We start from the raw sequence: 71,806 nt of genomic DNA on the forward strand, positions 1-71,806 counted from the left end.
GCGGGCATCAACTGGGGTGGAGTTCCCATCTTGCCCGGCTAGTGGGACCGCAGCTGGGTCCCGTAGGCTGCTCCGCTCCCCCTCCTTGGGGTTGCCTGCCTGTCAGCCCCCCCTACTTTCCTGCGTGCCACACTAGCTCCCATCTCCAGCCATCCACCTCCCTTCCCTGGACCTGCTGCTGCGGCAGCTCCCAAGCCCCACCCCCTTATGTAGCCTGTCCTCCCTTATTCGCCTTCCCCATCCCACCTGCGGCTCCTCCACTTCCCCGGAACCCGCCACAGCTACGGCCAGGCCAAAGACCTCCTCCACCTTTCTGTCTGTGTGTTTACATATTTTATTTAATTGTTTTAAATATCTGATTACCAGCAAGTAAGCTAGGTTCCTCTGCACTCAAGGGATCTCAAGGGGCCATCTAGTCCAGTCCCCTGCACAAAGCAGGAAATTCACAACCATCCCCACCACCCCCACGACAACCCTCCTAAATTTGAACCAGCTGAAGGGAAAAAACCTGAGGGGAGTTTAACAGTCAGCAACTGATAGACAAAAAGCAGAGTTTGATTCTGAAGGGAGAAATGACATGAGGTCTACTGGTCTAGGCGGAGTCCACTGCGGACTGTGGTGTATTACTTTTGACAGGAAGGGTTTGGATGTTGTTCCTTGATTTTAGAAAAAAAAATGGATTGTAAAAGCTGTCTTGTCGTCTTTAAATCCCCCTTGCTGAAAGAACCAGCATCGTAATCCTGATGTTTATCACACCTCTCAGCTCTGGTAACTTTTTCAGCGATCAGACTAAAGAGGCATTGTAGGTCACACTTTCCATTTTGTTACGTATCTGCCTCCCATTGATAGAAACATATAGCTTATAATGTTTTAAGCCATTGGTAAAATATATTTAATCACACCATTTATATTAGAAGTAATTCACAAAGAACCTTTGTATAGGATGCTGTTAGCTAAAGAAGCTGATAGAAGCCCTGCTTGGGAAGGGGGGTGGATTTCTGCACTTTTCAGCGAAGTCTGAAAAGCACACTGGAATGTGAAAAACAGGCAAACAGATAAGAAGAGCAGAAGATCACGAAAACATTTGATAAGGGCGGAATAGAAATTTGGTTGATACAGCAACCAAGGTCTTTGGACGGGGCGGGGTGAAGCGTGCCCAAGTGTGGAGATGCGAGGTGGGTACAAGGTGGAGAAATCAAATGGTAATGCAGTGACCAAGTCTATACGCCTTCTTAACCTAACCAGTGGTCAGAAGGCAGGGTGGGATGTTTTGTGGAGGTATAAATTACGTTACGTTGACACCCAGCCCTTTGAACCTCCCTGCCTGCTTGCTAACACGAGGAGAGTTCCCGAAACTGCAGTTTTGAACAAGGAATAAATCTCTGAACACTGAAGAAGTTTTTGGATGGTTATTTTTGTAACCGGCCAGAGTTCTTTTGCTCTGAGGACAGGGCCTTTGCCCTTGTGCCCATCGCCATCATAAATTTAAACAACATAACCCACTACACCCCCTGTCAGATCCAAAGAAAAGGGGTTGTGATTTGTAGTCGATGTGTTCTCTCATACAGGATTAATGGATCCTCCCTGTGTTTATAAAATAAGACAACAATAAAAGAAATCCGTTTTACCGCACACGCTTAAAGTAAAGAGCAGACTTGGTAAAAATAATGTAACAGGAGGGCATGCGGGAGGTGGGTCACACAGCTACAACCTGCAGCACTTGCTTCTTATTAGTAAAGTGGTATCGAATTTAAAAGCAAGATAAAGGCCTGGATCAAGGGTTGTGGCAAATATTTTCCCTCTAGCTTTTGTAATGCACTGCTTCTGTCCCCACCTCATTGAGGCAGAAGGAAAGAGAAAGAAGCTCTTTCCCTCTTGCAATATGCAGACCAAAAGCACAGCTTCTGCCCCCACCCAGCTTGGAGAAATTCACGGAACCCCCAGATCAGACCAGTGATCGGCCTAAGTCAGCAAACGGTTTCACATAGCAGCCAACTGCTTGCCACTGAGGACGTGGAGGCTCCGGCCTTCTCTTGATGTTATCTCTTAGCACTCATGTCCAGGGATTTGCTGCCTGTGAGGTTCCATCGAGAGCCCGTGGCTTGTAGCTATTGATGGACCTATTCTCCATGAACCTGCCTTACCCCCATGCTCCTGCCCAGCACTACATTCGCTGACAGGGAGTTCCACAATTTAACTACTTGCTGAGTAAAGTAGTATTTCCTTTTGTTGCATCTACAGCCTACCAACTTCATTGGGTGCCTTCAAATTCTGGGCAGGGTGGTTGGTCCTAATATAAAGTATTGCATGGAATTTGTTTCTGTTTTTTGTTTTGGCTTTTACGGGGCTGTGGCTGGTGGCAATTTTTTCTGTATCATAACACCTCAGATGGATAGCAAAGACCGCTAGCAGAGAAAGATGTATGGGTATTGAAGTACTCTCACACATTCTTTCCCGGAAAAAAAAAGGTGAATCCATCAAACTTTGAAATAAAGTGTGAATTTTTTAAAAGTTTCAAGTCGATTTTATCAATTTAAAAACTACTCAGCTCTGAGGTACACAACTCTTCACCTCTGATTTCTTTTGCGTTCTTTTGCCTTTCATACTCATTCAGTGATGATTATGAAATCAGAACACAATCTTTTTCCTAACAGTGTCTGGGGTTTTTTTAACAAACTTTAACAACTGTGAAAAGGCCTTTTCTGTGAGAAAAGCCATTGCAGCCATGGGAACTTTTCAGATCTCCATGCCAGGTGGATCTTTGCAGCTACTGCGGGCTGGGGGCTCCTCCAGAACTGCACCCCTGAGGGGCTACTGCAGAAGAAAATATGCAAAATAATAAAGTAGGAAGATTCCTCTAAGCACGTACAAAGTACTTTCACCTGGAGAAGCTACCAGACAGTGAAAAAAGGAGAAGACTGGCAAATAGTGTGAGAAGCTCTGCCGTGGATGTCACTGAAAGCCTAGCAAGAACAACACTTTGACCAGTACCCAGGAATGCCTGGAGGTCCTGGCTTTGCTCCCAGCTGCCAATTAAACTTGGTACATGAGTAGTGGAAGGAAAGTTTGCTCTGTTGCTATTTTAGTGTCCAATCTAGCGTGTAGAAATGTTCCCAGAACAACTATTTGTCCTTGTATGCATTTTTCAAATGCAAAATGTCACTTCCCCAGGGGAAAGTACTTTGCACATGCTTAGAGGAATCTTCCGTCTTGGTTATTTTGCATGTTCAGGAGGTGAACCTTGGTAGGAAAGACATTGTCTGCTTACAAATGAAACGTTGTTCTTAGCACATTAGTGAGTTCTATTTCCCAGCCGGAGAAGCAGGGTTGTAGATTATCCTTGAAAGTAACATTTCTCCTTTCCACTGATCTTTCAGGTTAAATTGGTGTTATCATTCATGGCACACCAAGCATTAAAGTTATGTATGCACTTTTCCTACCTAAGGAAGTAATAGAATGTCAGCTTCAGCAATAGACGTGACACATTTGAGCACATGAATCAAAGGCAAATGTGTTTCTTCATGCTATGATGAATGCAAGTGTATATAAGCATTAATTTGTCTGCTCCGAGTCGTAGCCTTCTTCCTGTTCCCTTTCTTATTGTATTTGTGGGAATTCAATTGTAAGCTCTTCAAGGCACCAATCTGTCTCTTTCTATGTTTGTAAAAGGCCATGTACACCTACAGCACTCAGCAATGAGTAATTTTCTCTCTGCCTCCGAATAAAAAAGGCATTTTAAGATAAAAGGGATGTAAATTGAAAGAGACAGGCTAAGGGGCTTCAAACAGCTCAAATTGTGTCAGGCACAGTTTTAGGAACATGCCAGAGTGTAGCACGACCTGATCTTGCAAATGGTCTTGTAATCAACCAGATTTTCTCAATATTGCATTCCTTTAAGCAAGTAACACGTCTTAAATAATGCAACTTTATAGAAAGCCCGTCCAGACCTGCTGCCTGCACTATCAGCTCAATCATGCCGCTTTTCTCAACGGTGCTTATTAGAACAACCACCCGTCTCTCTTGGTGTCCTCCAAGGAAGCTCTACAATTGTCTTTACTATATTGACTCTCTGTTCCCATTAGATGTGGGGCCTACTCCATCCCTTGTGGGCCTAGAGCAGGTAACACGCGTGCGCGCACACAGAAAATCACCTACGGCATTTTCATATCCTTTCTTCTCAAAGCAGTGAGGCATAACATGGTTGGCATTCGCCCAGTTTTAGGGCTGCCAGCTCCGGATGGGGAAATATCTGGAGATTTGGGGGGCGGAGCCCAAGGGAGGATGGAGTTGGGGGTGGGTGGGACCTCAGCAGGATATCATGACATTCTCCAAAGTCCACCCTCCAAAGCAGCCGTTTTCTCCGGAGAAACTGGTCTTGATTGCCTGGAAATCAGTTGTAATTTGGAGCAGGCACCATTTTATTTCAATATTTTTCGGGTTCAGATAGAATAGACCCAGAAATTTTCAAAAAATCTGAAAAAAAGGCCAAATCCCCATGTCAGCATTGGGATGAGGGGTTTGGCTTTTTTCAGAAATTCAATTTTTGTCCAGGTCTATTAAACCCAAACCTGAAAGTTTCAGCCACCTCTAAACTCCACAGTGCGGAGCTCAGGGGTGTAACGGGGCAAACTGTAGCCCTGGGCAACACCTGACTTGGATGCCCCGCCCCCCCACAATGGGCGGCCACTCCACCATGACCAAAAAAATCTTTGCACCAGGACATTGGTGCCTGCAGGAGGTGCATTTTTAGACATACCAGCACCAAATTTCAGCGTATCATCAGGAGACTGCCCTTATGCTACCCCCCAGGTTTGATGAGGTTTGGTTCAAGGAGTCCAAAGTTATGGACTCCCAAAGGGGGTGCCCCATCCCCCATTGTTTCCAATGGGAGCTAATAGGAGATGGGGGCTACAGTTTTGAGGGTCCATAACTTTGGCCCCCTGAACCAAACTGCACCAAACCTGGGGGGCATCATTAGGGCAGTCTTCTGATGAGACCATGAAAGTTTTGAGACTGTGTCTTCAGAAATGCGCCCCCCCCCCCCCAGTCTGCAAACCCTCAGTTTGGTTTAGGGAGGTGCCCCATCCCCCATTCTTTGCTAAGGATGGGTTGCTGCAAAGAAAGGAGATGCAGAGATTTTGTGCACTGCATCCTGACTACTTTCCTACATGGTGGCTGAGAGGGCTCACAGAGCAAGAAAGCTTCCTCCATGGGCCCAGGGTTTATATGCAGTGGAACCTCGGTTTTCATCAGCAATCCGTCCAAAAACAATCGGTGAAATCCGAAGCCGACAAAAACTGAGGCAATGATTTCCATGGGAAATGTCCATAGTAAATTAGGCGATGAAAGCAGCGAAATCCGATGAAATCTGAGGCAACCAAAGTGAAACAGCAGACAAAAAATGTTCCTACTATGAAAACTCAATGAAAACCAAAAATTTATCATAAATCAAGAAATCAATGAATAATTGCTGTTCCACTGTAGTCTCCATTTTGCCCACCCCTTACGGGCAATATGTCTCTCCTGTACCAAGAGTAATCTCTCTTCTTTTGCATTTGATTTCCCAAGCTTTGTGGCTTAGGTGTGACTTTTGTGCCCTTTGTCCTGTTTGGGCAAGGACCACCTGCATGGAATGGAATGGCTGTATTGCTGGGAGATGTGCCATGCGCACCTCACTTTTCCTTTCTGTACCTGTAGATTTTAACCTGTGCAAAGTACAGACCAAACTATTGTCAATTTTGATGTAAGAAACTTTATTGGCATTATTGCATTATTGGCAACCTATTGCATTAAATTGTTTTGCGTTGTCTTCCTGTCCTTTTTCAGACCTGATTTTATGATGGATTTAATTTAAACAATCAAAACACTATTGCAGTTCCTTACATCTACTTTCCTTACATCTACAGTGGCGTAGGAGGTTAAGAGCTCATGTATCTAATCTGGAGGAACTGGGTTTGATTCCCAGCTCTGACACCTGAGCTGTGGAGGTTTATCTGGGGAATTCAGATTAGCCTGTAGATTCCCACACACGCCAGCTGGGTGACCTTGGGTTAGTCACAGCTTCTCGGAGCTCTCTCAGCCCCACCTACCTCACAGGGTGTTTGTTGTGAGGTGGAAAGGGCAAGGAGATTGTAAGCCCCTTTGAGTCTCCTGCAGGAGAGGAAGGGGGGATATACATCCAAACTCTTCTTCTTCTTCTTACAATTTTCCTCCCTCTCTTCTCCTAATCTAATTAATGACTTCCTGTCCACTAACCAATTCTCCTGTCCTATTTCAGAATCAGCTGCAGATTATCTCTCTTGTCCGAAACAGTGGAACTTAAATATGGGTTTTCACTTAGTAGCCAACCAAGGCCATTGCTCTTCTTTATGATTACTTCACACTTGCGCCATTGCATATAAAATAAATTATGAGCCATGACTCTGGCTGGCTGCAAAAGTGTGAAAGCATTCAAGTCCCTGTTTATTTCCTGCTCTGAAAAAAGGAAGAAGGAGATGATGGGACTTCCAAAAAATGCAATGGCACCAAAAAAAAGAGAATTTGGCAGTTTGGGAAAACTGTGTCCATGGGTGGCCCCCTCACTCTTATCCAGACGATGTTTAAGGTGAACATTGGTGAGGACAGGCCTGCTGCTTAGGGCTGCTAATCTCCAGGTAAGGCCTGGAGGTCTCCCAGAGTAACAACTGATCTTCAGACTAAAGAGATCAATCCCCCTGGAGGAAACGGCAGCTGGGGTTGGGGTGGGGCGGGGAGGGAGTGTTACTGCTGCTGCTCGGGTAACAATAAGTGATTTCAGCTCAGCAACTTAATGAGGCACAGGAAGCCGACGTTCTTCAAAGCAAAAGGGTTTTATTTGCAGGTGATGGTCACAGCTAGGTCAGGAGAAGTGCAAGAACTTTTATTCCCAAATTTCAAAAGGGGCAAAGGGGCAGTAAACAGGGGAGGAAAGGGGGCAAGTCCCTCTCCAAAACACCAATCAGAAAACAAAAAAACCCCAAGATACAGTTACACTTTTGAATGGGATTACCAAATCCCGCTGTCAGCTGTCTTCCAGCGAGATCTTGCAGTGGTGCTGAACGGAGAGCAGATAAGGTCCATTCATAATATTCCAGGTGCTTCGCTGCCGCACCCAGCTATCTCCTCTATCAGATGGCTGTACCCTTCAGTAATACCGAGGCTCCCGCCTCACTCCGTTGCAACAAAGAAAAGTTCAAACTGTCCAATGGTGGTCCCTGCACGTCTTCCAACAGCTGGGGACCTTTGGGTGCTGGCAACAGATTCGATTTGCAAGTCCAAAGAGGGTCTTTGTTTTTGTCAAAGAGTCGGCTGGGTGTTGGTCTAAGCTGCATTCCAGAGCCAACTTTCCTGTCCCTTAATATCAAACCACTGCTTTGGCCATCAGACACAAATTTCAAAAATAACATTTCTAAACTTAAACGTTAGGGAAACCTTAAGGGATAAACACATATACTTATAGGCAAGGCTTTCCTAAATTAACAATAACAAAACCTTAAACTAACTGAAGAACCTTGTCAAACTAAAATCCTAAACTGCAGGCACATCATAAATTCAACTCAAGAGGGGCTTTTATTACATCCTAGAATGGCATAAACAAGAGGGAAACCATATAACATTGGCACAAGCGTACATATACGTTCTCTGTGAGCCTTATGGAGGCTCCTGAACCACACAAGTCTCCGCGCCTGGGCATGGAGCCAGTGTAGCCAGGCAACCTGACTCAGGAAAATATTTTGTTTATTTTCCTGTGGCGGTAACAGGAGGGAAGGGCAGACTCTGTTATTGTTCCCTGCTTGGGGGGGGTTGTTTCCTCACAGGCCTAGAATCCTGAACATGAATATGTGAATCCACCCAGTGGTGGCTGCTGCTTTCCATTTCCCCCTATGGTCGTCCTGCCACAGGAGTCCCGGATTTTCTCCAGAGGTCATCACTACTAAGTAATTTCAGGGGGCGGGGGCAGGATTATTGTGCAGAAGTTCGAAGAAGACATGCTGAATGGCTTATTCTGCTCTTGAAATCAGTGCATCTTCCTTCCGTGTAAGCCTCCGGGCAGGGCTGACACAGCAGGGAATTTACCTAGAAACCCCACGCTAAAGGAATCACCTTAATCTGTTCTTAAACTCAAGTGAAGGAGGGAAAACAACAGCTTTCCCCAGGAGCAAAACAAACTCTAAAATATTCAAAAAGTGAAGATTCAGGTTTGCCCTCCGGCAAGGCAAAACTCGTCTGCAAAGCACAAAGCCTAGTAAGGAAGTCGTCAAATGCTGTCCAAGGTGACCTTCGGATACTGCTGAGTGAAAATGTGCCAGTTTGCAAATGGTCTTCTTTAAGGTCATGGATTTGAGCGGTTAGCTATGAAAAGTTTCGTGACCCGATTGCAGGCGGAACGAGCTCTACTCTGCGCCTGAAATTTTGAAGTAAACTGTTATTATTAATAACAAAATGGCCCCTTCCGCACACGCAAAATAACGCATTTTCAAACCACGTTCACAACTGTTTGCAAGTGGATTCTGCCATTCCGCACAGCTTCAAAGAGCACTGAAAGCAGTTTGAAAGTGCATTATTCTGCATGGGCGGAATGAGCCATCGTTTGGACAATTCAGCCTTACTGAAGACTCTGATTTGGAAATAGATTAGGGGTCCCCAGCTTGGTGCCCCTGTGTGCCTGCCTGTGCCAGCCCCTTTCCCGGTGCCCACCAAGTATTTTTTTAGAATGGGGGTGGGGCCAAGTAGGCCAGCTGCTAGCAGGCCTTCTAACTAGCAAGTGGAGCTTCAGTTTGCTGCACCAATTAAAATAACACTATTTTAGTGGGAGCTGCCCCCCAGACTGCTGGCTTTATTCTTTCTTTCACACTCCTTGTGCCTGGAGCTCAGTTCAGTTCAATTTACTACAGTCAATAAACCCGTGTACACAAAACAAATTGTATACAAATAAATCCCAAAGAAGCAGCTATTGTTCTTTAAGTTTACATACAGTTTTCATTTTAAATTATGTCTAGTGTGTTGTTGTTTTTTTTAAAAAATCACTCCTCTTGTCCCAGTGTGGTGCAGTGCTTAAGAGTGGCAATCTATTTGTTTCCCTGGTCCTCCACATGAAGCCTGCTGGGTGACCTTGGACTGGTCACAATTCTCTCCGAACTCTCTCAGCCCCACCTGCCTCACAAGGTGCCTGTTTCAAGGAGGTGGTTTCAAGATGCTTTGAGACTCCTAGGCCCCTTCCACACACGCAAAATAATGCGTTTTCAAACCACTTTCACAACTGTTTGCAAGTGGATTCTGCCATTCCGCACAGCTTCAAAGAGCACTGAAAGCAGTTTGAAAGTGCATTATTCTGCATGTGCGGAATGAGCCCTAGGGTAGGGTTAGGGACAAACAGGCTGTAAAACCAGCTCTTCCTCTTGTCTCCTGTGCTTGGGCTTTTTCTGTGTGTGTGCGCATGTGTGTGTGGCTTTGTCTCTTCCAGTGACCATTTGGTGATTGTGCCAACCACCCTGAGTCAGGATCAAAAGGTGCCCACGGGGTCAAAAAAGTTAGGGATTCCTGAAATAGATCATTTGGATAGCTTACATTTTCCAGAAAAGAGGAGATGGCACTGGGGTGGGGGTGGGGATGAGGTTGATTCTCCTTAAATTATCTTTCAAACTATGATTTCCTTCCGCATCAACCAACCAAGATAGCAATGGGGAACTTAGTGCTGGAGTGAGAGCAACTCAGCATGCCTGGACACTGGGGAGGTGCTAAATCCCTCAAAGGCCCCTTCCGCACACGCAAAATAATGCGTTTTCAAACCACTTTCACAATTTTTTGCAAGTGGTTTTTGCCATTCCGCACAGCTTCAAAGAGCACTGAAAGCAGTTTGAAAGTGCATTATTCTGCATGTGCGGAATGAGCCAAAGTGTATAGGTGTTATCTCTTGGTGAGATGTTTCTGTCTTTATATAAACTCAGAGCTTCCCTCTGACCCCTCCTCCTTCCCAGTAGCCAGTTTCTTTTGCTCACTTCCCACATGGACCTGCATGGAGTCAGATGTATCTATAGAAGCAAATATTCTCCTGTAGAAGCAAATATTTCATGCTTGCACTCACGTGATGCTGGAAAACCTGGCCACTTATGTAGGGAAATGTGTTTTTTTAATTGGGTTTTCTATGTTTCTTTCAACTGCAACAAATGAGAACAGAACCTGCTTGAATAAATGCAAGTTTTACCTTTTGCGATATGCATCTTGGGAGTGACTGATTCTACCTTACTCAATATCACATTTCCATGACTGGGCAAACCCTGCTATATAAACTGGATATGCATAACACTTTGCACCTAGGATTCCAATTCAGTCCGACAAGCCAGCGCCAGAAAGCGATGGGAGGTGTCCTACCAACTTTTCCACTGCTGACACAGCAAAGAAAGAGGCTATGAAACCCACATAGACATGGGGCATAATTTAGAGTGAGGAAGAGACTCAGATGCCATCAGGTAAAAAACTAGTAGGTTCCTACCTGATGGCTGTAGCTTGGATGGCTCTGGCTATCCTGATCCCATCAAATCACTGGCCCTTTCCCCACTTACCCTTGTTGGAGGGTTGCTGCGCGCAATTCCCAGCGCGCGCAATTCCTGGCGCGCGCCCCGGCTTCCTCACGACCCCGCGCTCTGCGCGGAGTCATCAAAAGGCACCATTTGAAAAGGCGGCAGGAATTACGCACGCTGAGGGGGCGCGAGAGAGGCAGCGTCAGGGCGCCTGTGTTCTCGCCGCCCTTGAAGTGGGGAGTGCAGCTTAAGGTAAGTGGGGAAAGGACCTCAGAAGCTACGTGGAACCGGCCTTGGTGACTAATTGGATGGGTAACCACCAAGAAAGTCCAGTGCTGCTGTGCAGAGTCAGACCAGCTCTTTGCAGTCAGTAAAATTAAGGGCAGCAACTTTGATTCTGAATAATCAAGTTACTTAATCTGAAGATATCAATCCGTTAAAGTATAGCATTAAAGTTATTAGGAATCAAGCAGAGGTGCGTAACAGGAACAAAGGACCCTAATTCTGTCTATGACTTCAAGGCACTTTTCTTCTCTGTTAGCTGGGGGGGGGGGGGAGAGAGAGAAGAGGCTTTGCTGAAGATGAGGCCTTTGCCTGCAAGACTTTGCCCCGTGCACTTCACACCCATGGGCTCATTCTGTAACGCACCTCCGGAAAGTGAGATCTGCAGCCAGCTGTGTTAAAACATGATCCAAGTGCCAAGAGACTCACTCCTGATCAGAAACCCCCACTGGTAGAGCTCAAGGAAGTACCAAGCCCTGTGCCTTGACAATAAAGCAACCTGACAACCATTGAGAACTAAATTAGTATTCGATGAAGCCTGCACTGGTGCGGAATCATATTTATGCAGAAATAGGGTGGCTGATTTTTTTTTTCATTAAAAACTCTATGGCCTCCGACTGAGCATGTTTCAGAGCTCCTTTTCCTCATGAAACGAGGGTTGTTATCCTCTACGTGGGGCCTGGCGATCTTCCGGAATCACAACTGATCTCCAGACGACAGAGCTCAGTTCCCCTGGAGAAAATGGCTGCTTCAGAGGGTGGACTCTGGGGCACTGACCTCACAAAGTTCGCTCCTCCCCTCTCCTGCCCTTCCCACGCTCAACCCCCCAAATCCAGTGGTGGGATCCAAAAATTTTAGTAACAGGTTCACATGGTGGTGGGATTCAAACTGTGGCATAGCGCCAATGGGGCTGGGCGGGGCGTGACGGGGGCGTGGCCGAGCATTCCAGGGGCGGGGCATTCCTGGGCAGGGTTGTGGCAAGGACGCAGCCGCTGCGCCGGTCCTTGGGCAGGAAACGAATGCACGCAGGCGCAGGCTGCCACGCACGCCGGTGCACCTCCTGCTAGACTGCTTCAAGTTCTGCGTGCTACTGCTGAGAGGAGGGGCGTAACTAAGGCCAAAATCACGTGGCAAAACCACCAATTAGTAACCCCCTCTCGGCACACACAAACAATTTGTAATCTACTCTCGGGAACCTGTGAGAACCTGCTGGATCCCACCTCTGGTTGTAAACTTTTAGACCTTTTGCTATTTTCTGGTCTGCATTTGGCCAGTACTTATAATATCTGGCTAAGCTTTAACATGCTTATTGTATCACTGGGTATTCAAAAAGTGTCATCAAGTTGCAGCCATCCTATGGCAACCTCATGGGTTCTTCAAGGCAAGAGATGACCAGAGGTGGCTTGCCATCGCCTGCCTCTGCAGGATGACCCTGGATTTCCTTGGTGGTCTCCCATCCAAGTACGAACCAGGGCTGACCTTGCTTAGCTTCTGGGATCTGCAGAGACTGGGTCGATCTGGGCCAACCAGGTCAGGACTGTTTTATTACTACTGTATTGCATTTGTACTTTGAAATCTAATAATAGTTTTAAGAGTGAGTGGGAGAAGGAAGGATAGGTTCTTTGGGCACCAGGTGGGGCCGAGGGCCTAAGGCAGCCCCTGAGCGCAGACTCTAACACACAGGTGTCAAACTCGCAGTCCTCCATATGTGATGGACTACAGTTCCCATCATCCCCTGCCAGCACCATGCTGGCAGGGGATGATGGGAACTGTAGTCCATCACATATGGAGGGCTGCGAGTTTGACACCTATGCTCTAACAGAAAGACAAAGCTGGAAGCACTTCTGGGAAGGAAGGCCAAGCTCTTCACTAATCTGTGATTCTCCTGCCACAGCAGCAACAGCAGCCAAATTAGTATCTTCAACAACAACAACAATAATGACTTGTTTCTTGGGAGTCTGAGAACAGCAGGGAGACTCTCCCCATCGGCCAGAGGTAATCTGCTGAAAATGAGGCACTCACAGAGAAAACAGACAGAACGAAGCGCCAAGAGGGAAGGCAGGAGTGACCCCCTCAGCAGCACGAAAGGAAAGCCGTGGGCGCCTGAGGTGGTCTTGCTGTGGGAAAAGGGCTCAGAACAGAAAGAAGGGAAAACTTGAAAGTAAAGTAGGGCAAATGGTGGGTGGGTGAGGGAGGGAGGGAGACAGGGACACACAACCTAACAGGAAAAGTTGGGGAAGTCTTATTAACAGATAACTATGAGACACTATTCTCTTCGTGGCATTCTGAGGCCAAGCAGGCTCACAGCAGCCAAGGATCTCCCACTAGCATCTTGTGGAGGACGGTGCTACCATTCGCCAAACATCCTTAGAACCTAAGCCTGGTACCTCCAAAAGAATGAGATGGCCAGGACTGGTCAAGGCGGCAACCACCACCAACAGATAGATCAGGTGATGCCTTAGAAATTCCTGGTATATATGCATGCACGCACACAACACAGACACATGGTTTTATTCAGTGGTAGTGCCACAGATGTTCCCATGTGTAAGGCTGAACACACTCAAACGAAGTCGACTTTATAAAAAAGGAACGAACTTTATTGATCTGTGTTGCCCTAGCTACAGGGTGCTGGAACTGAGGGTTCTTGTGCAGTTCCAGTATATGTAGGGTGTGTGAGAGGAGGTGTGGTGTGTGTGTGTGTGAGTAGGCGGTCCTACGGAACGGCGGGAACCAGGGAACTAGAAGAAACGAAACTGAAACTTAGTCCTGACACCATGCTGGATTGGTGGAGGAGGAACGTGCCATTGAGTCACAGGTGGCTTATGGAACTCTGTAGAGTTTTCAAGGAAAGAGTCGAACAGAGGCAGTTTGCCATTACCTACCTTTTTGGAGCAACCCTGGGCTTCATTTGCAGTCCCACTTCCAAGGATCAACCGAGGCCAACCCTGCTTAGCTTCTGAGATCCAGCAAGATGGGGCTAGCCAGGTCAGGGCTGTTCTGGATTGTCCTGTACATTCTCAGCCTCTATGTGTGCATCTCTTCTAGCTGATCAAGTCAACAATGGTCGAATCCCCACTACCGTCTTAGCCAGGTTTCAGAACACAAACTAACCAGGTTTGAGGGACAACCTCCCCATTGCTTGTGAGGCAGATACCGTTTCTGGCGCTCGTTCTTCCTGTTAATCCGCGTTCCGGCAGGACCTGGTTGTAAGTGGCATAGACCCCATTAACACAGTTCAGAGCTGATCCGAGGGGAGGGATGAGGGTTGATACCCTGACTTGTTTCCCGCCCTGGAGTGTGACGCAGAATTCGGGCAACCAATCAGTGCTGCGATGCGCGGGCAGCCTTTCCTTGGTTTCGTTTCCACTTTTGCAATTGGCCATCAGAAGAGGATGCGAACATTAAACAGTCAAACGTGTAACTTTGAATCGTTAATGGTTTACACAGGTAACGATGAACTGTTTGCACAGTTAAACAGTCAAACGTTAAACTTTTACCCGCTTTTTTTTATCACACCCCTACAATGTACATTTCCGCAGTGGGAAAAGGTCCCACCCCATCAAGGCACGCCAGCCAATCAGGGGAGACCAGCGAAGCAAGCTTGCCTGGTAATGGGGATAGCTAAGAGTTCTGCAACCGGGTGTGTCTGCTGTGTGCTCGCTGCGGTGGGGAGGGAGAAACTCTGATGAAGAGGACACTGTTTCATAACGAACAGGTTTGGATCTGCGTGCAAATTTCAAGTGGGGATTCGACCAATAATACAGCAAGTAGACAGGAGCGGGTCGACCTCTGCATGAACACCATCTCCCCAAAGGCGGATAGCAGCTCAACCCCTTCCCTTGACCCCGTGATGAACAGCAACTTGTGTGAAGGTGGTCAGCCACCTCCTTCTTATGTCTTGTCTGTTTTTCATCTCTTGACGGAAAGTTCCCAACTGCTAGTCAGTCAATAGGAGCAAGCCCCTCAGAGCTTGACATGGGAAGAGCAATCTGCCAATCTTTCTCACTTGTGTTTTCAATACCAGAATATCCCATGTGCTCGTCAACCAAACTGGACAGCGTCTAAAAACGCCATGCTGGAGCAAGTGGAGGATTCCATTCTATAAGCCCTAATTTACACACCCATCTGCAGTTTCCTTCTGCAAGATTTCCAAGCAATTGTCAAGCGTCATACTGTAGACAACTTTCACTTGCCAACCCCCTACCCCCTACCCCCACCCCCCACCCCCCGCCAAAGCCCTTCAAGTTAGTTCCAGTCTTTTGTTTTCCGAGGGCTTTTGATCAGTCCCATCTTGTAGCGCTTGACAGGTTAAAACCCACGTCCTTGCTGGGGGGAAGAGCCGATTAAACAGGAGCCATTGTTTCACCTCAGAAGCATACGGGACACTTTTGTTTTTCAAGATTATTGAAAGCCCCCAGAACCATCCGTGGTGGGGAGGAAGAAAAACTTCTGGGCTCAGCTGAGAGGAAAGCAGCTTGTCAAGAGGATGAAAGGAAGATAAAAAGTGGTGGCATTCCACAGGCCTCGCCTCCTCCTCCTCTCTGTGAAAAAATTAAAAGCATCGTTGTTTTCTGATTTACATGGCAGAAGGCCAGAGATTGCTTGGGGGGGGGGGAACTCTCAAGAAAACCCAGAGTAATTCGATGGCACAGCTGATGACAAATGAATCCATTATCGTGGTTTTCACCACAAAATTTGCAAAAGCCAACTATAAACCATATCAGAAGCATATAAAATAGTATGATTTGTACTACCAAATGCCCACCAGGACAACTGGCTGGAATGCGTGGAAGTGCAGCCTGGAAAGGACCCTGATGACTGAGACAGCTGGCCCCTCAACGCACCCCTTGGAATGATGTTCAGGTTCCTGGTGAGGCAGGCCTGGTTCTAACCCTAACAGGATTCCTGAGCCCAGTATTTTTATTTTTTTTATGACAGGAATGGTGATGAGAATCCTTCAATCTTCTGGCCACCTCCGGGAAGTGGCTAGTGGTATCAGTCCCTGCTAGCAAGGCCCGTTTTCTCATCTCCACCTGCTTCATCTGCATAGCCCAGGGGTGGCCAACCTATGGCACTCCAGATGTTCATGGACTACAATTCCCATCAGCCCCTGCCAGCATGGGGCTGGCAGGGGCTGATGGGAAATGTAGTCCATGAACATCTGGAGTGCCATAGGTTGGCCACCCCTGGCATAGCCCATTTCAGGTTCCATGTGTTAGTCCCGTCGGAGTGTGAAAAGAGTCCAGAAGAGAGCAACTTTCACATGATTAAGGAGCTGGATCATCTTCCCTAACAGGAAAGGCTGTAGAGTCTGGGACCATTCAGGTTAGAGCAGGGGTCCCCAAACTACGGCCCGGGGGCCAAATCAGGCCCCCGGAAGACATTTATCCGGCCCGCTGGGCAGAAGCGGATCTCCCCCTTCTCTATCTCCTTTTCCCCAGGTTTACAAACAGCATTAAGCGTGGGCGACTCGCTGCTCATTCCAAGCGGCCGGAGGGGACCGTACCAATGCGGCAAGGGTGGGGAGAGAGAAAAGTGGCAGAGCTGCCTTTCTCCTCCTCCCCCCCTTGCCGCATTGGTACGGTCCCCTCCGGCCGCTTGGAATGAGCAGCGAGTTGCCTGCACTTGAGGCTGTTTGTAAACCTGGGGGTCGGGGTGCCAAACTCCAGGCGGCCCCTGGAGCTTGGCACCCCGACCCCCAGGTTTACAAACAGCCTCAAGCGCGGGCGACTCGCTGCTCATTCCAAGCAGCTGGAGGGGACCGTACCAATGCGGCAAAGGGGGAGAGAGAAAGGCGGCAGAGCTTCAGGGCCGGATTGGAAGGGGACCGCGGGGGTGGGGGGCTCGGCCAGGGGTGGGTCGAGGGCGGATGGATGGCGCCCCCCCCCACGGGCGGCACTTGGTCCGGCCCCCAGCTGGGCTCTGGCCATGCGTGAACTGGCCCCCTGTTTAAAAAGTTTGGGGACCCCTGGGTTAGAGGATTCAGAGGAGACATGAGAGAGGTTTATAAAATGATGCACAGGGTAGACAGACTTGACAAAGAGAACTTTTTCTCCCTCTTCCAAATACTAGAACTCGAGGATATTCAATGAAGCTGATCAGCAGTAGGACAGACTGAAGGAAATACTTATTTACACAGAGAAAGATTAAAATTTGCTGCCAGAGGATGCAGTGATGGTCACAGGCTTTTAAAAGGGCTTAGAAAGATTCATGGGGAATACGTCCATCAGCAGTTCCTAGCCATGGTGACTATAGGGGACCTCTATATTCAGAAGCAGGGAACCTCTGAATACCACGAGAGCCAGCAGGCAGACTTCAGCTTCTATGCCCTGTTGTTGGCCCTCCAAAGGAACTAGTTAGCCACCATATGAGTCAAGATGCTGGCACTGGCATATTTAGGGTGGAGCAAGCCCGGGCACTACTTGGCTAGGATGCCCAGGCCACTCTTTGCAAAGCAGGAAGCTGTTGCCACTCAAAGGGCTGGTCTACCAGTCATTAAGAAGCAATGGGTAGATCTGGCCTCCAGGATGCCAATGGTGGGTGGACCAGCCTTCCTGGGAGGAGGCCAACTCTCCATTTTTTCTTAATTGCAGGTAGCCCATACCTCTGATTTAAAATAATGGGGAAATGTGGCCTCATTTTCCAGTTCTTAAAGGTGTGCAGGCCAGCTCTTTGGAGAGCTGGACTACCCGTGGTTGAAAGGACTAGGTATACCTGGCTGCTGGAGAGCTGGTCTTCCAAGATGGGGAAGACCTGTTAGATTTGAGGGGGGTGCAGTTTCAGTGCTTGCCATGGCGCCATTTTCTGTAGATACATCTCTGGATGCTGGACAGACCATTGATCTGATTAACGAGGGCTCTTCTGAAGTTCCTCAGAGGGCCTCAGCCTCTTTGCCTTGTTGTTTGTTCTCCAGAGGAACTGATTGAGCACTGCATAAGACAGGATGCTGGATTGGATGGACTCTCACTGATCGGATCCCGCAGGGCTCTTCTAAAGTTCTCATGAAGATCTCCACCTCTATGCCCTGTTGTTGGCCCTCCAGAGGACCTGTTTGGCCACAGTTTGAGACAGGATAAAGACCACTAATCTGATTAAACAAGGATCTTCTGATGTTCTTCTGAAGTCCTCAGCCTCAGTTGGTGGACCTCTAGAGAGGAACTGGTTGACCACTGTGTGACACACAACGCTGGACTAGCTGGATCCTCAATTGTCTGATGTTCCTATATGACAGTGGTGGCGAACCTATGGCACGGGTGCCAGAGGTGGCACTCAAAGCCCTCTTTGTGGGCATGCGAGCTGCTGCCCCAGTTTGGGCACTCAGCAGTGGCATAGCGCCAAGGGGACAAGGGGTGCGCGACGTACTGGGCGTGCGCCCCTGCGGGGGTGTGGCGAGGGTGTTTTGGGGGCAGGGCGTGGGTGTTTTGGGACATTCCGGGGGCATTCCAGGGCAGGGCGGGGCATGGAAGGGGCACAGGGCGCACGCATGCCCCAGGTGCAGTTTCCCCTCGCTCCGCCCCTGGCACTCGGTCTCTAAAAGGTTCGCCATCACTGCTATATGATGTAATACTGGGACCTTTTATATATCAAGGGAATGCCATCAAAGTTCACAGCCCTTTAGAGACTATGTCCTGCCCAAATGACCTTATGAACACCATTTCAACTTTAATTAAAAAAGGCACAGGTCCACTTAATTAAGCTCAGTTTGTAAGCTTTTGGATCCCTCATCCCATTAAGGGGTGCCACAGAGGCACGGGGGCCAAAGACTGGTGCAAGAGCAAGACATTGCTCCCCATAAACCTCAGAAGGTTTTGGGATCCATCTTGTGTTTCAAGCCTGGGCAGGAAGGCAGTTGGCTACTGGACTTTTCCCCTAGCCTGGCTGGACAAAGGGCTACCCCACTGTGTTACCATAAAATGGTTCAATCTTACCAGTCCAGACCAGTGCGTAACCTATCTGCATTCATCCCAGCAATCAATCAGTATTCAGAATAGCTCTTTGTGTATGCTCAGTGCTTAAAATATATTTTTTTATTTTATTATTTTACAAAACCAATTTTAAATATATAACCACCTGCTCAGTTGAGCGTTTTCAGTCAGGGCTATCCCAGTATACACAAGTTATTGATCGCAGATACCAGCTAATTCCCCCAAACCAAGCAGAGATTGCCAACGTAAGATAAACCAGTTTAGTTGGAGACCTGTGGATACACCACCGGCTTTCAGGAACAGGTGACTTGGAAGGAAGAAAAGTACAACTGAATCAATGAAAGTAAAGCATATCCATATTTAGCTATACAAACCAATAAATGCTCATGATAGGTTACTTATCTTTGAGTCAAATTTTGTGTTCCAGTCAGATGTTTACTCCCTCAGGGGAGGGGTCCACACATATGAGGGCGGGACTTATGAGAATGAGCCATTCACACAGCAGCTACAGCCATACGCAGGGAAGTACGTTTTTGCTCCCAGATCCAGGCTTTCAAGCTGTGCCACTGAAACTCTCATCCTCCAACCAGCTAGTGTGGTGCAGTGCTTTACACTATGATCTGGGAAATCTGGGTTCGAATCCCCAGTCTGCCAAGGAAGCTTGCTAAGTGACCTTGGGCTGTTCACACACTCTCAGCCTAACCAACCTCACAGAATTGTTGTGAGGATAAAACAGAGGCAAGGAGAATGGTATAAACCATTTCAGGTCCCTATTGGGGAGAAAGGTGGGGTATCAATCAAGTAAATAAACAAATACAAATGTTACATAGACTTGCGAGCGTATGACTCTGTATTGAATCAGCACATTCATCTATCAGTCCTGCTAATTTCAATGGAACTGAGCAGACTGAAACGAACACTCTTGTCAGCTACCCAACTAGCACACTTGACTGTCCAAAGACTTGTGATGCAGAAGTGTACATGAGGAGCACAGGCACTGTTCACAACAGCTGTGCTCAAGGAGTTGGCACAGCTGTATTAAGCACTTAAACATTATAAGTGCAAACAAAGAGGTGGACTTTGGTTGATATAATTAAACAGTCAGGCTGTATCCAGCTACCTTCAACCACTGGAGGAGGGTCAAACCCACCCATTCTCCCCCTCTTTTCAGACACACACACCCCATCTCATAGCTTTTCACCCAAAATCCTCAACATTAGTTTTTTAGGAACTGCGGGGGCGCGGGGTGGTGGTGGTGGAAGATGATGGGGGTTGAAGGCAGGGGCCGAAGTCCTTCCACCTTCAGAAGGTTCACAAAATCCATCCAGCCCCATCTGACAAATCGCAATTCAGCCATTTCTTGCTGGAGTTGCTGTCTGAAGTTCCTTTGTTGATGAAAGGTGACTTGGAGAGCAGCAACAAAAATGCCCTCTGCCAGTTTCTGACTGCTGCCCTGTGTGTCCAGGTATTTTTTTGCACAGTCGGATCTTTGCTGAGAGCAAGACATAATCGACAGACTGGTGTGATTTCTCATCTCCCCTGCTTCTGCTGTGTATATATTCTGCTGACTGAGAATCCATGTTATATATGTAAGTGAACTCTACTCCACAGAAACTTCTGCCAGAATAAATCTTTTGGTCTTTTAAGACTTCTTTTCAGTTTTGGCGCAGCAGACCAACTGGGTTCCCCGTGGAAAACAACTGAATATGGAAGATGAGCCAGTGAATTCGCTTCCTTAAATGCAGATAATGTTTAGGGTTGCCAACTCCAGGTTGGGAAATTCCAGGAGATTTGGGGTGGAGACTGGGGAGGGCAGGGTTTTGGGGAAAAGAATCTCAGTAGGATCCAACACCACAGAATCCAAAGCTGCCATTTCCTCCAGAGGATCTGATTGCTGTTGTCTAGAGACCAGGTTTTTTTTATTTACAAAAGTTTATTCCACCTTTCTACCCTTACAAGGGCCAACCAAGTGGCTAACAATTTAAAATATACATGATAAAATCATGTTATAAAACCATTAAAATAAAAAACACAAATACACAAAAACACAAAACCATTAAAATAAACCATTAAAACACAAAAACACAAAACCATTAAAACACAAAACCATTAAAATAAAAAACACAAAAACACAAAAATTTAAATACTTATAAAACATAAAAGCATTGGTTAGGAAGGACAGCTACAGTTGTAACTCCTGGAAGTTGGCAACCATATATAACAATGTCTCCATTATAACAATGTCTCTGTTGGTATAGGGTCAGAGTTTGCATTAGGATGTTCTACCATGTCCCATGAATACCATGTACCCTGGGACGAGGCGAGGCTTCTTGAATCACAACATAGTTCCAAACAGAGCAGCCATGTTGAAATGCAGTAGAAGAGCTAGATCGGAGTTTAGTACAACCTTAGAGACCCACAAGATTTGGGGGGACATAAGCTTTTGAGAGACAAAGCTCTGATGGTATCTGATAAAGAGAGCTTTGACTCGTGGTGCCACTGGAACAATCTAGAACTGAACACACTTAAAACCGTAGAAATGGTGGTAGATTTCAGGAGAAACCCTCCCATCCTACCCAGTGGCGTTCCTGCCTAGGGACAGGGGGTACCCTTTGTCCCCGGGCGCCCCCATTTGGTCACGTGGGGGGGCGCCAACATTTCAGGGCCGTTTGTGTTTTTTAAATTTTTTAACGTGGTTTTTCATGTTCCAGCCTGCAGGGGGCGCGTTTTTAAAGCTATCGGCACCAAAATTTCAGGGTACCATCCAGCGACTGTCCTGATGATACCATCCAAATTTGGTGATAGCTTGAGGATTCAGGGGAAGCAAGCCATGGGACCCCCAAAGGGTGTGCCCCATCCCCATTGTTTTCAATGGAATCTAACAGGAGATGGGGGCTACCCATTTGAGGGACCATAACTTTGGTTCCCCTGAACATAACTTCACCAAACTTGGGTGGCATCATAAGAATAGTTAACAGAAGATGTGATACCCTGAAAAAAATTTGGGTGTGGCTCACTAGCTTTTAAAAAATACACCTCTCCAGGCACCCCAAGAAATTTGCCCAAGATTCTTTGTTTTTTGCAGTGACTTTTGCTCCATTGTAGCCAATGGGGGGAATTTCTGAAGTGTGTAGGCAGGCTTCACATTTTTGAAGATAGAGGCACCAGACTTTCTCAGGGTGGCTCTAGGAGGGACCTCCTGGTAATAGGCATCCAGCAGGTTTGGAGACCTTTGCTTCTGGGGGTTCAATTTTATGGGCCCCCAAAAGGCTTATTTTTGTTTCCCCGCTCCCTGCACACATGAAAAGCCTGTGGGCTGAGTTCTCTCAGAACTCTCTCTAACTCCCCCACTCCACCCAGAAGCAAAGCCTTCCACCAAGATTGGATGCTATTACTCCAAAGGCCTCTTGGGAGCCAGCTTGAAAGTCTGGCTTCATCATATCTTCAAAAAAATGTGCAGCCTTGCCTCCTAGAAATTCCACAATGGAGCAAAGTCACTGCAAAACAAAGCAATCTTGGGCAAATTTCTTGGGGTTGCCTGGAAGGGATGTATTTTTTTAAAGCTAGTGTGACACCTCAAAATTCTCAGGGTATCAAGTGTGTTAACTATTCTTATGATGCCACCCAAGTTGATGGTGAAGTTATGTTCAAAGGAACCAAAGTTATGGTCCCTCAAATGGGTAGCTCCCATCTCCTGTTAGCTCCCATTGAAAAACAGTGGGGGGATGGGGGCATTCCATTTGGGCATCCATAACTTTGCTTCCCCTGAACCAAACATGTCGCTTTCAAACTTCGGGATTGGTATCATCAGGGCAGTCTCTGGATGATGCCCTGGAAATTAGTGGTGCCACTAGCTTTAAAATGCGCATCCCCTGCAGGCTGAAAAAAACACCCAAAAAATACCCCCCAAAAAAACTCCAAATACTTTGTAGATTCAAGCATTTGTTAATTCTTCTTTGGGCAGGACATAATTGAAGACAATTTTTTGTGGTCTGAATGTGCCTAAATTTCCCAGATTCCAGCCTAGATCTGCTACTTTGTTTCATCTGGAATCTCCAACCCTCAAAAAAGTGATGCTGTTTCAGGGTGGGAGAGAATCCACCCCAAACAGCATCACTTTCAATTCTTTGTTTTAACCGGGGACCCTGCAGATTCTCCTCTTTAAGGTAGATTTAAAAGAAGCTAATCTGAGCTCCCTAGTTTAAACACCAATGAAAGTGGATTCCACTGGAGGTGTTTTGTGAGAGATGATGCTGACATTTGTTTGGTAAATGTTTTGCTGGGGGTGATTTGTGAGAGATTTACATGCTTAATACCCACTTGCACTGGCTTGGAGTTGTTTCTCAGGCTAACAACCTACCTCATAGGGTTGTTGTGATTAGGAAATTAGGAAAAGAGTTGGTGGGTAGAGAGCCATGTATGTTCTGATGGGAGTGGGAGGTGATTTGTGAGCTGGTACAAAAAATCATTGTTTGGTCATGGTGGGGGCGGATGGCCGCCCATACACCGGGCCGGGGGGGGGGGCGCCAAACTCAGGTTTTGTCCCCGGGCGCTAGTTTGCCTAGGTACGCCTCTGATCCTACCTCCTCTCACAATACTAGACAACACAGTATCAATAGTAGAGACCTTTAAATTTCTAGGCTCCATCATATCTCATGACCTAAAATGGTCACCTAATATCAAAAATGTCATCAAAAAAGCACAACAAAGAATGTTCTTTCTGCGCCAACTCAGGAAGCTCAAACTGCCCAAGGAGCTGCTGATACAGTTCTACAGAGGAATCATTGAGTCTGTCATCTGCACCTCTATAACTGTGTGGTTTGGTTCTGCAACCCAACAAGATCGACATTACCAGACTTCCCCCATGAGAATAATCTCAGGAACTGCAGAAAAAAACAATTGCTGCTGCTAACCTTGCCTTCCATTGAGGGACCTGCTTATACTGCAATCGGGTCAAAAAAAAGGGCTGTGAAAAGTATTTACTGACTCCCCTCAAGCGATCCCTGGACATAAACTGTTTCCAACTCTTACCCTCTAAACGCCGGCTACAGAGCACTGCACACCAAGACAACTAGACATAAGAACAGTTTTTCCTCAGATGCCCATCACTCTGTTAAACAAATAATTCCCTACGATAATGTTAAACTATTTATTATTATACTTTATTATATACATTACTGCACCTACTTCTTTTTTTCATCATTCCTATTACCCATCTCTCCTCCCACCTCTATGACTGTGGCTGGACTATAGCCTGTGCTGGCATTTCATTTTATTTTACATTTTATTTTATTTTATTTTATTTTTTGATTTTACATTTTATGTTTTCGTTACTACTGATTGTTTCCTGATTGCTTACTAGACCTATATGACAATCATTAAGTGCTGTACCTTATGATTCTTGACAAATGTATTTTTCTTTTATGTACACTGAGAGCATATGCACCGGAGACAAATTCCTTGTGTGTCCAATCACACTTGGCCAATAAAGATTCTATTCTATTCTATTCTATTCAAAAAGCTCATACCCCAAAAATATTGTCTAAAGTCCTACCGAATTTGAGTCAAGTTGAACCACAAGGTGGTTAACCAGCAAGCCATTCTGGGGAAAATCCTGACTCCCATTTTGAGCCATTCTTCACATCATGACAAGGTTTCTCGGATATGTCTTTCTTTTCAGGGAAGTTTCTTATTTACTGCCATAGTCTAACCAGCACTGAAACGAATTGAAGGGAAATTGTGACGCAGTTTCTCAACAGTATCAATTTTGTGAACAGTGAGATTCTGAAATGTCCGTGCCATTTTTGTCCCCTCTGCTCTTGTGCCTAATCGGTCTGCAAAAGACGAGGCCCAAGTTGTTCCCAGTCAAAAATATGGGTAATCTGGAGGGGGGCTTTAAAAATCAAATTTGGCATTGAAAGTAATTAGCTGTATTGTTAATGGAATGAACCATCCAGTTAAGAGGAACAGAATTTTTGCTCATTTCATTAAAGAAAACCCACAAATATTCTGTTTACAAGAAACACACATTAAAATTGGGGAAGAACATTTGATTAAAAAAGAAAAACTGGGGAAATTATACCATGCAGGTTATAAAATTAAAAAAAAGAGGGGTGGCATTATTTGTACAGGAAAAATTACAACCGAAGAAAATAATTAAGGATAAAGAAAGAAGGTTTTGGGGGATAGAAATAACACTGGATAATTCACCCATTTTGGTGGTCGGGGTCTACGCTCCGAACAATAAAAAAATTAGACTTTTATCAGAAATTAACAGAAAAGTTAACAACTATTCAAGCTCAATTTTGGATATTGATGGGGGATTTTAATGGGGTAGTAGACACCAATATAGATAACAGTACATTAAAAAAATAAAAAGAAAAGAACAGCGGGTGATGAAATGAGCAAAGATGGAAAACTCCCCAAGGTATTTTTTGAAATGATGCAAAACCTAGACCTGTACGATATATGGAGGTTAAAAGAAGGGAAAGCAAAAGACTACACATTCTACTCGAATAGGCATCATACCTATTGGAGAATAGACATGATTTGGGCTCCAAATAAATTGGGAATCAGTACCAAAACAATTAAAATAAAACCAAGGATAATATCAAATCACAATCCGATCATTTGGGAATTATTTAAGACAAAAGAGGATAGAACATGGAAAATGAATGACTGGGTTTTAGGTAACGATTCTAATACAAAAGAAATAGAAAAACAATTAAAATAATATTGGGATATAAATATAGGTTCGGTAAAGATGGAAAACACCCTCTGGGATGCGCACAAAGCGGTCATGAGGGGAGTGATAAAAAGTAAAGAAATTAAATATAGAAAGATAAGTAATGAAGAGAACCAGAGATTAGAGACAGAACTTTAAAAGTTGGAAATGAAGTTACAGAAAAGAAAAGGAAATTTTAAAATGAAACAAATAAAAATAATTAGAAATCAAATTGAAATGTTAGCAACCAACCAAAGGACAAGAAACTTATTACAGATAAGAAGGAAATATTATGTGTTAGATAACAAAGTGGGAAGATGGTTGGCAAACAAAATTAGGAAACAAGGAGCCAAATGGTTTATAGTTCAGATAAAGGAGGGCTCAAAAATTATTACTGAAAAAGAAAAAATTAAAAAAATATTTGTGAAGTTTTACCAACAGCTGTATACAAAGGACAAAATTGATAGAGGTAAAATTAGGGAATACTTAGAAAGACAAAATATTCCACAATTAAACATGGAACAGTTAAGAAGTCTGAATAATTCAATAACAAAAGAAAAAATTGAAGAAACAATTAGAAGTCTTAAAAATCAAACCCCAGGGCCCGATGGGCTGACAGCAAAATATCACAAGATATTTATATCAGAACATGCAAAATATTTAATGAGACTATTTAATGAAATCATGATGGCGAAATGATTCCACCATCATGGAATCAAGCAATAATTTCCCTGATTCCTAAGAAAGAGGAGGAAGTGATGGAACCCAGAGATTATCACCCCATTTCGCTCTTAAATTTAGATTATAAAATTTTTATGAGTATCTTAGCTAAACGATTTAAGACAGTCCTTAGCAACTATATTTTAGAAGAACAAGCAGGGTTTCTACCCGGGAGACATATATACCAGAACATTCGAAAAATCTGAAATATAATAGAATACTTGAATAATAAGCCTAGCCTACCAACAGCTATAATTTTCTTAGACGCAGAAAAGGCTTTTGACTGGATGAACTGGGAATTTATGGAGGAAGTATTAGTAAGAATGGTGATAAAAGATGAATTTTTCAAAGCCATAAAAGAAATATACACTAATCAGAAAGCTGTAATTAAAATAAATGGGGAATGTACAGAATTTACAATTAAAAGAGGTATGAAACAGGGTTGCCCTATATCCCCACTACTTTTCATAACAACATTGGAAGTGTTAATAAGGGATATATTGAATCAAAACTTCCTTTCAGGAATAAAAATTAAAAAACATTCCATAAAAAATTTTATCTTATGCTGGTGACATAGTTTTGATAGTGGATGACCCAATGATTAAGGTCCCAAAAATTCTTAATATAATAGAAAAATATGGCATTATGGCTGGACTTAAAATCAATTTAATAAAGACCGAAATGTTCACTATTAATTTAACAAACAGGGAAAAGAAAAATTTAAAGACAGAAACTAAAATAAAAATAAGTAAAAAAATAAAATATCTCGGTATTATGTTGGAAGAAAACAATAATAATTTAATACATAACAACTATGACTTACAGTGGGCCAAAATAAGGGAAGATCTTGGAAGGTGGACAGGAAGGATCAGTATAGTAAAAATGAATATTCTCCCCAAATTTTTGTTTTTATTTACCAATATTCCACTTATAACTTCCAAAATAAATTTCGAAAAATGGAGAGCGGAACTATCCAAATTTATATGGGAGGGAAAGAAACCCCGAGTAAGATTTAAATGTCTTATGCAACATAAAAATCAAGGAGACCTGGCAGCACCAGATCTCCACCTATATCATGATGCTGCGGCAATAATGAGGTTAAAAGAATGGATCACACTGCAAAATTACAAAATTTTACAACTAGAGGGGTATAACCTACCCAAAGGTTGGCATGCCTATTTATGGCCACAAAAAAGAAGTAGACAGTTAATAGATAGTATATTTAAAAATCATTTTATTAGAGTAAGGCTGTTGAAAATATGGTTAAAATATAGAAACATATTTTATGATAAGATGCCAATATGGGTGTCTCGCTTGGAATCTTTAGGTGAAGGAGAGAGAACATCAGAAACGCAATGGTTGAGATACCAAGATTTGCTCCAGTGGAATCAAGATAAACCTGCGATTAAAAGCAGAGAAAATATTATTATAAATAGTAAAACATGTGACTGGTATACTTACCTTAAAATCCAAAGTAGTTTCAAAATAGATATGGAAATCTGGGGTCTAAATAAGAAAATGACAGAATTAGACTTAGCATTGACCAGGACAGATATTAAAAGTACAAGTGTAATATACAACATCTTATTAACACAAAAAACAGAACAGGAAATTATAAAAACCAACATGATTCAATGGGCTCAAAACATAAACGATACAATAACACTAGAACAATGGTCAAGATTTTACAAGGACATATATAGGTTTACTCCCAGTTCCACTCTATGGGAGAACAACATTAAGATGTACTACAGGACCTATATTACACCCAACGTTCTAAATAAAATAAGAAAAATTCACCAAGGTGCTGGAAATGTAGAAAAAAACTAAGTACGTTCTATCACCAATGGTGGTCATGTAAAAAAGTTAATACTGGGCAGAAATACATGAACAGATTATAGAAATAACGAAACTGAAATTTTAAAAATTAAGTATTACATACCTTTTGGGGCCAGCAATTATGAAAGATAAGATATCCATTGATTGTAAGCATCTGTTATTTCACATGTTCTCCGCAGCAAGGATAGTGCTTGCACAACTTTGGAAGACCGAAAAGATACCGAACTTGGAGGACTGGAGAAATAAAGTCCAGCAATTATATATAATGGACAGAATTTCTTTTAATTTAAAAGACAGGCCAACTGAGGAATACTACAAAGTATGGCAGCCATGGATTAATTATTTAGTTAGAATTAATAAAATGTCATCTAATTTGCTAAGTGTTAAAACTTAAAACAATTTTTTCTCTCTGTGTTGTCTATCTTAGATGAAATTAATGTATACTAATTTTTGTAAATTTTAATAATATAATACTGATCGCAAAACGATAGAGGGGAGGTCAGGGGGGTATTTAGGGGAGGGAGGGAGGGGTATATGGGGATTAAGCATCAATATTAAAATGAGCAGCAAAGCTTAGATATATGTATAATTTTTACTTGGGAAACTCTTTTACTTTATGTATGGATAATTGCTCTCACCTGTAAATGTATGAAATAACTATATTTCCTTAATCCTTTTGGAAAATGCAATAAAAATATTCCAAAAAAATATGGGTAATCTAAAAGTACTGGATCCCAAAATATGGTCTGGACCACCATCTCTCATACATCCCCACATTCAGAGGACTCTACCCTCCAAATGGACCTAGGGGAATAAGGGGTGGCAGATGCCCCAGATGGCATTCTGAATATTCACAGATGTGATAAACTAGAAATGAGGAGACGAGTCATAAGAGGGGATGCTTGTGGCGGGACAAGATAAGACTGCTGGATGACTAGGCCGAAGGGCAAGGCTTGTATCATATTGAGCATGCTTAATAGGCTAATACATATTAACTTCTCCTCCTGCTCTGACAACAAACTGTATTATAATGAACATACAGGAAGAATATGGGAGGGGGCAACATATCAAGGAGGAACACGTAAACAGGTGGACTGGAAAGCTGTGACTCTAAGTGCCCTTAGCCAATAGGGGAACAGAGAGGGTGTGGCGAATTCAGAAAAGGGATAAACATGCCATGGATATACTGTTTCGGCAGAGTCTGCTTATGTGGGGATGGCTCCCCTTTCTTTGCAAATAAAGCTACTTATATCTCTCTTCTGTTGGCTTGATATTTGGTAAAGAAATATTGGGCACCACACAGGGAGGAGTTTTGGGGCTGGGCACCATTAACAGGTTAGAATGCATCACCTACTCCTGTTTCCTGGCCCCCTCTACCTTGTGCTCTGCTGAGGCACTGCAAACCGTGGAGCTGTCTCGGACAGAGGCAAAGAGGATGGCCTCTTCTCCACACACACACACCCCGCACTGCTTTAAAACTGCTTTAACACACACACACCCCGCCGCCGGCGCCCTCTGCAGCCCAGCTTCTGTCCACCCCAGGGGAGAGCAGCAGCCAGCCTCCAGGGACATGCTTTTAAAACCATGGAGACAGAGGGGTCATGCCCCCTGAGTCTGCCCACCCACCCAGGGGCAAGGCCATGCCCCCCTCCCGCCTCCAGGGTTCCTTTTAAAGCCATATAGCACATCTACGTGACTGAAAGGCCTGGGGACATGGGCCATCCTTTTCTCCACCACTGTCTTCAACATTGCCTAGTAATGGTTGTTTCCACCAAGTCTTTTCCAGTGACTAAAGCAAAGTACCTTCTTCGGTCAATTAGCCAATTTAGTTTCTAGCAGAATAACCAGATGAAGCTTTTCTTGAGATGCACTTACATCAGCCTGCGGAGGCGCATGAGGGGTGCTTGAGGTTTCCCAGGTCAAATCCACGGGTGCAGTCAGTGGTGGGATTCAGCAGGTTTGCACCACTTCAGCAGAACCAGTTGTTAAAATGGTGCTTGTAAACAACCAGCTGTTAAATTATTTGAATCCCACCACTGGGTGCAATCCATAAAACAAACGTCCAGCCACAAGCTTGGCAGAAAAGCTTCCTCCTTGGGTTGAGGGAATATTCAAACACTGCAGACAGATAAAATAATTGTCCAAGGCTTTCACAGCCGGAATCACTGGGGTGCTGTGTGGTTCCCAGGCTGTATGGCCGTGTTTTAGCACACAGCACCTCAGATAAAATTGTTACAAGTGCAATAATTCATTCAGGCCAACATAATTTCTTCCAATTATGTAAAAACGGTGTCGATTATATTCGTGTGAAGAACAAATATGGACAAGGGCATCATGTTCTACTTTTGTGGGCCCCGCTTGAAGAAAACGTCAAGGCGGCCCTGCGGGGTAGTCTCAGGATGAACTGTTTCTCCAGATGTTCAGACCCGCGCCCAGAGATCTGCCGGATTGCGGCCCGGGTGCTCCTCCAGGCCTTTCCCGGGTTCCCGCGGACGGGCGCCGGGGCGCTCGACAGCTCCTCACCCCACCCGGCCCCGCCCCGCCGCCGCCTGCTCGGGTCCCAGGAGGCGCCCCGCGGCGCGGCCTTGTTCTCTCGCCCGAGCGCCGCCTTTTCCCGGCCAGCCATCTAATCCTCATTAAAGCGCTATTACGCGCCAGGGCGCAGCGGCCACGGAGCGGCTAATCCCCCTCGGCGGCCTGAGAACGGCGCGGCCATTGTGCGCCCCCTCTCGCCCCCCGGGGGCCCCTAATCCCTCACGTGACGGCCGAGGGGGCCGCACGCGAGGCAGCACAAAGGCGCCATTCAGGGCTGGCCATTGTGCCGCCTTCGGGGCCCGCTAAGCCGCCGCGCTCGGCTGTCGGGGCGCGCACAAAGGCCTCGAGGTGGGGGTGGGGGGCGCCTCCCTCCCCCCTCCACCCTCACCCCGGCAGCCCAGCCCGCGGCGCGCCCCATTCGCGTGCCGTCGCAGCAGCGCCCGGGGCCCTGGACGGCACGCGAGTGAAGCGCGCGAATTTGGCTGCCGGAGCGGGGCCGCTCGCTGGCCAGGAGCCCAGCGGAAAGGGGCGCGCGCGAATGGGGGGCGGGGGGGGCGCAAAGCCCAGTGGCGCTGCCGCTCGGTCGCTTCCTTCCCGCAGTGTTCGTCTTTCTGTCTCCTTTCTTGCTTTCCTTCTTCTCTTCCATCCACCCTTCCTTTCTGTATTCCTTCTTTTCTTCAATCCTTCTTTTTTTTGCTTCCTTCCTTTGTTTTTCTTCCTTCCCTCCTTCACCTATTTTTCCTTCCTTCACACATCTTCTGTCCAGCGTTCAGTCAACACAACTGGGGGGCTTGGCACCCACCCCGGACTCTGGCAGTGGAGTCCAAGGCCACAATTTCAGTGCTTGCCCCAGGCACCATTTTCTGTAGCTGCCCCCATGATTGGCACACCCCAGATTCCCGCATGGCGAGTGAATTCCTGTCTTTGGCCATGCCTGGACACTGAGCCTTTCTGGGTCAGCCATTCTCCAGCTCCCTAGCTAGCCTCCCTCCAAGGAGCTCCTCAGGGCATGGGGAATCCTGCTCCCCAGGTTTGTTTGACCCTCAGACAGGCCAGTGGGGTAACCCAGGTCTACCCTCAACCACACGCAGGGGAGTCTAGAAAAGCAGTACCCAATGTGGTGCCCAAGGGCACCATGATGCCCACTGAGACCACTCTTGGCCCTCACCAGGTGTTTTTTGGCAAGCGGGGGAGGAGGCTCTGATTGGCCACTGGAGACCTGAGTGGCTGCACAGGTCAAAATAAAGTTTTGCCAGCTGCTGCTGTCACGTGGATGGTTTTATTCTCTTTCCTGCTGTATTTTTTTATTACCCCATCCCCCTTCTCCACACTTGGGCTTTCTCCATGTGTGTGTATCTGTGCATGTGGTTCCACCTCTCACGGTGGCTGTTTTGGGGTTTAAATTCCAAGAGTACACACAGGCTGATAACAGTTGGGGGACCCCAGTCAAGAGTGCCATGCTGTGATTTACTTGGGTGTAAGCCCCGGTGTGAGATCTCACAGAAATAGGATTGCTACCTCTAGGGTGGGGAAGTTCTGAAGATTGTGTGGGCTTTGAGGACCTCCCCAGGGCACAGTGCCGTAGAATCCACCTTGCAACACTGCTGTTTTGCTCCATAGTCAAAAGTTTTGGAACGCTCAGATATTTCCAGGTTCAACCTGGAGGCTAGCAACCCTAAAATCACCCTCATCAGCTACAGGCGCCCTTGAACCTCCTTTCTAGCTGGACACGTCACCCCATTTATTCCTCCACCAACGCCAAACCCCACCCACACTTTGGAACGACTCACCCTCCAATCCACAAAACAGTTAACCTGGACGGTTTGCATTTGAGGCGCCGCAATCCCCCACAGGGCTCCACTGAAGTCAGTTGGCTTGGAGGGGAGGGGGAATCATCTTAGGACGACACTGTTAATTTTTTTTTAACCCAAAAGAGTAAAAGGGATGTCTGGGGCAGCCGGTAGTGTTTCCAAAGCAGTTTTTACCAGAATCGAGCCAATTTAGTCCTGTCTTTCAGACCTGCACCCCAAGAACTCCCAACATGACTAAGGACGTTCCAATCTGTTCAGGTTTAATTTGCTAGCATCTCAGGGGGGTTCCGCTGCATTTAAATTGAATGATTACCCTTGCTTTTTCAGTCTTATCTAGTCCTGCATACCCAGTCTGTAAAAAGAATGGCTGCTAGCTTAACAGGGAACTCCGGGACTTAATTTGAAGTGAAGACGCCTAGAGACTGGCTGCCAATTGTCCAGCCAGAAAAATTGGGCGGTGTGCAGCTGATGGCAAAGGCCTCCAAGCCTTCGTGACAAATGCCTCTGCGGATGATGCCTGTCAGTGCCAATAGACATCCCTGGCCAAGGCTGCTGGCTGCGCAGCCCAGCAGAATTGGGACCTTGTTCTTTAAGCCCAGATGCCCTGACCCAGCTGGCTGGCTTCTACTCTGTGCCGTGCTGCCTCTTGGCTTTTCAATAACATTTACAAATCAGGCATTGGGTGAGATCGGCCACAAGAACTACCAAGACTGATCTCAGGTTAAGAGCCGCTGTTCTGCTCTAGGGCAGGGTCCCCAACGATGGTGCCCACCGACATCTTTTCTGGTGCCCACCTGTGTTTTTAGAAAGGGGGTGGAGCTAGGTGGGGCTGCTGCCCAGCAGGGTTTCTGATTGGTCACCAGGAATCTGAATAGCTAGGCAGGTTTAAATAATGTTGTCAGAGTTGCTATCTCATCTCACTCCCCGTCATTGTGTGGTTGGCTTTGCCTCCTAGAACTGACCCTTTGAGATTGTGCCCAGAGGGTCCAAAAGGTCTGGAACCCATGGGTTAGAGATCCTCTGGATTTGCAGGCTCCAATCCAACATCCTTGTTTTATCTCCTTCCTTTCAGCAACAAAACTCTTTCTTCAACCATATGAAAATGCAGAACACTGTGAGAGGGGGGTCTAGTGTGAAATGTTGTGATTGAAGCACTCAGTAACCCTTTAGTAACCTGCTCTTTCAGCCAACAAGGAAGTAGGCCCTGTGCCCCACTCTTCTTTTTCAATTCTGGGATAAGTTGACAGTTTACACAACAGTGGGCAGACAACTGGACCTGAAGACCTGGGTTAATTTAGGGGTGGCTTCAGACATGATGTGTAGGAAAGATCCCGAGTGCAGGGACTGGAGACAGTTCTACGTTTGTCTGCTGCAGGAAAACTGACCAGGCTTGTTGGCTGCCATTCCTGTTCATGGACAAGATCCCTCTTGGCTGCACAATCAACAGGTGCCTTACATTTTTGTTCTGTTGTAAACCTCATTTGCAATGAGTGGAACCTCATGCGGCTGTTTTATGCAGGGATAAATATATACACACCACAGGGTCCCACAAAATGTGGGAAGTATTAGGTTTGGACAACGAAGTTGCTTTATACAGAAGCAGACGCTTGGTCCCTTTGTCTTGGGCAAATAAAGGTCTTTTTCACATCACCTATAACCTGGTCCTTTCGACTGGAGATGCCGTGGGACCTGGGCGCAAAGCAGAAGTTGTTACCGATCCCCTTCCAGTTACCTGAGAAAAGTACTAAAGCTATTCACTAGTTATGCAGACTTGTTAATGTAGGAACAGGTAGGTCTTTCCCAATTTTTTTGCTCAAAAATCCAAATCCTGTGATTCTTTGAGAGGAGTGGAATGCAATCCATGGCTCTGAGGCAAGCCAATGATTTATGTGCAAATGTTCAGTTGATGAGTGGTGTGAAAGACAAACACCTGAGACCATGAACGGTGCCCACCACCATGTGGAGGCAACAAGGCTCACCTTGGGAGACCACAGCATCCCAATGAGGAAGCATGGGGGGAGGGAGTGATCTTGGGCCTGTCCCTCTCTGCCTAACCTACCTCACAGGGTTATTGTGAGAATAAAAGGAAGGTGTGAAGAACAATGTAAGCAGTTTTGGATGGGTGGGGGGGGAGAGGAAAGGTATAAAATAAGGAAATGAGGTGGACATTCCACTGCAGGGCATGCCGGGGTTTGTGGTGCCCCTGCCCAGTGAGTGACTGCCAACAGGTGGCCCTGGGCCATCTCTCAAAGCAGCTCAGGAATTCTCTCTTACCTGGAAGGAAACCCTATGGAGGGAGACTTGCTTCTGAGAAGGGGGGTGGGGGGTGGCCCTGTTTGAGACTCCTGAGGAAGGAACAGCAGGGTCTGTCATTTTACTTATTTCTAATTTTGACATATAATTTCCCTACTCACCTTAGTGGGGTGGCTCACAACATGCACATCAAAAATATATACTACAAAGTCCCCAAGTACAATTTCTTACCAGTCCGCAATACAATTGGGGGGGGGGGGTCTTGCCATTGTTGCTTCTTTCCACCTCTTTGGAGTGAGGGGAGAGTTTCCATGCCTCCCTGATCCTTCCAACTCAGTGCCCCCTGCCTTGGGGGGGGGATGCTTTTTGTCCCAGCCGCCCCCCTCCCCCAAAGTCTAACTTGACAAAATGACAGCAGGCAGCTGAACCTGGACACTGAGCCTTCAGGCGGGATTCCCGGGTGATTGAGGGGCGGCTCTGGCTGCAGTCATTGTAGCGGGGAACTCAAAGATCCCCCCCCCCCTCCAGCTTGCCTGTCTCCTGGCCCCTTTCCGTTGGCCAGGATCCCTTCTCTTGCAGAGCCTCCTTTCCCATCCTGTCCTTGCGCTGCTGCAGCCCAGGTTCGGGGCGCGGGAGGCGCAGAGAAACCCACGCACAGATCTCAGTGGATGAGGAGGGGGCTGTTGTTCTCCCACCCACCCACCACCGTTCCATGCCAGGTTGCAGATCCCCGCTGTCATGGGGTCGAGTGTGATCCCCTGGGTGGCTGGCGGCGAGGCACTAGGAGGGCAGTCCAGGGGGTGGGGTGGAGGACAGGCGGGGAAGGGCATTCGCCGCCGGACCACCCGGGAACGATTGCGGGAGTCCCCAATTCGGCCCATTCCCGGGGTCCAAAGCCGCAGCAGCCCCTTTTCGCCTCAGACCAGAAAGGCGGTGCGGGTGCCTCCAGCAGCTTTTGATGTTGCACCCTGGGGAGAGGAATTGCCGTCCCCAGCTGGGGAGCTGTCCAAAGGTCCAGCGCCCCCTCCCCAGGACACAAGCGCCCGAGTCACGTCGGGAAGGCACCTGGCCGGCCGGGGTAAAGGTCCGGAGCCGTCCTGGTCATCCAGGGGATGCTGGCGGGGGAGGGGGGCTGAGGGGCGCGATCCACCTGCCGCACCGGCTCCGGACTGGGGCTCGCTACTGTTCATAGGGGAGGCAGCTCAGAGGGTCCCGCCCCCGGTATGGTTTCTCCGCGCGGACCCGCAGCCACAAAGGGGGGCTCCGTCAGGGAGGGGGCGCGGGTAAGGAGGCGACCCCCCCCCCCTGCAGCCAGGCTCTTTGCTCGCCCCGCCAGGCGCCCGGGGAGGGGAGGGGAGGGGGCGCTGCCATTGGCTGATCGCCGCGCAAATTTGCATACCCGCCCCCTATTAAAGCCGGTCCGGAGGCGCCGCTCTGGCTTCGCGGTTGCATCGAGCTGAGCAGAACGCGGCGGCGGCGGCTAGGTGGGAGCCGGCCGACCCGGCGACGGGGCAGCCACCAGCCTCACGCCTGGGCAGCGGACCAGCGGAGCCCCCCGCAGCGGCGGCCGGGAGATGGCCCCCCTCCTGCGGCGGCCGGCGCTGCGGCTGGTGTGGCTGGCGTTGCTGGTGCGCGCCGCCGTCGGGGGCAGGACGCTGCGCTACTCGACGGACGAGGAGCAGCCGCCGGGCACGGTGATCGGCACGCTGGCCGACGACCTGCCCCCGCCGGCGCCGGGCGAGGAGCGGCGCTTCCGCCTGCTGCAGCCCCCGGGCAACGGTTCGGCGGCGGCGCGGGTGGCGGTGCGCGAGCGGGACGGGCAGCTGAGTGTGGGCGAGGCGCCGCTGGACCGGGAGGCGCTGTGCGCGGCGGCCGCGCCGTCGGAGGAGCCGTGCGTGCTGGCCTTCGACGTGGTGAGCCTCGGCGGCAGCGGCGGCACGGGGCAGTACGGCCTGGTGCATGTGGAGCTGGAGGTGCGCGACGTGAACGACCACGCGCCGCGGTTCCCGGCGGCGCTGCTGGCCCTAGAGGTGTCGGAGGCGGCGGCACCGGGCACGCGGCTGCCCCTCGCGCTGGCCCTCGACCCGGACGCCGGTTCCAACGGGGTGCAGAGCTTCGCCGTCTCGCCCAACGCGCACTTCGGCCTGGAGGCGCAGAGCCGCGCCGACGGGCGCAAGGGCGCCGAGCTGGTGCTGCTGAGCGCGCTGGACCGCGAGGCGCAGGCCTCCTTCCGCCTCGAGCTGGTGGCCAAGGACGGCGGTAGCCCCGCTCGCTCGGGCACCGCGGCCGTCAGCGTGCGCGTCCTCGACGCCAACGACCACGCGCCCGCCTTCCCCGGCGGCGCGCTCCGCACCGTCGAGTTACCCGAGGACGCGCCGCCCGGTTGGCCACTTCTGACCCTCGACGCCGCCGACCCGGACGAGGGCGCCAACGGCCAGCTGCTCTACTCGTGGGGCGGCCAGGTCCCCGCCGAGGCGCGCGCCCGCTTCGCCCTCGACCCCCGCACGGGCCGCCTCAGCCTGCGCGCCGCCGTCGACTACGAGCAGCAGCGCGCCTACGAACTCGACGTGCAGGCCCGCGACGCCGGCGCCAGCCCCCTGGCCGCCTCCTGCAAGGTCCTCGTCCGCCTCCTGGACGTGAACGACAACGCGCCCGTCCTGGCCATCAGCCCCCTGGCCGCCCCCGACGGCCCCGCCGGCCCGGCCTGGGTCAGCGAGGCGGCGCCGCCCGGCAGCCTAGTGGCCCTCGTGCGCGCTTCCGACGCCGACGCGGGAGCCAACGGGCAGGTGCGCGTGGCCCTGCTGCCCGAGCCCCACGGCAGCGACGGAGGCGGCGCCCCCTTTGCCCTGCAGCGCGCCTCCGAGGCCAGCTACGCCCTGCTCACCGCCGGGCCCCTGGACCGCGAGCGCACCCCCGAGTACAACCTCACCCTGCTGGCGGAGGACCTGGGCCTGCCCCCCGCCCGCACCCTGCGCCGCCTCACCGTCCGCCTGGCCGACGAGAATGACAACCCGCCCCGCTTCACCCGTCCCCGCGCCGAGGTGGCCCTGCCCGAGAACAACCCACCCGGCGCCTACCTGGCCACCCTGCCCGCCTCGGACCCGGACCTGGGGTCCAACGGCCGCGTGGCCTACCGCCTGCTCGACAGCCGCCATGGCACCACCGACACCTACGTCTCCATCGACCCGGCCACGGGCGCCCTCTATGCCGCCCGCACCTTTGACTACGAGGCCCTGCGCCAGCTGGAGGTGCGCGTCCTGGCCACCGACGGCGGCTCGCCGCCCCTCTCCGCTACTGCCGTGCTCAAGGTGCGGGTGGTGGACCAGAACGACAATGCGCCCGTCCTCACCCAGCCGGCCCCGGCCAACGGCTCCGTGGAGATCCTGGTGTCCAGCAAAGCCCCCCGCGACTCCCTGGTGGCACACATCCAAGCCAAAGATGCTGACGAGGGCGCCAATGCTGAGCTGAGCTTCGCCCTCCTGGACGACGATCCCCGGGCGCCGGACCTCTTCGGCATCAACCAGAAAACAGGCGAGATATTCCTTGCCGGCAGCCTCTCCGAGGAGCACCTGGGCCATGTTTATCAGGCGCTGCTCACGGTGACGGATGGCGGGCAGCCTCCCCTCGCCACCACGGCCACGGTCAGTTTCCTGGTCACGGCTGAGGCGCCTCTCTCCAGCAACCGGGACTCCGTTGCCAAGGCCAGCTCGGGGGAAGGGAAGGCCCTACAGTGGGACGTCCCCTTGATCGTCATCATCGTCCTTGCCGGCAGCTGCACCTTGCTCTTGGGGGCCATCATCACCATAGCCACCACCTGCAACAAGCGCAAGAAGGAGAAGGAGGTGGCCCTGGAGGAGCCCCTGGACAGCTTCCCCCCAGAGACGGGCAGGCAAGAAGGCAGAGGGGGGCTGGTGCCTGCCAGCCCCCCTGCCAGCAGTTTCGAAGTGCATTCCTTCCCCAGCAAGTCTTCCTTCGTGAGCCCGGAGCACTCCCCAGCCAGCGAGGACCTCCCCGCTTCGGAGAACAGCCGAGAGAGCGCCAGCCTCTACGATAGCCACAGCAGACTCCGGGAGCCCAACACAGAGGTACCGGAGACCAGGGGAGAGGGCAGCCGGGGCTATTCCTTTATCAATGGGCACCATTATTACCTGGGACCTGTCAGAATTATGCCGGCCCACGTGGCTTGAAAGTTTGCTGTAGTTAGGGGAACAACTTGGCCAGAGGAAAAGCTTCACTTGCAGTCAGTCTATCAGTTTCATTAGCGTTTTGGATCAGCCAGCAGTAAATGTGTATTTACATTATGAAAAAGTCGCAGCCTCTTTAATTTAAATATCAGTCAGTTTTACTAGGAAGAGGTCTGCTTTGTGGGGCTGGTATTTGGTAAAGGAACCGGGTGTTAAAAAATCTTTGCTCTTCCAGCTGAACCAAAGGCTGCTTTTACTAACATGGCTTGTCCCCCCCCCTCCCCCTTCCCTCCTCTTTCTGCTTCCAGTCCTATGCCTCTACCCCCAGCTACAGCAAAGAGCCAGGCCCACCCCCAGCAGCCATCTGGAAGGGCCACTCCTTCAATACCATCTCCGGCCGAGAGGTGGAGTTCAGTGGCAAAGACAGCGGGAAAGGGGACAGCGACTTCAACGACAGCGACTCCGATATCAGCGGAGATGCGCTAAAGAAGGACCTCATCTCGCACATGCAGAACGGTAAGGCTGCTGCAGCACATCATTCAAAGGGAGGGGAAATGTCCAAACTCGTGGGTGCCAGACACGCAGAGCTGATCATCATGGATTGTGGCCACCCAGAGATTCTCAAGTGGCAACTGCAGGTGGATGTGAAACTCAAGACACAAGCAGGGGTGCCGTCCTGCATCACCTGAATGGCAAGAAACAGATTTTATTTTGTGATCTTCCTAGAATGCTGTTTTGCCAAGGAACTTGCAGTGTTCTTCTCACCCAGTTCTTTGAGGTAGGGAAGCCTGATCAAAGAATTCCAGGCATCCTTAACAGCTGGGTGAGGGCTTCAGCCGTGTTTTTTTGTAGTACAAGGCTGATGTGCACACACACACACACACCTGTCCTGGAGTCTTCCTTCATCTACTAACTGTCCAGAGAGGATGTGTAAGAATTGTTGACAGATTAGGAAACTAGGATTTGTACTGCTTTTGTGTAGGGCACAGGTGTCAAACTTGCGGCCCTCCAGATGTTATGGACTACAGTTCCCATCATCCCCTGCCAGCATCATGCTGGCAGGGGATGATGGGAACTGTAGTCCATAACATATGGAGGGCCGCAAGTTTGACACCTTTGGTGTAGGGGATACACAGCCCTATGAACAGCTAAATTCTAGTCCATGGGTGTCCAACTCTGGCACCACAGATGTTCATGGACTATGATTCCCATGCTGGCAGGGACCGATGGGAGTCGCAGTCCATCAACATCTGGGGCGCCAGAGTTGGACACCCCTGGACTAGTCTGATAGCAGCTTACAGACCAAAAAGATTTTCATGGTATCAAGCTGATTGCTGTGTGCGCAATCCAGAGCGCCTTCATTGCAGCACACACACACCTTTTTTTACTGAGATCCCAGGGATTCTCCTTCAATCAAATGAAGGGAGTTTTGATTTTTTTAAAGCCCGTATCCTGAACATTGTGTTAGTCTCTGTGGTGGTGCTGGGCTTGAATGTAGAAAAGCAGGGCGGCTGCTCTCTGAAACTGGGCCCCTGTGAGCCAGTGCCGTTTGGACTTGGACCAAAGAGTGCAGATTTCAGAGCTGAGAGACAAAAGGGGTGAGCTTGGGTTGGATGCCACCTTTCAGGGATGTTGTGAGAATAAATTGGTAGGGAGGGTATATGTATGCCACGGGTGGAACTTGATTGTTGATATTGATAACATCCCTAGAAGTCAGAGCCTAAAAGAGATATTAAATCTAATAAAATAAAAAGCGAAGGTGGATTTACGTTCAGAAGGTGGGCCAGTCACTTCTGTAAATGCCCCTGAATATCTCCTTCATCCTCCTTCTCCTGTGCACCTGCGTACCTGAACAATGAGGTCCAGCCTCCAATCCTTTGTCTTTATAAGAGATTGGAGTAAAACTACATATTAATAATGTGTGGGTTAAGTGCTGTCAAATTGTTCCTGACTCACAGCGACCCCATGAATCAACGTTCTCCTTTAGCAGCATGGTTCAGAGGAGTCTTATTTTTTTCCTGTCGGCTATCTTCATTGCTCCATTTTCACACCCGTGTAGCAATGGGGAAAACTGTGGCATGAATTAACCTGAATTTGGTTGCTGGTGATTCATCTTTTCTAGCTCCTTCATGCCTATTTAGAGTAACTGCCTTTTTTGGATTTGTGCAGATAGAATTCCAGGCTGCGTGCCCTCTGCATCTTGGTGTATAATATCATTGAAAACCTTGCAAAATGGGGAAGCAGTGTTTTCTGGGGCATGTACTTCTGTCTAAGCTAACACAATATGGGAAGGAAGCCCAGCTAAAAGTGACAGCCAGTGGGGCATGATTTGTGCATGTTCTTTGGGAGGTCTGGGGGAGTCTTCAAAGGTGACTGAGGTGTTTGAGTAGGACTACTATGCCGTGGGCATTTGGCAGATTCACCACTAGATGGCAGTCAGGCTGACTGGGCAGTGGAGTTTCAGAACCTTCACAAATATGGTCAGTGCAAAATTAAGGCACGATGTTATGCGGCAACGGAGGCATCTGAAGCAGAGTTGCGTTCTTCTGTCAGTGGGCTTAAAAGGATACAGAAAGGTTCTACGTGTAGCAGCACAGCAAAGCAATGAGATGCAAGATAGAACTGATCTGCCTGTTGTCCCTGTTCCAGATGTAGTTCTGACTAGGAGTAAATTCCACTATCTGCCCCAAAGACTGCAAGCTCAGTGGCCGTTTAATCCCAATTTGGGCGGGGTGGTGGTGGTGGAGGAGGGGGTCTTTACAGTCATGGCTCCCCAGCATAGTTTGACCCTTAGCCATGTGAACGTTCCCTTCCCCAAACGCCCCCAGTCTGCTGCTCCCCTGTAAACCTGATAAGCAGGGCGGTGATGGCCAACCCATTTCTCTGTTTGCATCTTTCAGGGCTGTGGGCTTGCACTGCAGAATGCAAGATCCTGGGCCATTCGGATCGGTGCTGGAGCCCATCCTGCGGCCGCTCCAACCCTCACCCTTCACCCCATCCCAAGGCTCAGCTGTCAACTTTCTGCAAGAGTACCTCGCTGCCCAGAGACTCGCTCCGCCGGGACCACTTCTACCAGGCGCAGCTGCCCAAGACGGTGGGCCTGCAGAGCGTCTACGAGAAAGTTCTGCACAGGGATTTTGAGAGGACAATCACGCTGCGGTCCCCTCCTCACCCGGGGCGGCTACCGGACCTCCAGGAGATCTCTGTGCCCTTATTCCAGGCTTCTCCGGTGCGCTTTTTAGGACCTCCATCCGATTCTACTCAAAAAGTTTGAACAGCTGCTCGGCGTTTATCTTGAGCTGAAGCTCACAAGCGCCAGACCACTGGCATCATTTCAGGAGACGGTGTCGCACCCAGAACTCGGATTTTCAAAGTCACACGTCTGCCTGGGCTGTTGGATCTTTCCTGCATTGCAGGCTGGCTGGTCAGGACAGGACTTCTGAGCATGTGCAAAGTGTTTCTTCTGCAGCTCAGTGGCCCCAGCTATCTCCTTCAGGTTTTTGAGAGTCCAAGGGGAAGTTGTATCCCATCACCTCTCTTGAGAAAAGTGAAACTCTGCTCCTGTCACTTCCACCTCCCGCTGTCGCATGCCCCCTTCACGGTCCACACTGCAAGCCAGGCTGTTTCCAAGCATTTTTAAGTTGAGCAGGTCCAGTGATGTATAGAAGAATTTTTAAAAATGTGCCTTAATATACGTATGCACACACATTTTGACTTCTGTAGTTTCAGTTGGGTAGCCATGTTGGTCTGAAACAGCAGAAAAAAAGGTATCGTCCAGCGGCACCATTGAGACCCACAAAGGTTTATTCTTGGTATCGTTTATTCTTGCATGCACATGGAAGCTTATACCTAGAATAAAACTTCGTTGGCCTTAAAGGGCCACTGGACTCAAACCTTTTTCATTCATTTGCGTGTGTGCGTATATGTATATGATGTGTGTGTGTGTGGTTGGGAAAGATTCCCAATTAAGTTGGTACTGTTTGGTATTTGCAAACAAAAAAACCTCTTTGTAGTTAATGTAATTTTTATGAAATGTGGAGTATTTAATTTTTTTCCCTCAACGTTGCTCTTTTGTTTCAACCATAAGCCATCTTCTTATGTAAGTTTTGTTTTTAAAAATCTGTATATTATGTAATGTAAAGTTTGTACATAAGGGAAATTTCATTCTATTTTTATATAAGAAAACTTGGGGAACAAAACCAGTCATTCGTACTAAAGCAACAGTCTGAAAGACTCACACAAAAGGAAAGAAGAAAGGCAGACTGTATATAAAGGAACTGAAGGAACCGTCTTTTGCATCATTGAATGAGAAGTTAGTTTAATTGCAAGTTGACGTATTGGAAGGCCTACCTGGCCAAGTGTGACTGGTGTTTTTAGAATCCATGATCTGTTTCCAACGCAATGTGATTTAATGATTCTGTGTCACTTATATACACCCTAATAAAGGACGTCCTGTGTGTTTGGAGGGGTTCTTGTGAGTCATTTGTTTAGCAGGACTGCAGGTGAAGCAACAGATAACTGGTTGCCAAATCCGGCAAATAGTAAGGTTTGGCAGTGTTTTGCTGCAACCACTCTGCTTCCAAACCCTTCTCCCAGCCATTTGGCACACCAGGCAAAGCAAACCTTAGATTTCCTTTTTCAGTGCAAGGAACGGAGGCTGGGTCCAGAGTCCCCTCCTGGGGTGGTGTGCCGTGTAACAGCCCCGAGTCACAGACTCTCAACTCCCATCCATGGAGTGTCTAATTCAGATAATGACTGGCATGACTTCCCCCACCTGCATCATTTTCACAATCTGTAACCATCCCAAGGGGGTGTTGTTTGTGCCCTAGGAAAACGCAGAGGTACACCTGTGTCCCCATTAATGTTTTAGGTTAAAGTAGAGCAGGGAGAGAGACTTTAGCATAGGCCCTCCAGTTGTGGTCTGAATTGGGCATCCCACACACAGGAATTGAGAACCTGCAACTCGTGACTTTTACACAGGGTGGGAATTCTGGACCCAACTTGCATACTCCACAGAACGTTTTAAAACTCCATCATGGAGTTAAAGACAGGAAACAGCTTCAGTCCGTCCGAGTAAGCTCACTTGTCGCATGTGCGCTGCATTCACCCTTTGATTTTTGGAGTGTGAAATGGAGTGAGGTGGATCAGATACATCATTTGATCCTGAAAATATGATGCAGGTAATTGCTCATCTCAAAACAGGTTCCCCTGCTGATGTACTGTAAAATTTGGTTCTCTCTTTCCTAGATATTCCACTATCGAGGGAATGCACTAGAGATGGGCTGGAGGATTTCATTTGGCAAGGACACGTACGAGGCAAAAATGGGTGGGAAACAGTAGAGAAAGGTGGTACGTGAGAGGGATCGGATATTTGGTGATCTGTAGGAAAACAGGACATAATAGGCTTGAATTTGCTGAAGAGTGATTTCTCTGACTGCAATATAAGGCCTGAGGGCTCTTCACTCCTACTTGTATCTGAGGAAAGAAGTTTTGACTCTTGAAAGCCTCTACCCAGAAGATCATCTTGGTCCCTAATGTACTGTTGGACTCTGGTGTATTACTTGGGAATCCTGAAATCTGTAATGTCAGGGTGAGGAAGAGAGAACTGGGAATCTCTAACAGAACTATGTATTTTCGCTGTGTATAGTCTGCCTAGTAAACATTGTGATGTGATGTCATCCCTGAGTCAGTCAATAATCTGGTACTTGCACAGGGGACTGACTGCCTTTACCTAATAAATCCATAATGACCATGGTAATTATAACTATAATACATTTTGTTTCCTATTGGCATGGTTCTAACAGAATTCTGAGAGCTCTTTCCAAACTTAAGACTCCTTTGGAGTAGTCCTGACTCCTGGAGTAAACTGATAAGAACAGAGCAGGAGATTGTGTAGCTCCACCCAACAGCTGGGGGTAGAAGAAAAGATTCTGGCAAGTGCAGGCTGTCGTGATGGAGTTAGAAAACCAGCTTTGGTTCAGCTGCGCACACACACACACCATATCTTGGAGGCACAAGGACATTTACAATTTGGTCATTGTATTATTGGTTGGGAGGAGGCCACATGGCAAAGGAAAGGTGCATTGGAGAACATAGGTGACAACTCGTGGCCCTCCAGATGTTATGGACTATAGTTCCCATCATCCCCTGCCAGCATGCTGGGTCACCTCTTAAATTGTAACCCTTCCTTTGCTCCATCTAACTTGGCTGCCATCCTCATACTCTATCCTTTCCTGGATTCTTCACATTGATATTTTTCTTTTCTGATCGCTCCCCTCCTTCCTTCTCCTGTGTTTCTAACTTTAGCAGCTCCCACCTGACCATTTTTCCATGTGTTTCTCACACCCTGCAATTCCCTGTGTCCTTTTTCCCATCCCTTCTCCAATATTCCAATCACATCCTGCCCTTTTGACTTATCACCTAACTCCCCTTTTTGCATCAGTCTCCCATTAACCATTGCTCCTTGGGGTCTCCCCACTCCAGATCTTAAATCCTTCTTCCTCCTATCGTTCACCTTTCTTGGAACGTTTCAGAGCACCATCTGCAGAAGAACAGCTGCATTCGAGTCCAGTAGCAACTTAAGAGACCAATGAAATTTTTGAGTTATGAGTGTTCAAGAGTCACAGCCCAACATACATCAGATACAAGCAGGGAAGGAAGGAGATCCTCTGCAATTCTTGCACCCCAACGAGATTTGTGGGTTTGAGCTTTCAAGAGTCACAGCTCCCTTCATTGGATGCATGTAGAAAAGGGGATCCCTGAGTCCATAACATGGTCAACTTGTACCTCTACATCATGACTGCTTTCTTTGCAGCACTTATCTCACCTTCTGACTGGGATACTCAGAGACCCTTATTCTGACTCCTGGTTGTCAAAGGAAGCTCTGACTCTCAGAAAATCTTGATGGTCTCTGAGGTACTACTGGGCTCAAATCCAGCCTTCTGGATCTTCACAGCCCCTCTCGCTTGCTCTGTTCTTTCATACTAGCTCTCCTTCCCAGAATCTACCGTTGTCCTCTTTTTCTTCACCCTCCTCAGCTCTCCACTGCTTCCCATTCTCAAAAACCCACCATGATCCTTTCTGTTGCCCGTAACTTTTGTTTGCCTATTTTGTTTTAAATGCTTCGGTTATGAACTACTGCATAATGGATACAGTTTAAAAGCTGGCTCCTATTTCATATTATAAGTCAACACCTCATCTTGCAAACCATACAGGTTATCTATTACCCTTTTTTAACCCTGTCCTTTGTCAGAGGAAGCCGGATCTCACCTCTGAGGCTGAGGGACCCCAGCTGGCCCAAAGAACTTAGTCCAAGAGCTCCAGTACAGCAGAAGTCAAAATGCTGGAGTTTGGTTGAAAGGTACAACCCACTTCGAGATGGTGATTTTCCATGGGAAAATGGCAGAAGGGAAATGGCTCAGTACCCCTCCCCGACACCAGGACCAATTATGCACAAGGTGTTGGTTGTATGGCAGTGGCGTAGTGCCAAGGGGATGGGGGGGGCGATGCACCGGGTGTATACCCCTGCAGGAGAGTGGCAGGGGTTGCCCTGGGCACAGTTCCCCCTCACTCCACCCCTGCTGTATGGTAGAGGTGGATATCCGCCATGGCAAGATTTCTTGTACAGACATATTTCCCCTAGGCCTGCTTTCACTTTCCCCTCTCTCAGAGGCAAGCAAATCCACTTATATCATAATTTTAATTTTGCTTCAGTGCCAGAGTGAGAAGGATTTGCCAGTTGGCACAGCTTTGCCCCGGACTTCTTTCCTCCTCCTGCAGCCAGCCTACCTAGTCTTACCCCCCACCCCACCCCCACTCCCTCGGATTTTGCATGCTCCTCCCTCACCTTCCTCCCAGTTGCCGACTACTTCCTGCTTCTTGTCCTGCCGTATCACTTCTGTCACAGCCTTGGCCTTCCCACTCCTGCATATCTTTAGATCTTTACCCCCCCCCCCCCTCACTTCCCACCATAAAGGACAATCAGTGATCGGGCAACGTGTACAGATGCCGTCTTCAAGACTTTTTGCCTTTCTTCACCTTTTTAATGCTGATATATCAATCTATTGATAAGATTAAAGGTTATATTAAAAATTAAAGCACGCATGCATGATACCCCCTCAGACACAAGCAAAAAGCCAGGTGGAGGGTAATGCCTGCCTCGCTGCAAACAGAGTGTTGGGTAATAATGCTAAACATGCCCCAAAACAAAGACTCCCTGGCCAATTCTCTTTGAAGTCACAGCAACCTTGCCATGCATAATCGGCCTAGATGTCCTTTTTAAATTATATTTTTGTCTAAAGAAACCTTTGGCAAAAGGGATGCTGATCTTCGTGGGAGGCATCGTTCTACCAAAGCTAACTACAATGGTCGCATCAGCAAGGAGGGTGTCCAATTGTTTACCTGGTTAACTTCAAGTGTGGCCTCTGTGGAGTGGAACTGCATGAAACCAGAAAGTTGTGGGGATCTTTGAGTCAGTGTGTAAATTGTGTACATACTTATGTCCTTGTTTAAGCTGACAGCTCCCAATCTGGAAAATAAGAACTGGGATACAATCAGATGTGTTTCCCTTATCATATATGTTTGTGTGATGTTAGATTCTCCTACAGATCTGGAGAAAAGGTGTCCTGCCCCTTTGATTGGGGCTTAATGTGTGGTTAACGTTCTTCACTGCAAACTTCATAAGCCCTGCCTTCCATTCTCATACCTTCAGAGGTGAGGTGGTTACAACCACAGAGGGGGCCTTCTCAGTAGTAGCTCCTCACTACTGTACCTTTAAGCTCACCCTGCGCCTACATTGCATTTTTTTAAACTCCAAGACAAAACATTTTTGTTGGCTTTCAGTTAAAGGGTTGACCTTTTAAAAACTATTTTAGTTTGACAGTTTACTTTAAACTGTCAGTGGTCTGTTTTTTAATGCTGGGCTGGGGTTTTAATACTGGATTTTTAAATCAGTAGACGAAGAAGATTAGAAGAAGAGTTGGATTTATATCCCCCCTTTATCTCCTGTAAGGAGACTCAAAGGGGCTGACAAACTCCTTTCCCTCCCCCCCCCTCCGCCCCCACAGCAAACATGCTGTGAGGTAGGTGGGGCTGAGAGAGCTCCAGAGAGCTGTGACTAGCCCAAGGTCACCCAGCTGGCATGTGTTGGATCTAATCCTCCAGATTAGAGTGCACCTGCTCTTAACCACTACACCACTGCTGCTCCTCAGTATCATCATAATTGTTTTCACAACAAAAGTCATAAACAGAAAGTGATTCAGTTCCTTTTAATTAATATTTTGATTTTTATATATATATATATATATATATATATACACACACACACACGCGCACACGCACACACTATATATACATATATATATACATATATATACATATATATATTGTAAAGCACCTCCAGCTGGCTCCTGAAGAGGTGGCATTAATAAATTATCAATAAATAAAAGATAAATAAATAACATTCTATTAAGCCTTTGTCAAAGAGACAAGAGATTTTTATCCTGGCCCAGCTGTGTGTGTCAAATGTGTGTGTCAGCAACAAAACAGTCCAGTCACGTTAACAGTGACTTGGGTGGCCCATTGCCAAGTATTATAGAAGTCACAGGTGTCGGTCTTAAAAATGTTCAACTGTTCTCCACATCTTGGTTGTCGTGCAATGAGATTTCAATACCCCTCAGCCATCCTCCACCCTTGATGGCTTGATTCTACTAAAAATGCCCACTTTGCTTTGTGACTCTTCCATTGAAAATCTCTTAGGGCAGGATAGTTTTTTTGTTGTTGTTGTTAAGCTGTTGTAAAGCAGTATATTTATAATGTAATTCAAAGATTTAACATACAAAACTCTAGAAGAATTTGAAATGTGTCTGTTTGCCTTTTGTCTGTTTGCAAGGAGCCCCATGGCACAAAGTGGTGAACAGCAAACCCCTGCTTACAACCTGGGTTGTGTGGGGCAAAAAAAACCCACCTGGACACCCTGCATTCCCCCTCGGCTGCCAATTGCTTGTCTGTTGCTGAAATCCCATCTGGAGTTTGGATGGGACCCTGCAACAATAAAGGATGTAAAATCCAGTCATAAGGAAAATAAAATTGGCTTTTACTGCTGCGAATTCCCAGGAAGAGGGGGAGGGGGGGCTCCAACCACTTTTTTGCCCTGGGAGCCAAATTAGAAATGGAGCAGATGGCCATCGAGGAAAAAGAGAGTGAGGATCCACTCTGGCTACAGGGGAAATGTTTATTTGCATTCTGCCAGCCAGAAGCAACCCATTCCTAGTTGGCATTTGGCCCCCAGAAGCAATGTTGTGGCTTGTGACGGTCAGAAAGAGGCTGCTTTGTTTCCCCACCCCCCTTGATCTTCGCAGCCATGGAAGGCAAAAGGGAATCATGAGGCATCCCAAAGACTTGTCAGTTTATGCCAGGAGAACAGTTTGTGGCTGGCCTGGATCTGAAGAGGGGTTGCCACCTTCAGGTTGGGAAATACCTGAGGATTTGGGGGATGGACCCTGAGGAGGGCAGCGTTTGGAGAGGGACTTCACTGGGGTCTAAAGCCGAAGAACCCACCTTCCAAAGTGGCCATTTTTTACCAGGTGAACTGGTCTCTGTCAGTTTGGTTCAGGGGGTCCAAAGTTATGGATCCTCAAAAGGGTAGCCCCCATCTCCTTAGCAAAGAATGGTGGATGGGGCACCCCTTTTGAGGGTTCATAACTTTGGATCCCCTAAACCAAAATGCACCAAACTTGGGGGGGGGGCGGTCCCATCAGGACAGTTTCCAGATGATACCCTGAAATTTTGGTGCCAATACATCCAAAAATGTGCCCCCTGCAGGAACATCCCAGAAATTTGCCCAAGAATCTTTGTTCTGCATTGAATTTTCTGTATTGCTGTCAATGGGGGTTGCAGGCTGAGGGGCATATTTCTGAAGGCACAGTCTTAAAACTTTCAGGGTCTCATCAGGAGACTGCCCTGATGATACCCCCCAGGTTTGGTGCAGTTTGGTTCGGGGGGGGGGGGCAAAGTTATGGACCCTCAAAACTGTAGCCCCCATCTCCTATTAGCTCCCATTGGAAACAATGGGGGATGAGGCACCCCCTTTGGGAGTCCATAACTTTGGACTCCTTGAACCAAACTTCACCAAACCTGGGGGGTAGCATAAGGACAGTCTCCTGATGATACACTGAAATTTTGGTGTCGCTAGCCTAAAAACTGCACCCCCTGCAGGCACTAATGTCCTGGTGCCAAAAAAAATTGGTCGTGGTGGAGTGGCCGCCCATGGGAAGGGGGGGCATCCAACTCAGGTTTTGCCCAGGGCTACAGTTTGCCTCATGCCCCTCCTGGAGAAGAATGTCCTGTCCCTTTAATAGAGGCTGAATGGGATGCCATTTACTGGGTGGCGTGGTTTACCTCCACACATTTCAATCAAATCCCTTCAATCAAAGGGACAAGGTTTTTTCCTCAAGTCCTGTCAGTAACACGACAACTGTGAGAATTCGATTGCTGGTTTCATTTTTCTGCTTTCTATGCCAATACTCAATAAGGGATCAATGTTTCTCAAGGGTGGGGAAATCAAAACAACTTCAGTTTACTTCCTCAAAGCTTTACAAAACAGTGTCTTGTCAAAGGTTTTTCCAGCATGAATCAATGGGCTGTTGTGGGTTTTCCAGGCTGCGGGGCCGTAGACTGGTAGTCAGTGTGCCATGGAGAAAAACACATCTTCTGTAACATGGCTCTGAAGGTGCCAGCCATAGATGCAGGCAAAATGTTAGGAGCAGAAATTAGCACACGGCCTGGAAAACCCACAACGGCCACTTTATGAACCAGTAAGTTTTGCCAATGTCGTTGTATCTCAGATAATTCTTAAAACCCTCCTCCAACAGCTGTCCTTCACTGGGCCAGGCAGCGATGATGCAAGTAACAAAATCATGCCTAAAACCACCTCTATACCATAGCCTCAGGGCTGTGGTGGCGAACCTCTCTGTGGGCACGCGCAAACAGAGTTCCCCCTCCCCACACATCTAGGCTGGCCTGGGCTGCTGGACTCGATTATTAGCATTAAACCTAAGACCTAGTTTTGGGGAAGCAGTGTAGGTAACCCTGTTAAGTGCTGATAAACCCCACTGATTTTCATGCGAAGAACTAAAGCACGATCCTTTACCTAGGTGTAAGTTCGGTTGCTGACAATGGGGCTTGCTTCTGAGTAAACCCTCCTAGGGTCGTGATTCACTTGTTGGAAGAGTTGAACGGTTGTTTCAAAGCAAAGCCACCGACTACCGCTAAGCTTACTCCCGAGTAACGCACGCCTCGGAGCCAGCCATTTTTTTCTAAACTAAAACCTCAGTATTCTGGTTAAATTGCCGTGTTGGCACTTTGCGATAAATAAGTGGGTTTGGGGTTGCAATTTGGGCACTCGGTCTCGAAAAGGTTCGCCATCACTGCCTTAGGGGTAATGTTGACACAGCACAGAAAGAAGGATGTTGTTGTTTTTTCAATGGAACCATGTAAAGCACAGGTGTCAAACTCGCGGCCCTCCAGATGTTATGGACTACAGTTCCCATCATCCCCTGCCAGCATGATGCTCACAGGGGATGATGGGAACTGTAGTCCATAACATCTGGAGGGCCGCGAGTTTGACACCTATGATGTAAAGGGTGCCCCTGAACCTTCCAGCTGCTCAGGAAAAATGATGGAGCCGTCAACTCTTTCCCTAAGGGTTGCCATCCTCCAGGGGGTGCCTGGGCTTCTCCCGGAATCACAGTGGATCTCCAAACTCCCGGAATCTCCAATGGATCAGTTTTCCCGGAGAAAATGGTGGCTTCTGAGAGTGGACTCTACGGCATCCTCATATCCTCACTGAGCTCCATCCCTTCCTCAAACTCAACCTTCTCCAGGGTCTCCCCCCCCCCATCAGCCAGTCTCCAGGAATCTTCCAAGCCGGAGCTGGCAACCATACGCGAGTCTCTCTTGCTTGCTCAGGGTGTGGTTGAGCGCACATCAAATGCTACAGAAATGCAGTAATAGACAACCTGATGATGTATTTGTGGGGCAAACTGCGCATTTCCAGAACAGCTGGGGGGCTAATAATAGTAACGGGGGGGGGAGGGATGTGGAGAATTTCATGGGGAATTCACAACCGCACCTCGCTTTCTTCTCAGGGCCCTCTGCAAGACTGATGTAGGGAGGGAGAGTGTCATACATTGCATTGCCTGGACCATTTTCCAGAAAGAAGAAGAAGAAGAGTTTGGATTTATATCCCCCCTTTCTCTCCTATAGGAGACTCAAAGGGGCTTACAATCTCCTTGCCCTTCCCCTCTCACAACAAACACCCTGTGAGGTGGGTGGGGCTGAGAGAGCTCCGAAAAGCTGTGACTAGCCCAAGGTCACCCAGCTGGCGTGTGGGGGAGTGTACAGGCTAATCTGAAACAGAATGGACTAGATTTTTCACATGGCGATGAAACTCTCCAGCTAGCACCTGGAGATCTCCTGGATTACAGCTGCTTTCTAGATGTCAGAGACAGGTCCTCTGGAAAAAAACGCCTGCTCTGGAGAGTGTACTCACTAGCATTATAATCCACTAAGGGACCACCACCACCACCTCTTCCCCAAATGCCACCCTCCCCTTCAAAAATATTATTCAGGGATTTCCCAAGCCAAAGAAGACAACCCTATCAGTTCCCTGCCACCTGCCTATTCTAGCTAGCCACCATTTATGAAGTGGTTTTGAATAGATCGCTCGCCTGAAATTCTAGTGCTCCAAAGACATTTCTTTGCCACGCACATTGAGGTGGTGAGCAGACTACTGCGTTTGTTATTTTGAGGCAATTTTCCTTCAACAATAAGTTCGCTTGAAACAAGCTGTGCAAAAAAATATGCAGTCTAGAGGTTGTCAGGGAAACACATGCTGATCTTCCACCTTCCAGGTTACCCAGCGTGACAGGATGGTCTTAACTGGTGTGACTTCCCATGGCTGACAATGATAAACAGTAGGACAGTAATGTTCTAGATTAGAAGATGCTGCCTTATGCAATCCTTTGCAGAATTGCCCCCCCCCCCCCCAATCCACTCCTGAATCATTAACTCCCTTCCTGGATCCGTGCCTCGGCTCTGACTCGATGCACAGTGCACATGGGTAGCTCAATTCCAACAGACTTTGGCCTCCTCCCCCACTTTGCATACTGTGCTCAGAACTTATCCCACCTCCAGAAACCAGTGGTGGGATCCAAAAATTTTAGTAACAGATTCCCATGGTGGTGGGATTCAAACTGTGGCGTAAGATGCCAATGGGAGCTGCACAGTGAGGCGAGAGGGCATGACGGTGGCGTGGCCGGGCATTCCTGGGAGGCGGGGAGCTGTGGCAACGGGATGCAGCCGCTGCGCTCGGGTCTTTGGGCTGGAAACTTGAATGCACGCAGGCGCCAGGCTGCCACGCGACGCCGGGTGCACCTCCCAAGCAGAACTGCTTCAAGTTCTTAATGGCTACTAAGCTGAAAGGAGGGGCGAAAACTAAAGAGCAAAATCACGTGGCAAAATCACCAATTAGTAACCCCTTCTCAGCACACACAAATAATTAGTAACCTACTCTCGGGAACCTGTGAGAACCTGCTGGATCCCACCTCTGCCTGAAACTGATATTTTTGAAAGGTTTTTGTAATATTGCTCAGTAGCCTGTTTGTGTGTGATTGCAGGTTCCCTGGGTAGAGAGAAGAAGGGAGCAAGCAAACTATCCGTGATGCTCAATCAACTACCAGTCCGGCTTGTATCCTGCTCACGGGTAGCAAACATTTGGCACACAGTTTGGCTGCATTCAGACTTGAAAGCATCCAATTGCTGGGGGGCGGGGGGAAGACAACAGCACATGTGCAGACACCTACTGTTTTGTTACAGCTGCTCCCAACGCCACTGCAGCATATCCAATGCTGCTTCCACTTCCAGTTCAAAAGGCGCTTTGTTAAAAATTAGTATTTAATATTTTAAGATGAGACATATGATTCTGGTGTCTCTGTTTGTCTTTCTACAGCATTACTTGGTGCAAATAGCAGTCAATGCACGGATAGGTTTGCACACTGCAGCTTCTGAAATGGCCTTCTTAAAGACTGGCAGAAACACACTGTTTTTCATGCACAGAATGAGAAGTTTTTCCAAGCTGGTTTCAACACAATGTATTCTTGCCACAGAGTACTTGTGTTGACAACTAAAAGGAGAAGTAACAAATCTGGACATCAGTTCTCGTGATTATGAGGTATCTCCCAAGCTTCACCAATGCAAAAAGCAAATGGTGTATCCACCACACATTGGAGCAACCTGCCCAATTATTACACGAGTGGAAAGAAGAGTAATTCTGAAAATTATCTCTGTGCTTAATAAGTTGGTCATTTTAACGACCTGACCAGGACCCTGGAGGACATGTCTGTGCCTCTTCTTCACTGATCAAGAAGACTTAGTTTGTGGACTGTACAAATGCAAAAATGGTCACAGGCAACAACACACATTTTAATTATTTGCCAAGGCATGATAGCCAGGCCTGGAGAACAAGCAGCTGATGGCCCTTTCCTCCACCACCAATATAATACTTGAAACAAGATTTATTAAACAGTGGATAAATTATTGCAGTTTGCAACAACTTAGGCCTCTAGACTAGAATTTTCAAAGGATTCCTCAGGAGAGAATAAGAAAAAATTACAGGTCACTCACCTTCAGCTTTAGTTGTAATGTAATGGAACAGCACCGTCTACTGGCCAGAGGTGCTGGCTATATGGTAAGTGATGCAATGTTCTTTCTTCTACCAGACCTGGTCTTGAAGAAACCGTCCATCATGTTCTATTATATTGCCCTTTATATCCTGTAGAGCGGGAAAGACTACTTAATCCTCTCTTAGCTGATCTAGGCAATACTACAGATGCTGTCAAAACTTTGTTCTTGTTAGACAGCAACTCAACTGTTACCATCGAACAAACTGCTAGATTCTTGTGTGTTGTCATCACTGAACGTTCCCAAATGCTTAGTAGACTCAATCCCAATTCAGTGGCTTAATATTCCAGCTCTCATGATGCTTGTTTTTTTTTAACTTTTTTACCAGCCAATTATAATTTCCACTGTATAATTTATATATATATATGCCATTAAAGGTTTCTTCATCATCATCATCATCATCATCATCATATGGTAAGTGCACCACATCCAGTTCAGGTGGCAACTCTGTTTGCTCCAAAGTTAGGGTTACCAGCTTTGGCTTGGAAATTCCTTAGAGATTTGGGGGCAGTGCTTGTGGGGGAGCTTTCATTTCTCCTAGACTCAAAGTTTTACTGTAGAGCAGGCATCTCCAACCTATGGCTAGATGCTCTCGGACTACGATTCCCATCAGCTCTGCCAATTGGCCATGCTGGCAGGGGCTGATGGGAATCTCAGATCATGAACATCTGGAGGGCCATAGTTTGGAGACCCTCTCCTGTAGAGTCTGCCCTTTGAAGTTGCCATTTTCTCCAGGGGAACTGATCTCTCTGTCATCTGGAGATCAGTTGTAATCCCAGGAGAACTCCAGCCCCCACCTGGAGGTTGGCAAGCCTACTTGACGTTCTCTACATCCCTGGAAATAGAGTTGCCAGTTCAGAGTTAGGAAAGTCCTGGCGATTCAGGGGAGGAGCCTGAAGGGGAGGGGAAGGGCCTCAGCCAAATAGAATGCCATTCGGTCCACACCCCAAAGCATCTATTTTTGCCAGGGGAATTGACCTGTTGCCTGGAGATCAGTTGTAATTCCAGGCAGCCCCGGCTCAGTATTTGGAAACATTCTTAAAAGTGCTCCAGTTACCAACCTCCAGATGAAAGTTGGATATCTCCTGCTATTACAGGAGTGTGGTTTGGGAGGATAATGTCATAGAGTCTGCCCTCCAAAGCCATTAACTGATCTCTGGGGGCTTTCCCCACTGACAGAGTTGAACTGGTTTCTACCTAGGTTCGCCTCAGTGAATCCCCACTGCCAACGAGCTCAACATTGTTTTGTCTCAGTTCCCCTCCCCCTCAGAACTGCAACATCCTTGTCGCAGTTATGAACTACACTTTTCTGCCAGAACAAGGTCGATACTGCTTCGAAGCTTCGAAGTGGGGAAGCATCGAAACGACACCTCATCCGTTCGACCAATCACGAGCCGCTTTTGTGGCATGCGCAGAACGGAAGAGTCGTGGCGGGCAGAAAGCGCATGTAACTGTAAACTGTAAAAACTGTAAAAAAAAAAAAAGAACGCTCCCGTTTCCCGCTGTAACACAAGCGCCAATCACGATCGAGGAGCGAAACAGGCACCAAGATGATCCCGCCAACTTAGCTCGGTTCCAGGGGGCCAACTCAGTTGCTGTGGGGACAGCCTGGAATCGCCTTCCACTGAAGGGAACCGAGTCGACCTTAGCTCCCTTCTGTAATGGGGAAAGCCCCTCTGTCTCATGGAAATCAGTTGTAATGGGGGGGGGGCGATCTCCAGGTCGCACCCAGAGGCAGAGAACTCTAATTGATGCTGTTAATGCTGAGGCAGTTGATGCTGCTTAGCTTCAGATTTGTTGGAGGGAAACAAGAGGCAGTTGTGGGAAATCTGTACCATTTCTCGTGCCTTACCAAGAAGCCAGGGGGTTTCTTTCACACCAGCCCAAACTGCTTGGGGGGAGGGGTCAGGTGTAAGGGGGAGCATCCCCTTTCTGTCTATTCTAGCCCCCATCCCAACCCCTCTCTTCTTTCAGCCTTTGCTTCCTCTTTATCACCTCCACATGACCCTTTTATATCGGAGGTTACTTTTCATGTTATTTACTTAGCTGCAAAGCTGATTATCCATGTAACGACTTTAATCAATTATCTGTGGCGAGGAACTTCACTGCAATTTAATTAGCCAAAATTCTTCCCTGACCTAGCAATATCTCAGCTGTATCATACAGCGGGCTTCGGCTTTGAAACAGCAGCATTGTTCATTAAAAATAACTAATAGCTGCAGGGTTTCGAGATGTAAATGTTCATTTTCTTAATGAGAAAAGGGGAGGGGGGCAGACAAACTCTACCTGTCTCTATTCATTATAGTGTGTCCATGTTGACTGTCTCCCGGTTGCTAAGCCTGAGTTTAATTAACATGCTTATTTTACAATATTTCCCCATTATAATAAATTGAATGTTTAAACAGCTTGCACAAACATTTTGATCCAAGGCAAAAAAATTTTTTTAAAAAAAACTTGCACAGGGGCTGGTTTAAGCATTTAATTTATTATAATCCTTTCCCTCACAAATGCTCTGGATGCAAAAGGCTATTAACAGCATTTCCTCTAGTAACATTTAATCCCCGAAAAGCAAAATGGGAGGCGGGAATGAAGCTGGACTGGAAGCGATGATAATAAACCAGAGCGTCAAGGAATCTTCCGCTCTCCCCTGAAACAGCCGCATCCTCTGTGGCTCAGCCAAACCCTTACCAGCTGTGCTGCCACTGAAAGATGGCACAGTCACGTACTAATCCAAAGGTTATGGCAGGCTGGAGAAGGCATAGGCACCTGTGGCTAAGACTGTCAGCCTCCCAATGAGACCTGGAGAGCTCTTGGAATTATGACCCTCTCCAGGCTACAGAGAGCCCTTCCCCTGTAGGAAATGGCTCTGTGGTATATCCAGGATTCCAGGGGAAATCCATCCCAAACCTCCCCCTTCACAAGCACTGCCTCCAAATCTTCAGCAATTTCCCAAACTGGAGTTGGCAGCCCTACAGCTGTTAACACAGCTCCCCAACTTATGGGTCACCCTTGGAGCTCCAGCAAAAGGATTGTTTGCCCTGTTTCCAAAGCATCAAAACAGACCTGCTGGCTCAAGCAAGTTGATAACATTGTTTTGTGAACCGGACACACACACACCCCCAAGTATTTAAAGGCAGCTGCCCAGTAGGTGGCGATAAAGTGCTGGCAGTTTGTGACCTGGCTGACTTTGGCCAAAGCCTTCAAGGGCAAACAGAGAATGACCCCCTTTCCCTGCTTGGGTGTGTGTGTGCGCGCGCGCGCACACGTGTGTGTGAAGGCACACACAGCCTTCAATGACAAGGCCAAAACCTTGTAGTCATTCTCCAGTTAGAGCTGAAAGTGCAGTTCATCTTGCAAGCAAAATGTTTTTTTAAAAACAAATCCACGAAACTTGGAGATACGCTTGAGTTCCTGTTCGTTTTACTAGCTTGCGCTTCCTTGTTGTTGAAACCGAGTGGATGTATTAGCACTGTGAACTTCAGCGGATGGTTTTCTCCCTAACAAAAAGAGCTCCAGGCAGCTGAAGCAGAAAGCGGAGCCCATCTGGCTCAGAAAGCTAGGTCAGCCACAACACAGGTAGATGGCTTGCTGTTTTTAAACGGCTTTAGGCTCTGGTGGGTCATTCAGGAATCCATTTTCCAAATGCTGAAAAGAAGAAACAAATGAAACACCGACCAACCAACTAAGAAGGAACTTTCTTGCAGGCCAGATTGGCCAGGAATACTGGAGGTTTGAGGCTTTTCTCTGGGCCACTGGGGAAACGGAGGGTGGGTGGGGAGAGAGATGATTGTTAATTCCCTGCATTGTGCTGGAGGTCAGACAGGATGACCTTTGAGGTCTCTTCCAGCTCTAGAATCATAGAATGATTGAATCATAGAGTTGGAAGAGACCCCAATGGCCATCAAGTCCAACCCCCTGCAGCGCAGGAACACACAATGTTTCTATGTTTCTGTCTTTCTATGTTTCTAATAATGGTGTGTGTGTGTGTGTGTGTGATTTCAGGGGTGGAGCCTGAGCAGGGTAGGTCTAGGGCAGGGGTAGGGAACCTGCGGCTCTCCAGATGTTCAGGAACTACAATTCCCATCAGCCCATCAGCCCTACCAGCACAGCCAGTGGCCATGCTGACAAACAGAATTGCTGACTGGGAATTGTGAATTCCTAGGAGGAGGACTTCAGTGGGATTCTATGTTTCCATTAGTGTCCACTTTCCAAAGCAGCCATTTTATCCAGGGGAACTCTGGTCTCTGTCATCAGGAGTACAGTTGTAATAGCAGATCTCTAGCTAACTCCTGGAGGCTAGCGACCCTAGTGCACATTGCCCTCTTTCTTTCGAGTCCTCAAAAATGATATTTATTCCATTTTTGCCTTGCCTCAGGGCAGCACACACTGTCCACCTTTCCTTCTTTTAATCCTCGCAACACCCTGCAAAGAAGCTAGGATGAGCGGGGATTTGAATCCAGGTTTCTTCCTCCCCTAACTGCAATACCCTGCTGGCTCTAAAATGAATATACCTTCTAGAATGTAAAAGGTTTACCTACCAGGTTTTTACAAAATATAATTTAATGGATTAACTGATTTTTATGTCCCACGTTTAAACACTATCTAGTAAAACTCCAATATCTCAACAGTCCAAATAAAACTTTAGTGGCAAGACTGTGGTTAAATAGGAGGGTTTATTTTCTTTTGCAGCAGAAAAATAACTGAATTGTCCGTAATTCAGAATGTCAGAAGCACAGCACAAAAGCAGGGTGCTGTTTCACAGTAGTTTACAAATTGATCTGCATATGTCACTGATTACAACATTTTTAGGCCCTTCATACAAAGCATTAAAAAGTCCAGAACGTACAATGCATGCAGTACATGATCAAAATGTTTTAATAGGGATTAAAAATATTCCAAATATTAATATAGACTTTTTTCTATATTGTTCAACAGCAGCACGGATGACCATCGCGAAACAGTGGAGGAATGAGAAGATACCCAAAACTGAAAATTGGTTCCAGAAATTGATGGAATATTTTCAATTGGACAAAATCTCCACAAAAAATTAAAGACTTACCGTGGACTAAATTTCAAAAGACTTGGGAACATTATATACAATTTATGGAAGGGGAATAGCAATAGAATAATAGGTTATAGGTTTCCTTGGTGTTTTCCTTTAATAAACTATAATAAATAATTAATTTAGTAATTAATAATTAATCAATTAATAACAGTCAATTTAATTAACAAGTAATTAGTTAATCATGTAATTAAGTTTACAACACACAAAGGAAACAAGCTTCTAGAAAGAGTGCGTGGTGAATTTGAATATTCACCTTAGTTAAAAGCTTATTGAAAATTACAAATGTTATGTTGAACTTGGTATATATGTAGAAGTCCAAGGTAGTTAGGAGAACAACTCAAGATAAGAATGGAAAACTATAGATGAATTATCTTGTATAAATGATTGGAGGGCACTAAATGGGACTACTTGGGATAAGAGGAGGCCGTCCACTTGGTATTGTCAGGGTATTTTAACTGTTTGTTTAATAGATACATGGTATATGTTAATTTTTTTTGTTTTATGTGAATTGTGTAACTATGTCACTGTATGTATATGTCACTGTAAGGTGAGATGAAATTTTTAATTAATAAAAAATTTAGTGCATAATAGTGCTGAGTTTAATAGATTTCCATAAAAGTTCTCTGAAGAGCTTTAGCTTCCTTTTTCTTTCCAGCTTTAGTGGGGAAAGCGATTGGGTCGGAGTAAGAGGGCCATTCAAGCGACCCATAAGCCAATCTCCTACTTGGGGCAAGAGACAGGTAGTCAATTCTCCTTGCACCAAGTACAAAACTGTTTTTCATTTAACCTGAAGTTCTTACTTAACTTATTCCAATTAAACAGGACCTGCGTAAGGGGTGCATCCATGGGCAAAAAGAAAAACTGGGATTTCAAGAATTTAGATTCTGTGACTCCCATTGTTCTCCTTTTCTTTTCCTCAAATCACTAACACCCAATTCCCAGGTCAGACAATTAGGAAACTAATCTTTCCAGAGAGACCAACCCACATTTCACCAGTCAAACTCTTAGCAAACCCTAAGGTCCAGGCTGATTTCCAAAGCCAGACCCAAGTCAATTCAATCCAAACCACAAGACTAAAATCTAAAACCTAAGACCCAAGCTGACTTCCAAAAGTCAGGTCAAAACCTATCTTACCCAGACCCAGACTATGTCTAAGCCTGCAATCTTAAACCCCCAAAAAACTATATCTAAGCCTAACAACCTAAACCAATTTCCCCCTCTAAGAATCGCGGGGATCTCACCTGTCTTCAAAGTTCTTATCGATGTCTCCTAGAAGTGGGATGTACGTGTTGTTGCTCTAAGAATCTTGCACCTCTGGTCTTGAGCGTGCAAGCATGCAGCTTCTGAAACCAGCTCCTGATCTCACATGTTACCCCTGGGAGAGTTCCAGGAATCTCAGTGGGATTCCTCCAAAACTGTTACCTACCCACAAGCCAGGGGGGTAACTAGGAAAGTGATTTCAAGGTAGTTTTCAGCTTTGTCAGCTTAATGAGCAATAGTGATTGTCAACAGAGTGATTTCAACTTTGGCAGCAGTGAGGAAGGTGGATGCAGAGGCGGAGGGCTGCCTTCAGAGCAGAGGTTCTTTATTGTGATTTCCCAAGCTCTTTCCAGGCAAAGACTTTACTTGAGTAGCCAGAACAGTGAAACACAGCCCTTTTTCATACACAGTTTTCACCTGATCAGGAAGGAGGAGGGAAGGGGCAGTCCCTGCCAGCATAGCCACAGACAATTTAAAAACAAAGAGAGGAGGAGGGAAGACAGTCTTTTGTTTTGCTGATGCGATTAAGTCCCAAAGAAAAGGCTGCCAATGAATCTTGAGATCCTAGAAGTGGGAAACTTCAATAGTCCAATGGGTCTTTGAGATCCTAGAATTGGAAACTTCAATAGTCCAATGGGTCTTGAGATCCCTAAAAGTGAAAGAATTCAAATAGTCCAATGGGAAGTAGGATGATGTCCTCCAAGCGGCCAAGGCACTCACTTGTAAGTCCAAAGGAGTCTTTTGTTGAGGTTGACAAACTTATCAGATTGTAAGAAGGGAGTTGTCCTTACTTTTGCATTTTTCCTGACCTACTTCCTTGTTACCTAGCTAAAATAGTAAACTACTAAAATCCTAAAAAAATTCTTCTATTAATACCAATGAAAGTAGAGAATATTTCTAATCCATTTCTCTTCTTGTCTATCGCCAAAGTAACTGTATAGAATCCCTTAACCTTATAACAAAGAACCTCCAATACAGTACAAGCCCATATAAACATATAAGCAAGAGAATCCTAAATTAACAGTAACAAAACCTTAAAGCAACTGGCACGGAACCTATACTAAAGTTATAATCCTAAACATGTTAAGTAAAATAATAAATCCCACTAACTGAGGGGCTTTAGCATTAAACCATAAAGGGGCAAAGAGGCAAGAAAAGAAGGAAACCATGTGAAATATCAGCACATTTGTATACATGTTCTTTCCAGGACTTCTGGAGGCTTTTGGACAACACTGGTCTCTTTGATCTGATCCTTAGCCAGTGTAGTTCGGTGGCAGGCTCAGGAAAATATTTTTTCCTATTTTCCTGCTGGTAACAAAAAAGAGGTTGGATTTTAAGCAAAGGAAAAGGATAATTTAGTATTTTAACCAGACCTATTGGTACCCTGGGTCAATCTTGTTCCCAGAATTTCATATTGCTATCAAATGTGCCAAGCCCAGCAACCGCAAGAATGAACACAAATTCTATGTCTCCTTCTCCTAGATCTCTGTCAATGTACCTAAGAGAAAGGTGGGAAACAGTATATCCAACTGTCCCAAAACATCCTCAAGAAGTTACGATTAATGCATACTCTTCCTCCCCACCCCTCCCATCCCCATTCACCACATTTTCCCTGATAGACACCATCTTGGTACAGTAGCTATTTGCTGGTATCTTCTGTTTCTAGAAGAGAAAGTATGTTCATAGCTTCTCTCACTACACTTTTTTGCTTTATTGCTTCTCACTATACTAAACTCTGGCTGTGAAATGTTAGCCATATGTAAATAAATGAACGTAATATGCATTTTCCAAATTCTGGCACAATTTAACAACAAATGCATGACCAAAGAGAGAAGCTTGCACAGAAGTGCCTTGTGACATGCCCCTTCCACCCGGCTCCAGAGGTGGGATCCAGCAGGTTCTCACCAGTTCCCGAGAGTGGGTTACTAATTATTTGTGTGTGCCGAGAGGGGGTTACTAATTGGGTCCGCTTTTCCGTCAGAAATTCCATTCAGTCCAAAAATCATTAAGTCCTGTTGTTTCCTATGTGGCTGGTTAGCGAAGGTAGAAAACGGGATAATTCTCCCTGTTGGCCTGTTTTAAAAGCATGTTTTAGAAATATGGTAAAGTTCCTTGTTTAAGGAAAGTATCCTTCTTTTGATTTCTAGAAACAAAATTAAGCATTTGAAAGTATTAAGTATTTTACAGGCAGTCAATTAGAGGAGAAGTAGTTGTTTCTGTTGGCAGTAGATGATAGGACTTGCTATAATGAGTTTAAATTATGGACAGAAAGATACCAGCTGGAAATTAGGAACTTTTTTTACAGTAAGAGTTTTTTTACAGTAACAGAGAAATTATTAATGCCCCGCCCCTGGAATGCCCAGCCACGCCCCCATCCCACCCCACCCAGCCCCATTGGCGCTACGCCACTGTTTGAATCCCACCACCATGGGAACCTGTTACTAAAATTTTTGGATCCCACCGCTTCCCGGCTCCTTCACTAAAACTATCTCTGGTGAGCCGAGACATTCTTGCTCCCAATCTTCACTCAGTCACCCATGAATTCATGAGGCAACTCTTCAACCTCACATATCTTACATCACTCTTCTTTACTACTGAGATCACTGCGGGGTGGGGTGTGGGGGAGACACTTAAAACACACCACTACATCTCAGGCCAGAGGGAAAGCTTGGAGCAGCTTTTCACCAGCGGAATGAGGTTGGTCCTGCGCGTCTGTGGCCAGCCCCGTTACAGGCATCGAAACCTTGCCATGGGGTGAATGGGAGGCCGCGGCCAGAGCGGAAGGGCAGCAGCCGCGTCCCTGAGTCAGTCAGATCAGTCCAGGATTCGGAGCTATAACTACTTTTTCTTTATCCAGCTAAATCACATTGATACAAATTAAACTGAAGATAGGTGGCTTCTGCACAGCACACTAATAACGTGTGTAACATGTCATTAATGAAGTCAGTTTCCCGTTTGCCTTCGCGCTAGAGATTTCACCTCTCCGAGAAGCACTTGCAAACAGTCTGGGTCGCTGTGGCTCCTTTGGTTTCTCCAAAAAGATCGCTAGTTTAGCGATTTTTGTAAAACCCAGGTTGAGGGAAATTTAACAGAATGAAGCCATTTTGGGGGAAGAGCCCTGTGTGAAGCTCTTCCCCCAAACAGGATAAATAGCTTCCTCAGCCCGTTATTTTTCTGCTGTGCAGAAACTACCATAGTTACAACCGTAGTTGTGTGGGCCTGCAGTAGAACACCTGGACTCAAGTCCAGCAGCCCCTCAAAAGCCAACAAGATTTTGGGGGCATGATCTTTTAAGAGTCTGGGCTCTGACACCGGAAGAAGGGAGCTGTGACTCTCAAAAGCTTATCTTGTTCATCTCTAATGTGCTACTGGCCTCGAAACCAGTTGCATTTCCTTGTGAGCAATCTTGAGTTCCCAGCAGGGAGAAGTCGAATCAAAATAACTAAATGAGTTAAATAAGTATTACCACATGCCTAATAAGTTCACAGCTCTCTCTCCAAACCTACTGGATCAGCAATCAAAAGCATGCTATGGGGCAAATCAGCCACCATTCTCACCTGCAGCGTAGAGTGGTGTGCATTTTTATCTGAAGAGGGGTTTTAGGGTTCTGTTTTGTGGAAGTTTCTTGACCACCTGATTTAAAATTTTAACATCTGCGCAATTTGACAAGCCCTGAGCAGGATGGCCAAGGCTAGAATGATGTCATCAGATCTCAGAAGCTAAGCAGGGTCAGGCTGGGTTAGTACTGGGGGACCACAAAAGGAAGCCCAGGGCTGCTCTGCAGAGCCAGGCAGTGGCAAACTTCATCTGCTTTGGAAACCTCATGAGGGGTCACCATTTATTGGCTGTGACTTGGCGGCACTTCCTGCCACCACCAGAGTTTCCCAGTAACTCTGGACAGGATATATGGATGCATCTGTACTATTTTTTATTACAATTATTGTTTTGCTTATGATAAATTTAAGCTTTATTGGTACTGGCAATTTGTCCAATGGAAATTTAAATCAAGGTTGTAATGGTGATGTAGCTTAGCACCGAGCTATGATTTGACCCGTCTCAGTTTCCACACCATTTCTGCAATAAACTGAGGGCCTCAGGTAAGGTAATCTTTAACCTCCCCCCCCCCAACCCATAGAGATGCTTACCTACCTTGCAGGTAAGGATTACCATGTATCTGAAGCACTTTCCATACTCCTTTGGGCTTAGGTGGGGGTTCAGGGGCAGAGCATCTCCTTGGTCCTTTCCCCACTCACCTTTGTCCGAGGGTTGCTGCGCGCAATTCCCGGCACGCGCAATTCCTGGCGCGCGCCCCGGCTTCCCCACGACCCCGCGCTCTGCGTGGGGTCATCAAAAGGCGCCATTTCAAAAGGCGCCAGGAATTACGCGCGCTGAGGGGGCGCAAGAGAGGCACCGTCGGGGCGGCTGCGTTCTCGCCGCCCCTGAAATGGGGAAGGGAGCTGGACCCCACGCGGAGAGTAGCGTGGGTCTTAAGGTAAGTAGGGAAAGGGCCCTTGACATGTGGAAGGTCCCAGGTTCAATCTCTGGCCTCTCCAGTTAAAAGGACCAAGCTAAAGGTGATGTGGAAGAACTCTGCTAGTCAGAGTAGACAAGGCTGTACTTGACCAGTGGTCAGACTCAGTTGAAGGTGGCTTCATGAGTTCAGAACACTTAGTCAGATTAAGCAATTTGAGAATCTAATTTTAGGGGTGAGAGTTTTAGCTGGTGGGACAGACAGTGTGGTTCTTAATCCAAATTGCCCCCCCCCCCCTTGAGTCAGTTGAAGTCAATAGACTTGGAAGAGGGTCACTCTTGCCCTGAGCTCACTATAAAATAATAGAGAGCTTCAATGGCAGGAAGTATGTCAGGATAACGCAGGGCCTCCTCACAAAATCATTAAAACACCACGGGTTGTTTTGCAATGCATAGAAGCTGCCGAATTTGCCCGCATAGTGGCTCCAGTACATAATTAAAAGATACATAATTAAAATTAATAAGTAAGCCCTCCAGGGAAAGTAATTATGTTGTAAAGAGCTCTATTAAATTCAAAGTGCAAGTTCTTGATCTATGTAGTCAAATGACATTGAGCCAGGAATCAGCCAGTGTAGATGGCAAGTTCTCATGAAGGAAGAAGAGTTGGCTTTATATCCCACACTTTCTCTCCTGCAAGGAAACTCAAAGGGGCTGACAAACTCCTGTCCCTTCCCCCCTCACAACAAACACCCTGTGAAGTAGGTGGGGCTGAGAGAGCTCAGAAGAACTTTGACTAGCCCAAGGTCACCCAGCTGGCATGTGTGGGAGTGCACAGGCTAATCTGAATTCCCCAGATACCGGTGAGCCTCCACAGCTCAGGCAGCAGAGCGGGGAATCAAACCTGGTTCCTGCAGATTAGAGTACACCTGCTCTTAACCACTACACCACTGCTGCTCCTAGAGCAGGGGTAGGGAACCTGCGGCTCTCCAGATGTTCAGGAACTACAATTCACATCAGCCTCTGTCAGCATGGCCAATTGGCCATGCTGGTAGGAGCTGATGGGAATTGTAGTTCCTGAACATCTGGAGAGCTGCAGGTTCCCTACCCCTGTCCTAGAGAAAGTCATTCCCTAGGAATATCCTGTGGAATGTTATTGATTAAACCTAGCATTGACTGGATTGGGGCCCATAAGTTTCCCTGTCGCTTACTCATTGGAACAAACATGGCTGTAAGAGCTTGGGTTGCCAAGGACGAGAATGTCTCTAAAGTGACCCAGAGTGGACTCTTATAGTACAAAGACAATTTCTGAAGGCTGCCACACTGAATGTCAGCCATAGCGCCTTAGAAACCAACAAGATTTTGGGGTGCATAAATTTTCCAGAGTCAAATCTTCCTGGGAGCTTTGACTCACAAAAGCTTACACCCTGAAAACCTTGTGGTCCCTAAAGTGCTACCGGACTCAAATGTAGAAGTAAAAAGAAAACACTCAATAAACTACCAAGAACACTTCGCAGAATTCAAGGATCTCTTTTGTTTTGAGCAGAGGCCTACCGACCAGGGACATGGGGATATCCATGTCCCTGGGGGAATGCCTTTCAGTCACATGGGGGGTGCTGGAGGGTCACCCCACATGTCCAAAGGCGTGTGCCCGCACCCGGCGCCCCACCCCCCTCCCTGCCTCCCTGCAGACCAGCTTCTGTCTTTCGCTTCTGCAGGAGCCGGCCTCCAGGGATGCATGGGGGAGCTCTGCTCTGCCACTGCTGCCCCTCCCACACCCCCAAGTCCCCCCACCCCACGCCCTCTCCCCTCCCCCAGGCTCTGTATAGCCCAGCTGCTGCTCTCCTCTGAACCTGGGGAGAGAGCAGTTGCTGGAGCTCCAGCAACATGTTTTTTAAAGCACTGTGTGCAGGGGGTGGGTCTTGGGGGCGTGGCCCCACCCCAAGTTCCAGCCCCGGCCTCCATGCTTTTAAAAACAAGTAGCTGGAGGCCGCCCACATACCCCAAGCCCCGCCCCTGAATGCGGAGGGGGTCCTCAGAGATCGAGTTGTGTCGGTCGCCATTTTCCCTCCGTTCTCCTCTGGTTTTGAGTTGCATATTCTGTACTTAAGAGCAATTATATTTCTTTGCAATGTTTTTTGCTCTCAGAAAATGACATTCAGTTAGCATCAACCTTGTGAGAAAAATGCTCCCTTGCATAGTCCAAAAAAATGTACATAAAATTTGCTGCAAATTTCACTGTGCTTTATGGGATGTTCAGCTGCACCTTCAAGGCCCATTTCCTCGTAAGGAGAACAGACTGGTGACTCGGACATTCCTTATTTCCTAGCAGGGAAAGGCAGAATCTACATCGACCTTCCCAGCACAGTGGTCTGAATCCCCCCCCCCCCCCCCGCAAAAAAACCAGCTTTATCTCATTCCGCACATGCAGAATAATGCACTTTCAAACTGCTTTCAGTGCTCTTTGAAGCTGTGCGGAATAGCAAAATCCACTTGCAAACAGTTGTGAAAGTGGTTTGAAAACGCATTATTTTGCGTGTGCGGAAAGGGCCTTTGTAAGGCTACACTACATGAGAAGGTTCTTCACCCTGGATTAGGAAATCCCCAGAGGTTTGGGGGCAGTAACTAGAGAGGGCATAGTTTGGTCACACTGAAGATGGGATGGTTGTCTCAGGGTGGCTTGTGGAGGAAGGAAATAAAGAGACCCAAAGGAGTCTTCTGGCTGGTTGTCGGCTTGCTCTCTCTCTTTCAGTTTGTAGTTGTCAAAATGCTGTTCTGAGGAATAGGGATTGGTCGCACTGCCAGCCTGCATCTCGGCCTGAAAATCTCCAAAGAACAGAGATCAGTTTCCCCCGGAGAGAATGGCTGTATTGCAGGGTGGACTCTTTGGCATAATACCGTACTGAGGTTGTTCCCCTCCTCAAACTCTACCCTGCTCAGTCTCCACATCCAAAATATCCAGGTATTTCCCAACCCAGATCTGGTAACCCTAGCAGCCCAGCATGTATCGGCCTGGAAATCCCCTGGAATTACAGTGCGCGGTCAACTCCAGCTTGGGAAATCCCTGGAGAATTGGGGGGCAGTGCCAGGGGAGGGCACGGTTTGGAAGATCTTAGCAGGGATTTCCTGCTGTGGAGTCCACCCAACAAAGCTGCCGTTTCCTCTAGGAGATCTGGTCACTGTCGTCTAGAGAGCAGCTGGAATGCTGGGAGGAGTACAGGCCCCACACCAGCCTGACTTTTATCACCTCATTGATATGGACCAAGCTGAGCTGAGCATCGGAGAGAAGACTGATATTATTCAGGCCAATTTTTGAAACAACTGGGATCGAGGGGAGGAGGAGAAAGGGGCTTTTTGTTTGCCAAGGGTAGAAAAAAGGGCACAATGATCTAAGGCGCTGGCGGAAAGCTGGGGAGCCTTTTGGGTCTTGTTACAAGCCTCAAGTGGAGTCATCCATGATTTCCTCTTGTCTCTTTCCTGCAGGCATAGAAGATGGGCTTCTCTGTACAGCTTCAGAGGGTGGTGGGAGAAATATTTCAGCTAACTGGGCTCTTCCGTTTCTGCAACAGACGTGGGGAGGAGATTGAACTCCAGAAGGTCCAGACCGCTTTGATCATCACGTTGTCAAAAAAAGAATTGTTCGCCCAGGGTCATTTTAATCAAGCCGCACGCCAGCTAACAAAACCGCCAAATTAGATGCAGCTCAAGGAGATAAAGCTGTTTTCTTATTTGCTGAGGAATGCAAACAGATTGGCGGCAGATCATGCGCTCAGTCACTATGACAGCCCGGATCAGGCCTTTGTCTGACTGAATTGGGGGGTGGGGGGAACGGAAACCAGTCTGTTGAGATGATGGCCACATTCGGGGAAGGAGGGGCTCTGAAAATGAAGTTTAGCTACAGAAGATCCCGATAAACAGACTCCGTTTTTTGCTGGGAAGCAAGCTCCTTTTTCATTGTTCACAGCTTCCGGGGTTATGTTGTAGTGTGTTGAAAGAGGTGCTATTAAAAAAAAAAACCTATGGCCTTTTCCGCACAAAGCATTTAGATTAGGAGTGACCAACCTATGGTGTTCCAGATGTTCGTGGACTACAATTCCCACCAGCCCCTTCCAACCATGCTGGCAGGGGCTGATGGGAATTGTAGTCCATGAACATCTGGAAAAACATAGGTTGGCCACCCGATTTAGATAGTTCCCAGAATGTTTTCAGACACACACATCCCTTACCACATTGTTTGTCCTCCCTCAACTCTTCCAAACTTTTTTTTAAAAAATTGCTGATTCATTGATTTGATGCCTTGCCAATCTGTTCATAGAATCATAGAGTTGGAAGAGACCACATGGGCCATCAAGACCAACCCCATGCAATGCAGGAACACACAATCAAAGCACCCCCGACATATGCTCATCCAGCCTCTGTTTAAAAACCTCCAAAGAAGGAGACTCCACCACTCTCCAAGGCAGTGAATTCCACTGTCGAGCACCCCTGATAGTCAGGAAGTTCTTCCTAATGTTTAGATGGGATCTCTTTTCCTTCACCTTGAATCCATTACTCCGTGTCCTAGTCTCTGAGGCAGCAGAAAACAAGCTTGCTCCCTCTTCGACATATCCCTTCAAATATTTAAACATGGTTATCATGTCACCCCTTAACCTACGCTTCTCCAGATTAAACATCCCCAACTCCCTAAGCCTCTCTTCATAGGGCATGGACTCCAGACCCTTTACCATTTTGGTTGCCCTCCTCTGGAACCGCTCCAGCTGGTCAATATCCCTCCTGAACTGTGGTGCCCAGAACTGTACACAATAGTACAGGTGAGGTCTAACCAATGCAGAATAGAGAAATACAATTACATCCCTCGATCTTGACACTATACTCCTATTGATACAACCCAGAATCGCATTGGCTTTCTTGGCTGCCGCATCACACTGCTGACTTATGTTTAGTTTATGGTCTACTAAGACTCCCAGATCCCTTTCGTATGTAGGGTTGTCAAGCCAGGTGTCACCCATCCTATATCTGTGCATTTCATTTTTTCTGCCTATCTTGCATTTATGTCTGTTGAAACTCATTTTGTTTGTTTTGGCCCAGCTGTCTAATCTATCCAGGTCATTTTGAATTCTGACTCTGTCCTCTGGTGTATTAGCTACCTCTCCTAATTTATGTCATCTGCAAATTTTATTAGCATGCCCTCTATTCCATTATCTAAGTCGTTGAATTATCCATTATAATTATCCATTATCCAAGTTGTTGATCTATTGTTTCATATATTGTGGGCTTACTTGTGAGTAAATTCATTTACATGTAAGAGAAAATTGAGTCCTTCCCAAGGACCTAGGATATTAAGGGTATTTGCGTAGAATGTGTGTAGTTCCTAGAAGTGCTGCTTTCTGCAGTGTGTGGACTGATGTTCTGTCCAACTTCAGGCTTTCCAGATGCTTTTCAAGGTTTCTTGGGATTCCTCCTAGAGCACCGACTACTATTGGGATTACTGTTGCTCTTTTTCACCACAATCGTTCGACTTCAATTTGTAGGTCCTTGTATTTTGTGATCTTTTCCAGCTCTTTGTTCTTTACCCACTCTCCTAAGTTTCCAAGCCTGGCAAATTCTGCAAATGCATCTATTGGATCCAAACATTGCTTCTTCATTTTCTGTGGTCTTCTCTGGCTTGTGCTTGTACCAAGTCTTGCTACAGGGCAGGCCATACTTTTTGCAAAGGTTCCAGTGCACCATTGCTGCTAGCCTACTGTGACGTTCAAGATAGTCAGTTTGGGCTTCTTCTTCTTCTTCTTCTTCCTCTTCTTCTTCTTCTTCTTGCTGTCAAATCACAGCTGATGTATGGTGACCCCAGCAGAGTTTTCAAGGCAAGAGATGTTCAGAGGCCGCCGTCATGTCATGACGCTGGTGTTCCTTGAAGGTCCCCCATCCAAATCCTCGCCATTCCAGGATCAACCCTGCTTAGCTTTAGAGATCTGGTCAGATCAGGTGAGCCTGACCTACCTAGGCCAGTGCACGAATCAATGGGCTCAGACTGAAGGGTTGCCAGCTCTGGGTTGGGAAATACCTGCAGATTTTGGGTTCGAAGCCGGAGGAGGGGAGCGTTTGGGGAGGGAAGAGATTTCTGTGGGGCATAATGCCATACAGTCCTCCTTCCAAAGTGGCCATTTTCCCTAGGAGAATTGATCTGTCATCTGGAGATCAGCTGGAGGTCCCTGGAGGTTGGCAACCCTAAACTCTGCACAGGGTTGCCCTGCTGTTGCCCTCCCAAAGGCAGCTTTGGAGAGAAGCATTAGCCGACGGACCAGGGGATTCTGCGGGCAATGCAGATGGAAGGAGTCAGGACTGGCCAGCACGTGTGAGTTTTAAGAGTTTTTGGACTGGAAAAGTCGTCATCCTTGAAGATATGAGCGGCAGGATTTATAATCTTTCAAAGACTGACCCCGGTCATGCCTTTGATTGAAGCCATTA

The 71,806-nt window shown here is 47.3% G+C and overlaps 1 protein-coding gene across 1 annotated transcript; it reads left to right on the plus strand.

Moving 5' to 3' along the window:
* The first annotated feature begins 36,050 nt into the window (after window positions 1–36,050).
* On the plus strand, window positions 36,051–43,276 carry PCDH8 (protocadherin 8). Its single transcript, XM_048494693.1, has 3 exons — window positions 36,051–38,712; window positions 39,120–39,327; window positions 41,712–43,276. The coding sequence occupies exons 1-3, from the start codon at window positions 36,202–36,204 to the stop codon at window positions 42,083–42,085; spliced, it is 3,093 nt and encodes a 1,030-aa protein (XP_048350650.1). The 5' UTR covers window positions 36,051–36,201; the 3' UTR covers window positions 42,086–43,276.
* The last annotated feature ends 28,530 nt before the right edge of the window (window positions 43,277–71,806 follow it).

Source organism: Sphaerodactylus townsendi, linkage group LG04 (genome assembly GCF_021028975.2).
Source record: "Sphaerodactylus townsendi isolate TG3544 linkage group LG04, MPM_Stown_v2.3, whole genome shotgun sequence".
Classification (NCBI taxonomy): Eukaryota; Metazoa; Chordata; class Lepidosauria; order Squamata; family Sphaerodactylidae; genus Sphaerodactylus; species Sphaerodactylus townsendi.

What these genes read in the sequence shown, in the direction of transcription:
- PCDH8 (XM_048494693.1), top strand. Translation starts at nt 36,202, where the DNA reads ATGGCCCCCCTCCTGCGGCGGCCGGCGCTGCGGCTGGTGTGGCTGGCG. An exon ending in TCCGGGAGCCCAACACAGAG is followed by an intron (nt 38,713 to 39,119) that starts GTACCGGAGACC and finishes TTCTGCTTCCAG; the next exon opens with TCCTATGCCTCTACCCCCAG. An exon ending in CATCTCGCACATGCAGAACG is followed by an intron (nt 39,328 to 41,711) that starts GTAAGGCTGCTG and finishes TGCATCTTTCAG; the next exon opens with GGCTGTGGGCTTGCACTGCA.